This window comes from Balaenoptera acutorostrata, chromosome 1 (assembly GCF_949987535.1).
Source record: "Balaenoptera acutorostrata chromosome 1, mBalAcu1.1, whole genome shotgun sequence".
Lineage (NCBI taxonomy): Eukaryota > Metazoa > Chordata > Mammalia > Artiodactyla > Balaenopteridae > Balaenoptera > Balaenoptera acutorostrata.
This window is the reverse complement of record NC_080064.1, coordinates 156,556,559-156,628,647: the sequence shown is the minus strand read 5'-3', so window position 1 is coordinate 156,628,647 and position 72,089 is coordinate 156,556,559. Positions and strand designations below refer to the sequence as shown.

The 72,089-nt window shown below is 37.2% G+C and overlaps 2 protein-coding genes and 1 pseudogene across 2 annotated transcripts; 2 read left to right on the top strand and 1 right to left on the bottom strand.

Annotated features, from left to right (window-relative positions):
• Positions 1-13,958: 13,958 nt before the first annotated feature.
• On the top strand, positions 13,959-50,978 carry LOC103016259 (membrane cofactor protein-like). Its single transcript, XM_057528118.1, has 7 exons — positions 13,959-14,107; positions 28,464-28,652; positions 28,988-29,090; positions 41,350-41,435; positions 42,266-42,460; positions 50,596-50,778; positions 50,971-50,978. Exons 1-7 carry the CDS (start codon positions 13,987-13,989, stop codon positions 50,976-50,978), a joined length of 885 nt encoding a protein of 294 aa, XP_057384101.1. The 5' UTR covers positions 13,959-13,986.
• Positions 38,259-38,691, bottom strand: LOC103014017 (ubiquitin-60S ribosomal protein L40-like; annotated as a pseudogene).
• Positions 47,456-47,836, top strand: LOC130707596 (mediator of RNA polymerase II transcription subunit 9-like). Its single transcript, XM_057542892.1, has one exon. It carries the CDS (start codon positions 47,456-47,458, stop codon positions 47,834-47,836), a length of 381 nt encoding a protein of 126 aa, XP_057398875.1.
• Positions 50,979-72,089: the final 21,111 nt, after the last annotated feature.

The window sequence follows — 72,089 nt, the reverse complement described above, 5'->3', positions numbered from 1 at the left end:
CACAAGCTTTAAATGACACAATAGACCAGGTAGATTTGATATTTATAGGACAATCCATTCAAAAACAGCAGATTACACTTTCTTCTCAAGTGCACATGGAATATTCTCCAGGAAAGATCATATCTTGGGTCACAAATCAAGCCTCAGTAAATTTAAGAAAATTGAAATCATATTAAGCATCTTTTCTGACCACAATGCTATCAGATTAGAAATCAATTACAGGGAAAAAAACGTAAAAAACACAAACACATGGAGGCTAAACAATATGTTACTAAATAACCAAGAGATCACTGCAGAAGTCAAAGAGGGAATCAAATGTCAATATTATGACATAGTATGAGTGTGTTTCAGGTTTGGTAATTGCAATCATTGTTGCTTTTGTTGTGGTCATCCATATACAATGCTTGGTGTCAGTCTATTTATCTCTTGTAAAAATAAAATACAGTGTGTGTGTGTGAAAAAAACAAAGAAACAAAACAAAACAAAAAAAGACACATGCACCCCAGTGTTCATTGCAGCACTATTTACAATAGCCAGGTCATGGAATCAACCTAAATGCCCATTGACAGATGAATTGATAAAGAAGTTGTGGTACATATATACAATGGAATATTACTCAGCCATAAAAAAGAACGAAATTGGGTCTTTTGTAAAGACGTGGCTGGATCTAGAGACAGTCATACAGAGTGAAGTAAGTCAGAAAGAGAAAAACAAATATCGTATATTAAGGCATATATGAGGAACCTAGAAAAATGGTACAGATGAACTGGTTTGCAGGGCAGAAATTGAGACACAGATGCAGAGAACAAACGTATGAACACCAAGGGGGGATAGTGGTGGGGGAGTTGATGGTGGTGGTGTGATGAATTGGGAGATTGAGATTGACGTATATACACTAATATATATAAAATGGATAACTAATGAGAACCTGCTGTATAAAAAAACAAATAAAATAAAATTCAAAAGAAAAATACAGAAAATTCTGCTTAGCATTTTTTAGGAAAAACACCTTGGATGCCAATTTTAGGTAAAGATCTGTCAGCCTCCTGATGAATAAAGCAAAATAATCCTAAATGAGGGGCACGTTAATTACTTGGGGTATGCAGTTTGCTTTTCATGACCCAGCCATGAGCACTATTTAAATATTCATGGGAGCACCAGAAACTACTTTTATGGAAAAGGTATCCCAAGTCATTGTTTTTGTGCTCTCATGTTAAACTCGATCATCTAGTACTTTCTCAATTGGGGATGGAATCACAGCAACCTGCTGGCAGAATCCATGAGTTATTTGCTTTAATGGTGATTGATACCTAGACTGGAGCTAGGGACACAGTAGATGAATCAAAAGCTGTCCAATTTGTAACAACTGACCCAAAGCTGTTATGCCCATAGGTCTATTGTAGCTACCTCAGCAAAGAAGTGAATAAAACAATTCAGGGTCTTAAACTGTTCCCACCACCACATCCTGGGGATTAGAACATGAATTCTCCAGTCAACAGCCTGAAATAGCACTGCAGCTGCAGTGAGGGGTTCATCCCATTCACGGAGAAGTTTTCCCAACAGGTGCTTCACCTGTCCCACCTCCACCCAATTGGGCAGGGCAGCCAGCTGGGGGAAGACTGGCAGGAGGTGGACTTAGAAAGGCTTCCCAGGTGGTTGAGATGCCACGACTTATGGAGAACCACTGGTGTGAAATAAAAGTCCTGCAGGCAGGTCAGAGTTGGCCTTGCATCTCCTGTGCAAAAAGGTCAATCAACGGAACAGAGACTTCCTACCTAAAGAGTCCCCAAGTTTAATCCCCTGTGAGGTCCCCTGAATATCATTACAGAATTGGTTCTCTCTGTCTTCAAGTATTGATAGAAACGAAGAACCAAAAGTAGCAATACTCCTGAATCTCTTATAACGCAGCTGAATTCATCAGTGCCCCTCCCTCTAAGGGCCATGTGAGTACAAGTTCAGTTATGCCAATATTTCTGAGGGAACACTCACTGCAGAGGCTCCAGGACTGCAGCCCACTGGGAACTGAGATCAGTTTCCCGTTCAATAAGTAACATCCTTCAGCCCAGGTCTGCAACATATTTCTCTTCTGTACTCTTTTTTCTCATTTTATTTCTTGGCTCATAGAATTTCATTCTTCTCTTCATGGGCTACATTTTTCATACCTGTCTGCTGTAACAGACTTCAAATTCTTTATGAAGTAGGTTAGATCTCCACAACAAGTTAATTTTTCATGACCCCACTTCCCATCATCATAGAGTTATGAATGGAAAAAAAAAAGATAGCGAGGACATGATAAATTGAATATAGTAAAACATTTATTAAGGTCAGGATGCATGACAGAAAGATAATTTAAGAACAACCAATTTATACAGTTTACAGCACTACCACATTTCAGCGAACTGAGGACATCAGGTAAATTTTAGTGATTTGTTTCTAAAAATCCATTAAATGATCTATTACCTCTGCATAAAGTATTGTAGATGTAGTTAAAGAAGTTAGTCGGAAAAAATGTAACTTTCCTCCCCTTCTCTCTGCCCATCCATCTTCCAGGAAGCCACAGGCTGTTGCTGACCAGACTTGGCATGAGGCCTCGAGGCTGCTGCTTTTCCCCCTACATCATAACCGATTTCAAATGGTGCTAGACAAAAACAGACTCTGAACACCAGGAGAAATTGGTCAGCCTGTGTAAGAGATGGGTCCAGTGGTGCTCAGTGGGGTCCTGCACCTTGACAGTGCAAGTGGGCAAGTCTGATTTCAGTTGCATGGCAACTGCAGCTGAATGTCCCACAGCATCTATGTGCAGGTGGACTGTGCTGAAGTGATGAGATAGTCCTCCTGGGACACACCCCTCCCCTTGCCTATTGCAATCAAGTACCCAACCCAGCATTGCCCAAACATGTGCTCAAAGGCCCTACCAACAGGCTACTTCTAGGGGCTGCCACTCCCTGTCAACAGAAAGACAATCACAACCTCTGGTTCTGCTCAAGCCCCTGAGTTTCTATTGAACACAACCCCATCCCTGCCCTGTCCCCCTCCTCAGCCCAACACACTCAAGAGTGTACTTTGTTTCTCATTTCTTCCTTTCTTGAACCGGCTCAGGTGTCAGGAGGAGGGAAGCTAGCCCCAAGAGCAGCAGTTCCTGTACCGTCGGCTGTTTGCTATGCTGCAATTCTTACTCCTAAAACACTGATTTCAAATGGTGCTAGATACAAAGACGGAAAAAACTAAGCCACCATGTGAAACCAGCTTCCAGAAGAAGAGGATCTCACTGAAGAAAGAAGGGAGATGCGATCGGAAGACCCAGCCTCTGCCCCGAGCAGAGGTGTCTTCTTGCAGTTCCACTTGTGATGGTATGCTATTGCACTAGTTGGATCACTGATACCAAAAAATTTGGAATGTACTTCAGGACCTGGAAATGCCTTCGTTGTTATTTTTTCTTGGATTATTTTGCTTTTTTTTCTCCAGCGATTTGGGGTGATGACTCTGTCAGGGCTGTGCACAGGCACTGTCTTTTTTCAAAGCATCCCTATACTTTTGTGCATTTATGCTATGACCTTGGAATAAGCTTTTCTTTCTCTTGTGGAACCTAAGCATTGGCTCTTTGGGGGTGCCTCCAAGTCCTCCAAATCCCTTAAATGTGCAGAATCTCTTCAGGATCCTGTGGAGACTTTGGCTTTACCTCCTCCCCTGCTCTCTGACTTCCATTGAATCCTCGACCTCTCCTGGCCTCCTTATGACTGCTCTCTCCTTTCTGTCCTACTCTGTTTGGGCTTGTACTACAACTTATCCCTCATCCCACCTATTTAAAGTAGCCTTACCACAGCTATTTTGTAATAAATATGTAGCTGTTTACTTAAGGTTTGGTGTGAAAAGGGAAATTATACTACAACCCAAACTGGCACACAACCTAGATTGATTATTAGAAATCACTGAACTAAAAAGTAACCATTTTGTAAATAAAGTTTTACTAGAACACAGCCACACTCATTAGTTTATCTATTGTCTATGACTCTTTCACACAAATACAGAGTTTCACATGCCACAGAGACCCAGAGACTGCATGACATACAGAGCCAAAATATTTCCATTTTTCTTAATCATATAGAGAAATTCATCTAGCCCTTGCTTATTCTGGTCATACCCAAAAGTCCAAAATTTTCCTAGCCATAATATCCCCAGGACATGTTTAGAAACAACAACACCAAAAGCTCTGAAGAGAATTAGTCCACTCCTATAGAAAACAGAATAAAAATTACCACAATTTTTTTTAGTAGATTTCCTATATTTCTGACCTACCTCTTCAGATATCAATGTGCACTAATTTAAACCTGGCATTTCATAGCTACACACGTCAGAAATCTTATTTTCAACAGAGGGTAGTAGAAATGGATACAGGAGAAGGTAAAGAGGTGGGAGAGGCATTTAGGGTTAACCAAGATATAGGCAATTTAATTTTTTCTGAACAGCAAAAAATAATACAGGTTATATCCTATTTTATCCTAAATAGAAATAAATTTGCAAAGCTCTGTCTGTATTATCTGGCTTTTACTCAACTTGCTTCTGTGTAACTGTGCCCCTGGAATAACGTGTTTTTCACTAATATTTATGAAAACAAATAAAAATGTGCATTGCCTTTTAAGAATTCAGAATTAGTAATTCACATTTTGAAGCATTAAAGATCATCTAGTCTGATCCTTCTCAAACAGGCGTTTGCAAATGTTCTGAGGATGCTTAGCTAGTATACCGATAGGATATAAAGGCATGAGATTAAAATGGCAAGGCTTCCTATGAGAATATTTTTTCTAGTGTTATTCCAACAGTTTGAAGGGAAAATAGAGTTATTTCTATATTAGCACAAATACATATAAAATGGAGAAGAAGGCAAATAAGGCAGGATACTTTACAGTGAATACAACAGAGAATATTGTGCTTTCAGGGTTGCTTTAAATTATGTCTCCAAGTCTCTTGGGTGATGCATTCCTTTTCCTTTACTCTTGGAGTAGTAGGATGTAAAAATTGTACAAAAATGATTCACAGCCTTCTGTGCTGCAGCCAAATATAAACAGACATAATAACAGCAGACTATGAAGACACTGGTTGTCTTTACAAGAGTTCATTTAAAAAATATTCCACAAGAGTGCTTAAAATATCATTTGACCTGGACTCATTCCTGCCAGGTTACCTGCCTAAAACATGTTTCACTTTTCTTCCTATCTAAGTCGCATTAACCCAGCTCAGAATTCACTTACCCAAGAACCTCTCCCAAACAACTCCAGTCCACAGTGATGTCTTTCTTTGGAACTCACAGCACTTCCTTTCTATACAATTTTTTAAATAAACTGTTTTCCATGAGTAATATGTGCTCATTACTGAACATGTAGAAAACATAAAAAATATAAAGAATATAAAAATTATCTGTAGTGGTCTCCTTCCAGTGATTAGTATTCTTAAGCTTCTTTGCATATTATTTTACATGTTCAGGTTTGTATCTGACATTATATTGACTGTATAATACTGAAACTTTTTTTTTTTATGAAATGACAACCATTTCCTCCATTACTCAAAACTGTATATGAACACATCCTATAGTAGTTGACAATCAGGACTTTTAACTTAATTGCATTCATTCACTTCCTTATTCATTCATTCTTCAAACACTGAGTAGTCATTTTAATTTACCATAGATTGTGCTTATGTGTTTTCTTTCCGATTTTTCAATTTTTCTTTCAAATTTTTCTTTTAAAATTGTTTTTTGGCCACAGTACTCCAAATGAGCAAGATTAATCATTTGTGGCAACATATGATGGATAAGGAGTGAGTCAAAGTCTTTACAAAGCTCAACACCTGTGCACCCCGGTCAGGTGTAGGGGCAGAGAGGGCAATACAGGTAAAGAAGCAGACTCCAAAGACACAGCCTCATATTGGAGGCCATGAGACTGTTCAAAGATGATGCAGGTAACACATGATGATGGGAAGTCTTGTAGGAGAACAATGATGAGGGCTCGGGTGGCAATAATATCCAGAGGTGTCAGATGAGCTGATGGTTTTCATCAAGGTCCTGGCCATTTGTACAAGGACAGTGTTCCTGGCCTTAAGGAAGTAGACAGGTTCCAGCACGACCCAGGAAACATTTGAATATCTTGTACTACACACATCTTCTTTCAATCGTGACTGTGATTGGGGGAGGAGGACATGCTATCTGTAGTTGATCCTCCTCTAAACTACCAGCTCCTGTTTACTTTCCTCTCACAAAACCATTGTTTAGAAAAGAGACTCAAGGAATTGTTTTGTGTGATATAAGTGACCTGTATGTGTTCTGGAATGAGGCTCTTTTTATTTAGTTGCTCAACTCTGGGAACTCATTTCCTTTGACAAAAGAGGCGATGAGGAAATGTTAAATTACTCATACACTCTCTCTCTTCTACTCAGTGTCTCAATTAATGCCACACTTTCCTGTGCTCAACATAGCAACCACCACAGAGGGCAATAAACACTTCTTTTGAACTTGTAATTTATGTGTAATGCTTGCATCGTGATTATCAGCATATAAATTTTGGGTAGTTTCAGTTGTCGACCATGCTGCCTTCTAAATAAAAATCTGTTATTTCAGTTTCCTTCTTGAAAAGTACTATAAAGCTGGAGAACACCTCAAATTAAAATGTTGATTGGAAAGGATTCAATTCATTTCAACAGAATAAGATCTGAGACTCATAAAATCTTTGAAGTTGTTTCACAGAGATGCAAACGTGCACTTGAAGATGCTGAAGCTCTCCCAGTACCTAGTAAAGCTCCCTCCTCTTAGTTTGGATTATGGTCACCTCTTGACCCTCTTCTCTTTTGCTGAAAGCACACATTATCTAGTCAGGGGAAAACTACACTTAAGATATATAAGTAACTAACACACCATTGCAAAGCAATTATATTCCAATAAAAATGATAAAAAAAAGATATATAAATAGTCTCAATTATTTAAAGAAAGAAGATGTCACCCAGGATTTCTGTTTACATGATTGTCATTTTTCTTTCTTATTTTCAAATGTTTATAATATAGAAGGGGATCATTGAGGAGTATTTGGAAAATGCAGGAGAAAGATATGCAAAAATAATCAGTCACATAAAAATATACTACCTAGTGATAACCACTGCTAATATTTTAATTCATTTTCTGATAATCTTTCTTCATATGTTTCTTTACATACATATGTCTTTCTTAAATAGTTATTATTCTTAAACAGTTATTATTTAGGGGGGAATGGACTAGTTTATTTGTATAGACTTTCTTTTATTTTTTTCTTTTATTTTTTTTAACATCTTTATTGGAGTAAAATTGCTTTACAATGGTGTGTTAGTCTCTGCTTTATAACAAAGTGAACCAGCTATACATATACATATATCCCCATAACTCCTCCCTCTTCCATCTCCCTCCCACCTTCCTTATCCCACCCCTCTAGGTGGTCACAAAGCACCGAGCTGATCTTAGTGGAAATAGTTTCAGTTTTTCACCATTGAGAACAATGTTGGTTGTGGGTTTGTCATATATGGCCTTTATTATGTTGAGGTAAGTTCCCTTTATGCCTACTTTCTGGAGGGTTTTTATCACAAATGGGTACTGAATTTTCTTGAAAGCTTTTTCTGCATCTATTGAGATGATCATATGGTTTTTATTCTTCAATTTGTTAATATGGTGTATCACACTGATTGGTTTGCATATATTGAAGAATCCTTGCATTCCTGGGATAAACCCCAATTGATCATGTTGCATGATCCTTTTAATGTGCTGTTGGATTCTGTTTTCTAGTATTTTGTTAAGGATTTTTGCATCTATATTCATCAGTGATATTGGCCTGTAGTTTTCTTTTTTTGTGACATCTTTGTCTGTTTTTGGTATCAGGGTGATGGTGGCCTCATAGAATGAGTTTGGGAGTGTTCCTTCCTCCACAATTTTTTGGAAGAGTTTGAGAAGGATAGGTGTTAGCTCTTCTCTAAATGTTTGATAGAATTCGCCTGTAAAGCCATCTGGTCCTGGGCTTTTGTTTGTTGGAAGATTTTAATCACAGTTTCAATTTCAGTGCTTGTGAGTGGTCTGTTTATATTTTCTATTTCTTCCTCGTTCAGTCTCGGAAGGTTGTGCTTTTCTAAGAATTTGTCCATTTCTTCCAGGTTGTCCATTTTATTGGCATAGAGTTGCTTGTAGTAAGCGCTCATGATGCTTTGTATTTCTGTGGTGTCAGTTGTTACTTCTCCTTTTTCATTTCTAATTCTGTTGATATGAGTCTTCTCCCTTTTTTACTTGATGAGTCTGACTAATGATTTATCAATTTTGCTTCTCAAAGAATCAGCTTTTAGTTTTATTGATCTTTGCTACTTTTTCCTTCATTTCTTTTTCATTTATTTCTGATCTGATCTTTATGATTTCTTTCTTTCTGCTAACTTTGGGGTTTTTTTGTTCTTCTTTCTCTAATTGCTTTAGGTGTAAGGTTAGGTTGTTTATTTGAGATGTTTCTTGTTTCTTGAGGTAAGATTGTATAGCTATGAACTTCCCTCTTAGAACTGCTTTTGCTGTATCCCATAGGTTTTGGGTCATTGTGTTTTCATTGTCATTTGTTTCCAGGTAGTTTTTTATTTCCTCTTTCATTTCTTCAGTGATCTCTTGGTTATTTAGTAGTGTATTGTTTAGCCTCCATGTGTTTCTATTTTCTACAAATTTTTTCCTGTAATTGATATCTAGTCTCATAGCATTGTGGTCTTGAAAGATACTTGATACGATTTCAATTTTCTTAAATTTACCAAGGCTTGATTTGTGACCCAAGATATGATCTATCCTGGAGAATGTTCCATGAGTGCTTGAGAAAAAGTGTATTCTGTTGTTTTTGGATGGGATGTCCTATAAATATCAATTAAGTCTACCTTGTTTAATGTATCCTTTAAAGCTTGTGTTTCCTTATTTATTTTCATTTTGGATGACCTGTCCATTGGTGAAAGTGGGGTGTTAAAGTCCCCTACTATGATTGTGTTACTGTTGATTTCCTCTTTTATGGCTGTTAACATTTGCCTTATGTATTGAGGTGCTCCTATGATGGGTGCCTAAATATTTACTATTGTTATTTCTTCTTCTTGGATTGATCCCTTGATCATTATGTAGTGTCCTTCTTTGTCTCTTGTAATGGTCTTTATTTTAAAGTATATTTTGTCTGATATGAGTATTGTTACTCCAGCTTTCTTTTGATTTCCATTTGCATGGAATATCTTCTTTCGTCCCCTCACTTTCAGTCTGTATGTGTCCCTAGGTCTGAAGTGAGTCTCTTGTAGACAGCATATATACAGGTCTCGTTTTTGTATCCATTCAGCCAGTCTATGTCCTTGGTTTGGAGCCTTTAATCCATTTACATTTAAGGTAGCTATCGATATGTATGTTCCTATCACCATTTTCTTAATTGTTTTTGGTTTGTTATTGTACGTCTTTTCCTTCTCTTGTGTTTCCTGCCTACAGAAGTTTCTTTAGCATTTGTTGTAAAGCTGATTTTATGGTGCTGAATTCTCTTAGCTTTTGCTTGTCAGTAAAGGTTTTAATTTCTCTGTCAAATCTGAATGAGATCCTTGCTGGGTAGAGTAATCTTGGTTGTAGGTTTCTCCTTTTCATCACTTTAAATATGTCCTGCCACTCCCTTCTAGCTTGCAGAGTTTCTGCTGAAACATCAGCTGTTAACCTTATGGGGATTCCCTTGTATGTTATTTGTTGTTTTACCCTTGCTGCTTTTAATATTTTTTCTTTGTATTTAATTTTTGATAGTTTGATTAATATGTGTCTTGGCATGTTGGATTTATCCTGTATGGGACTCTTTGCACTTCCTTGATTTGATTGACTATTTCCTTTCCCATATTAGGGAAGTTTTCAACTATAATCTCTCAAATATTTTCTCAGTCCCTTTCTTTTCCTCTTCTTCTTCTGGGACCCCTATAATTCGAATGTTGGTGTATTTAATGTTGTCCCAGAGGTCTCTGAGACTGTCCTCATGTTTTTTCACTCTTTTTTCTTTATTCTGCTCTGTGGTGGTTATTTCCACTCTTTTACCTTCCAGGTCACTTATCCGTTCTTCTGCCTCAGTTATTGTGCTATTGATTCCTTCTAGAGAATTTTTAATTTCATTTATTGCATTGTTCATTATTGTTTGTTTGCTCTTTTGTTCTTCTAGGTCCTTGTTAAACGTTTCTTGTATTTTCTCCATTCTATTTCCAATATTTTGGATCATCTTTACTATCATTATTCTGAATTCTTTTCCAGGTAGACTGCCTATTTCCTATTCATTTGTTTGGTCTGGTGGCTTTTTACCTTGCTCCTTCATCTGCTGTGTATTTCTCTGTCTTCTTATTTTGCTTAACTTACTGTGTTTGGGGTCTCCTTTTCACAGGCTGCAGGTTCGTAGTTCCCATTGTTTTAGGTGTCTGCCCCCAGTGGGTGAGGTTGGTTCAGTGGGTTGTGTAGGCTTCCTGGTGGAGGGAACTGGTGCCTGTGTTCTGGTCGATGAGGCTATATATGGTAACTATGGGTAAAATACTATATTGTGTAACTTTACTTGTATTATTGAGCAATTCTATTTACCTCTGGCCTTACATTTTTCATCTGAAAAGCAGGCACTGGAACATTTGGTCTTGAAGCTATTCCTAATGCTAGCATTCTAGTTTTTTTTTCATTTGCCTCTTTGTATAGTTAAGTGTGAGATGTAAGTTAGTTTAAGTACATGATGTTTAAATGTACTTTTCTGTCTCCACCATTAAAAAGAGAAATAAATAAAAGATTTTATCTTTGCCAATCTACCTATGGAATATGGTTTGTAATACAATTACTTTTTAAAGCCTTCAAAAGCCAAGAGGAAACAAAATGAATATGTGATCCTTCTGAGAAATGACCTCCTTTCTGTACTTGACTGGGTTCAGAATCCCTGTGTTGGGTGTGGCACCATAGTAATGCTCTTGAGGTAACAGCCAAGTAAGAAGGTTAACTGGCAGGTGCCTGCAGAGGTAGCAGAGGTCCCAGGACCAACATAAAAAAGGTGGTTTAACTATCCTCTGTTTAGCCATTCTCTTTCAGGTTTTCACAAACAACTAACCTATACACTATCATGACAGGGGAAAGTCTTTTTTGAGCACAGTCACAGGCCCCTTCATGCTGTTACCCCCACCTCTGAAAAGCAAAATGTAAATATACCAATTTAGGAGTCAAAGGATCTTCTAACATTGTTTTATTTAATGAAGTCCCCCTCGGGTTAATGACATCCACAGACACCTCCTTCCACCTCACCACCATTCCTAAAGCTTGCAGAAGAGCTACTACAAAGCTCAAAACCTGGTCTACAAACAGTCATATTCTCCATTCTCTCCTTATTTCTTAATGGCTGTTTGACAAAATTTTTAGGGGCAGTTATAGGAACCACTAGTGTTTAAGCCCCTACTTCACTTAAAGTCTCAACTGTTGAGTTCTATTCCTTTCAGGACCTTAGGAAGTTCACAGTCCATACTCTCTCTTTGAATGCAGTCACTAAAATGATCTCAAGGCTAAGGGTTAGACAGTAGATCCACTTCATAGGTCAGCTTGCCATGCCTGATTTAGGAAAGTTTTCTCTGTAGACAGTTGTAGCTCATTCTTTTCAGAGACAAATCCTGCTTGTTCCCAGTACCTAAAATTATTAAAATCAAAATATCTCAGAACCTTCCCAGAATTGGTAAATCCACAGTGGGAGAGGATTGGCAGAGACATGTTAAATGCACTTGACAGCAACGCCAATTTATTTCACTCAGTATTTAATGGGTATTTACTATGCACCTAGTATAGGTCTAGAACTGTCTCAGCACTGGAGATACAGCAAGAAAACTATCACTGCTTCCTGGAACTTGTCCAGAAAAATAGGGAACAAGGCTCAAAGCCTTTCAAATGGAACCTCAGTTGGGTCAAATCAAAAGAAGTTAAAGAAATCTATGTGAAAGTCTTCAATTATACTTAGAATAATTTGCTGAACCTCAGCTGTAGAAATTTCACTGACTGTAATAAAGTTTCAATAAAACCCAACCCTTGAATTTAGCACCTGTAACTAGGAAACCAAAAACTACCGCTTCTTTCGTACCTTTTAAATACTCTCATGAGAAAAAAAAAAAAAGAAAAACTTACTTTCAAGACTAAAAATAGGTGGGAAACTTTTTTTCAGCTTTATTGAGATACAATTTACATAGAATATTGTGTACAGATGGTTGCAGAGAACAATAAATGAATTCTCTCTTTCACAAATAATTACCAACACTGAGTCCACAGAACATTTCTATCACTCTTTCACAACTGTAAGATTTAAATGACAATTCCCTCTCATTGTGTTTCCTTTCATTGTCTCTTTAATTATACCTCCTATAATTGTGTTATCGTGGAATGTCTGGATTTTATAACCCAAGATACTAAGGTATTTATTTTATACATCGCACCCACACTTTGGGTTTTATATGCTCTACCAAGAATTCAAAAAACTGTGTTGGTCTGGGAGGAAGAAGAAATTCCATGGTTTGTTCATCCTAGAATATCTTTAGCACTTCTCAGATAGAAAATTGTTTAAATGTATATAAAGCTTTGTAATTCCAGCTGATGCATTTGAGGTTTACAGGGAGGATCTCCATTTCCTTATCATCCTCTCATACCTTAACTCTGTGTGATACAGGTTCTGTCCCAGCCATTCTAGGAACAAAGCATTTAAAGCACAGGTTGGTTGTAAATAATTTGTTTATTTACCTGATTTGAAATGTAACATAGGGTCAAATATAGAAAGCTGAAAAGCACACAGAAAATGAAATATCCATAATCCTGTCAGCTATTAGTAAATTTTTGGAATATTGGCAGCTAATCTCTATTTATGTGTATCAATTACTACTTTTGTGTTCTTCTACTAGTCATACAGGTTTACTTATAGCTTTACAAATAAATCGTGTTCAGTCTTAATTTTCCAGCATTGTTTCCAAGATTGTTTCAACAGAAAAGTTCTCCCCCTTATGCACTTCACCTAACCAATTCTTACTCATCCCAACTCTAATGACATACATCACTTCCATGAATTTGGCAATTAATGCACCCTTGTCCTTACTTTTTACATGCATGTGTATTTCATCTTCAATAAGACACTTAGTTGCTCAAGGGCAAGGGCTCCATAGAGTTGAGGCCCAATAAGCTAATGGTCCGGTGTAGTTTAATAATTTACCTTCCCAGGGGTGCTCTCCTGGGAACACGGAAGAGACTAATTGACTTTAGCAGTTGGGAGAGCAACAGCCAAACCTTTCCTAATTCTGAAATCTATCAGGCCATGAGAAACTTCAGTAGCATACACTCAACCACGGAAACTTCAACTATTATCCCGAGTTATGACTGACTAAAGCCAAAGACTGAGAAAGGGCCCAGAAGTGCGGACAGTTTGGAGTGCCCCAGGTCCAAACTGGAGTCATGAGGGGTGTGGGCCCCACGGTGACCCACTGCCTGGGCTCTAGGTTTCTATTTTCAGGTCGATGCGCTTGATTCTTTAATCCAGCTTTCCGGAAAAGGGACAATGATGACTGCGCCAGCCCTGATTCCTTTCCACCCTTCCTGCGTAGGGTGGTAACAGTTTGTTCACGAGGAGGCGGTGAACCAGCCATTTCCCGCAAGCCGTCAGAGCTCTCCTTTAGGTCTGCAGACGGAGGAGCCAGAGACAGTCAGGGTCCGAGCTGGAGTCGCAAAGCTGCGCGCGCACACACTGGTTAGACCCAAGCCAGGGCCACGCCCGGCCTGTCCGGGGGCCCCGCCTTGCATCCCGCCCATTGGCCTCGCCAGGCCCACACTTCCGTCCCTGCTGCGGCTCAGGCCACGCCCACCTGCGTGACTGCACTTGACGCTTTGTGAGTCTGGGGATTGTTGCGTCTGGTAACTGAACTCAGATCTCTGCTGGGCTGGTCTCACGTTTCCCGCTGATCTCCCCGAAAATGATAGCGGCTTACGTATCGCACAAGGCACCTCCCGGCCGTCCCGAGAGTCCCCTTTTTACTTGGTGCTTCGCTGGGATGATTTTCGTGGCCCTAGTTCTCCTGCTACCCATATTCTCCGGTAGGAACCTGGAGAGAGTGTGCGTCCTGGCTGCGAACTAGAGCGGGTTGGGAAGCAGGCCGACTGGAACCGAGTGTGGGGGGAGCTTTGCTTTTTGTCTCTGGTCGGAGTCGCGGGGCTGGGTCCACCCGGGGTCATAAGGGGTTGGGATAGAAGGCGTGGCCACAGTGTCCCCGGGTCATGCCGTTCGGGGATCTAGGGGAGCGGGGACCACATAGTGCCCGAGGAGAAGGCTTGCTTGGTGGTGCGCACTGAGAAGTGAGGGGTGGTGGGCGCAGCTGGGGCTTACCAAGGGCCAAGCTGGGTCACTAGCAAAAGCTTGCAGGGTGTTTCTGGGACTGACTGAGCCATTTGGGGACGGAAGTGCCGACCTGGTGCTGCTGGTGACGGCTTGCTGTTGAGTGCCCAGGTGCCTGGGGATGTTGCTAGGCTGGTGCTGTGCCTGTGGGGACGATTTCCCCTATGTTCTCTGGGCGGGGAGATACTTTGCGAGCGGGGTGTTTGTGTCCGGCTGGACTGGGCTGGGGGAGCCTGCGCAGGGTGTCCCTGGTGTGTGCTTTGTAGAACTGGCCACCCAGTGGTGCCAAGTGTGGGGCAAGTAAGCTACTGCTTGCTTTGTGTGGGGCTGGGAAGCTCATGTTGTGCATGTAGCAGTCAGGTGAGAGCAGGCGCCAGGTTGGACCCCAGCTACAACCCCACCTTTAGTCCCCCTTTAGTGATGGAGGCTGTGACTTAGGATCCTGGATGCAGCAGAACTCACCACCCCTGAGCCGCATGTGGTGATGCCAGTGATACTGGCAGCAGCAAGGCACCAACAACCACAGAGGCATAAGAAGTGATAAGGTGGCCACTGGGCAACACCTCCGAAAGAGGCAGTGGAGGGTGAAAAGTGCCCACTTGCACCTCTTGCCAGAGGCAGCACGGGTAAGAGAAACCAAAGGCTTGTGCTATAGTGCCACCTGCTGGAAAACAAAAGAAAGACCTAATTTCTAACAATTATTAGAATCAAATAGGTAGGTGTTCACTACTTCAGAGGCACCGGCAGAGGAACCATGAAGCATCATTAAGCACCATCAAGCACCAGGAAGAACCACACTAACACTGTACCACAAAAAGAAAATGACAACTCCTAGAAACCAAACTTAAAGTCCCAGAATATTGTGATCTAACTCATAGAGGATTTAAAATAGCTGTCATGAAGAAACTCAATGAGCCATAAGAAAACTCAGAAAGGCAGTTCAATGAACTCAGGAATAAAATTGATGAACAGAAGGAATACTTTACCAAACGGATTAAAATTCTAAAAAAGAGCCGAATTTAAGTTCTGGAGGTGAAGGACTCAATAAATGAGATGAAGAACGCCTTAGAAAGCATTGGAGATAGAGGAGACCATATGGAAGAGAGAATTAGTGCGCTCAAAGATAGAAATCTAAAATGATACAAGTAGGAGAGGAAAGAGAAATAAGATATTTTTTAAAATGAGAAAATTCTACGAAAGCTATCCAACTTTCTTAGGTACAGCAACATTAGGGTCATGGGTATCCCAGAACAGAGGGATAGTGGGGCAGAGAATTTACTTAAAGAAACAATAACAGAATTTCCCAAAACTAGGAAAGAACTGGATATAGAATTTCATGAAGCTAAGAGAACACCTAATTACCTCAAAGAAAAAGACCTTCTCCAAGATACATATTAAAATTGTCAAAAGTCAATGACAAAGAGTTTTAAAAGGAGCCAGGGAAAAAAGGATGGTAGCCTATAAAAGAACCCCCATTAGGCTATTAGCAGGTTTCTTAGCAGAAAGTCTTCAGGCCAGTAAGGAGTAGATTGGAATTCTCAAAAATACTGAAAGATAAAAACTGTCACCCAAGAATACTTTATCCAGAAAAGTTATCATTCTGATATGAAGGAAAAATAAAAATTTTCCCAGACAAACGAAAGCTGAAGGAGTTCATCAACACTAGACCTGCCTTACAAGAAATGTTAAAAGGAACTCTTCTAACAAAACATTTAAAATATTGGTTGGCACAGGTAGTGCTTCAATTTCCTCTTTCTATAATGATTGATACCATCCCTATTGTTTTTTTTTGTTTGTTTGTTTGTTTTTCCTGTAATATTTTAATTAATTAATTTATTTATTTATTTATTATTTATGGCTGTGTTGGGTCTTCGTTTCTGTGCGAGGGCTTTCTCTAGTTGCAGCAAGTGGGGGCCACTCTTCATCGCGGTGCGCGGACCTCTCATTATGGCGGCCTCTCTTGTTGCGGAGCACAGGCTCCAGACGCGCATGCTCAGTAATTGTGGCTCACGGGCCTAGTTGCTCCGCGGCATGTGGGATCTTCCCAGACCAGGGCTCGAACCCGTGTCCTCTGCATTGGCAGGCAGATTCTCAACCACTGCGCCACCAGGGAAGCCCCCCTATTGTTTTAAGAAACAAATTCTGGAACCTTTCAGTGCCATATTTTAGGGGAAAAAAAAAACCCATGATATTTGGAGTTCACCTATGATAATGCTAAAATACCATTTCTAATCATAGCAGTAATGGAGACTGCATTCATAATAAAATAATAAAGCATAAATATTTTACATGAAATTACAAACCCTGATAAAGGGAAATGTCTGTAACTAAGCCAATGAAAAAAACATGAAAACAAGCGTAAAAACAGCAAAGAAAAAGTGATGATTTGCAGATATCTCTGGAACAGATTGGCTGAACAGTATAAAGAATTTGAATTTTGATCCAAGAGTGTAGAGAACTGATAACAATGCTCTTTCAGCTTTGGCACTAGGAACTAGAAATGCAGTGAAGAATGAGACATGGTCCTCAAGAAGGTTATAGTCTCCTAGGAAGTATAAACAATGAACAATTACAGCATGAAAAGTGCTATGAAAGAAATAAATTGGGACATCATGAGGACACCTAACCCAATTTTTTGAGTGAGAGATGTTAAGAGCCTCCAGGAAGAAGTGGCATCTAAGATGAAGCTGAAGGATGAATGGGTGAGAGGAATGGCAGGGTCTCTGGTTAAAGCTGAAGAAAAATGGTGCATGGAGGTCTAGAGTGCTACAGTAAGTTGAGTAATTTAATGGGCACTACTAGTGGAACTGAATATGGCTTAGAAGAGTGTGCAAGGGTGAACGGATATTAAAGCTCTGTTAGCCATGTCAAGGAGCCTTAGACATTATCATGAGGGCATCAGAGAGCCATTGAAATATATCTGGAGGAGGGAATGGCCAAGACGGCAGAGTAGTAAGACACGGCGCTCACCTCCTCCCACGAGCATACCAAAATTACAACTATTTACACAGCAACTATTGATGAGAACAACCTGAAGACTAGCAGAAAGATATTCTACAACTGGAGATATAAAAAAGGAACCAAAATGAGATGGGTAGGAGGGGCAGAGATGTGGTTTAGTCAAGACACATACCCCTGGGTAAGCAACCCATAAATGGTAGTTGTAATTACAATTGTCATGATTACAATCACAGATGTTCTCCCCAAGGAGTGAGGGATCTGTGCCCCACATTGGGCTCCCCAGCCCAGGGGTCCTGCACTGGGAAGACGAGCCCCCAGAACATTTGGCTTTGAAGGCCAGTGAGGCTTACTTCTGAGAGAGCCAGGGGGCTCTAGGAAATATAGACTTCACTCTTTAAGGATGCACACAAAACCTCACATGCTTCAGGACCCAGGGCACAAGCAGTAATTTGAAATGAGCCTGGGTCAGACCCACTGGCTGATCTTGGAGAGCTTCACAAAGAGGCAGGAAGCAGTGGAGATATAGGTACTGGCAGTAATCATTTTGGGGGGCTTATCCCACTATGAGGACACTGGTGCTGTCAGGTACCATTTTAGAATCCTCTCACTTGCTTATTAGTGCTGGGACCTGTCCCTGCCCACCAGACAGTCAGCACCAGGTCTGGGACACCCCAGGCCAAGCAGCTAGTTAGTTGGGGACATAGTCCCACCTACCATCAGGCTGGCTGTCATATGACACCCAGAGTCCCTAGCCACCCCAAGACCCAGTCTTACCCACCAGAGGAATAAAGACCCAGGCTTACCCAAGAGTGGGCCAACAATAACCCCAGGACCCCTGTTACCCCACAGCCAGATATGGAACTGGACCTTGTCTGCCAGCAGGCCAACACTAGACCCATGACCTGACCTCACCCACCAGAGGATGGACACCAGCCCTGGGAGCCCCTGAACCAAAGCCCCACCCACTAGTGTGTTAACACCAACTCCAGGACCCCTAGGGCCTTGCAGCCAGAGACCCTGGGACCTGGTCCTGCCCACCAGAGCCAGCACTTGTGCCAAGACCCACAGGGTTCCAGCCCACCAGCAAGCTGACACAACCTCCAAGTCACGTTGGGCCCCTCAGCCAGCCATGTTAGGAACTGAACTCACCCATCAACCAACCAGCACCAGCTGTGGAACCCACCTGGGCCATGGTCCCATCCACCAGCAGGCTAACACTAGTCCTGGGGCCCCTGGCCTTGCAGCCTGCTACCCTGAGACCAGGTTCTACCCCGCCCCCACAACAGGGCTCCACATCCAGCCACTTTGTGATCTGGCCCCACCTATCAATGGGCTGGCGCCAGGACGGGGATTCTCCTGGCCATGCAGCCAACCATGCCAGGACCCAGACCTACACACCAGTGGCTGGCAGCCTCAACACAAAACAGAGCAGGGGCCAACCTTCCTGCAAGCACATACACAGCAGTCAGCTAACCACAGCAGATGTACCCACACAGTCCACATAGAAGGCACTCCTAGTGTATATAAATCTGGTGACCAGAGGGTAGTGTGCTGCTGAACCCCATAGGATGTCTCCTATATAAGGTCACTTCTCCAGGTTGGAAAACATAACAACCAAACATATAGAAATAAAATCAACAGATTAGGCAAAATGAGGCAACGGAAGAATACATTCCAAACAGCAAAACAAGATAAGTTCCCTGAAGAAGAACTAAGTGAAGTGGAGATAAGCAATCTACCTGATAACAAGTTTGAGGTAATGATCAGGAAGGTGCTCAAGATACTTGGGAGAAGAATGGATGAACAGAGTGAGAAGTTTTTAACAAAGAGTTAGAAAATACAAACAACCAAACAGAAATGAAGAATACAATAACTGAAATAAAGAATACACTAGAAGGAATCAACAGTAGATTAGATGATACAGAGGAACTGATCAGCAAACTAGATGACAGAGTAATGGAAATTACTCAAGCTGAACAGAGAAAAGGAAAAGGAATTTTAAAAAATAAGGACAGTTTAAGAGACCTCTGGGACAACATTAAGGGTAATAACATTTGCCTAATAGTAGTCCCAGAAGGACAAGAGACAGAGAGAAATGGGAGAGAGCAGATTTGAAGACAAAATAACTGAAAACTTGCCTAACCTTGGAAAGGAAACAGTCTTCCAGATCCAGGAAGCACAGAGTCCCAAACAAGATCAACCCAAGAGGACCACAAGACACGTTTTACTTAAAGTGTCAAAATTAAAATAGTAAAAGCAGCATGGGAAAAGCAACAGTTTACATACACGGGAACTCCCATACGGCTGTCAGCTGACTTTTTAGCAGAAACTCTGCAGGCCTGAAAGGAGTGGAAGGATATATGAAAAGTGATAACAGGAAAAAACCCTACAGCCAAGAATAGTCTACCTGGCAAGGCTATCATTTATATTTTAAGGAAAGATCAAAAGTTTTACAGACAAGCAAAATCTTAAAAAGTTCAGCATCATGAAACCAGCTTTATAATAAATGTAAAAGGGATTCCTCTCAGCAGAAAAGAACAGGCCACAAGTAGAAACAGAAAAATTATGAAAGAAAAAATCTCATTGATAAAGGCAAATATACAGTAAATGTAGTAAATCGACCACTTATAAAGATAGTAGGACGATTAAAAGACAAAAAGGGTTAAATCATCTATATTCATAATAAGAAATTAAGACATACAAGAAACAAAAGGATGTCAAAAACAGAAGATGTGGAGGGGGGAATAAAAGTGCAATGTTATTAAAATGCACCAAACTTGAGAAATCAGTTACTTAAAATAATCATATATATATATAATATATACATAATATATTATATATATGATTTTATAATATATATAATCATATATAATATAATTTAAGTATATAATATATATTGTACATATCTTATATATTAATATATAATATATAATTATATAATATATTTATATATAATTATATATAATATATAATATATATAATTGTATATTAAATATATAATATTCATATATTATATTATATATGATTATACATTATATGCTATAGATAAACATACATAATATATGTATTTAATATATATTATAATATTTATATTAATATATTAACATATAATAAATATATAATATATATTTAATATAATATATGTTATATATATTACATATAATATATAATATAATATTTGTTAAATGTATTATATATAATATGTATATTGTATTATAATATATATTAAATATATTATATATATTAAATATATATTATATTAATATATTAATATATATTATATTATATTATATATTATATTATGATATATATTACTATATAATAAATATTATAATATAATATGCTATATATTATATTAATATATATAATATATTTATTATATAGTATGCTAATATATAATATTAATATATATTATATATATTAATATTATATAATATATATATGTGGCTATATACAAAATGGAAAGTTACTCAGCCATAAAAAAAAATAATGAAATCTTGCCATTAGCAGCATCATGAATGGAACTATAGGGTATTATGATAAGTGAAATAAGTCAGACAGAGAAAGACAAATAATGTATGATTTCTCTTCTATGTGGGTCTAAAAAAGTAAAACATAAACAAACTAAAATAAACAAAAATAGAGTCATAGAGAACAAACAGTTTGTTTCTTGGGGGCAGGGGGTAGGAGAGAAATAGGTGAGAGAGATTAAGAGTTATAAACTTTCAGTTACAAAATAAATGAGTCACAGGTATAAAATGTACAGTGTGGGGAATACAGTCAATTTATGTAATATCTTTGTATGGTGACAAATTGTAACTACACTTTGTGATGATCATTTTGAAATGTATGGAAATATCAAATCACTGTGTTGTGTAACAGGAACTGGCATTGTTTTGTAGGTCAATTATACTTTAAAAACAAACAAACCTATAGAAAAAGAGATTAGATTTGTGGTCATCAGAGATGTAGGGTTGGGGGAGGGAGAATTAGATGAAGGCAGAGATAAAGTACAAGTTTCCAGTTAAAAGGTAAATAAGTACTAGGTATGTAGTGTACAACATGATAAATATAATTAGCAATCTGTCCCTTATATATAACAGCAGTCAAGAGAGTAAATCCTAAGTTCTCATCACAAGGAAAACATTTTTAAAATTATTTATTTAATTTTATATCTGTATAAGGTGATGAGTGTTCACTAAACCTATTGTGGTAATCATTTCATGATGTATGTAAGTCAAATCATTATGCTGTACACCTTAAACTTATACAGTGCTGTATGTCGATTATATCTCAATGAAACTGGAATTTTTTTTAAAAAAGTATCTGACTAGAGCCTTGGTCATAAGTGTCATGTCAGTATGACTCTGGTGGCAATGTGGAAATGAACTGAATGAAAGGTGGCGAGACCGGTAAGGAGACCTACTCAGAAACTTATATATGGCTTATAAATGAGTGGGAATTGAGAAATAAAATTGATAGGTTAGATGCAAGAGTCTGCCTTTGAGAAAGGAAAGAAAGTTTTAAAATAGGTAACGCGAATGACCCCTGTCATGGCAGACCCACCTCTGAGCATTCAAACTCCTCGGTATATATTTTTATTGTCTTTCTGCCTCATTTCACCTAGTTACCATCATACTTTTATACATGTTAAAGTTCCAAGGAAGTAAGTTAACCATGTAGAGGGGTGAATTCAAAATACCTTATCTGGCATCTTCCGTAAACATGAAGCCTTTCTCCCAAGCCTGTGCCTAGGCCTACCTACAAAGAAAGGCAAACTGAGAGAAAGTAAAAAATAATAATGTATTATTTCTGAAGACAATGTATTGCTTGGCATTTAGTATTCTTCCTTTGCAACTGATGTTCCTTTACATCTGCAATCCAGTTTCATCTCCCCCACCAACTAAAACTGTGTTTACGTGGCACATTTTCCAAGTTTGATAAAAAGATGTTCAGTGTTGTAGGATACAGATGTTCTTGCTTGCAAGCATTGTACCAGCCTTTTAAAAAGTTAATTTGTATAAGCATGGACATTAGTTTCAATAATTTTTTGTTTTGATATTCATTTAAAAAGAAATAGTTTGTATAGACAGTGAGAGAGAGGTTGGGATGGTCAGGTTTCATTGAGGTTCCACTTTTGGTCAGAGACCATGATTTTCTGAAGGTACCACCTGGGCAGGGATGTGGGTGTGTGCTTGACTCAGAGAGTTACTTTTAATTTTTGCAAGCAGGTAGAGAGTGCTTGCATAATTTTTGTTAAGTGTACAGAAGGTGAACAGTTCTCTTCATCTGTAGTAGAGACTATTTCACTTTCCTGAAACTTATCTGGAAAATTGGGGAATTTTCTGAATTCAGCCTATCATATTATATAATGGCATCTATTGTTAAAGTATAGCATTGCAGCCTAATAATAATTATATTGTAAAATATCTAGAAAAACTTAGTCAAAATACTATTTTTCTGAAGCTGGGAATGTTTAGTTTGAAAATCCTCACAGGAAAAAGACTTCAGTAATCTGAATAAGAGAAGAAATTCAATGATTAAAAAGGTATGATATTGGACCTGATTATTACAGTGTATAAAGCTTGTAATCAACTGGTTGCCAAAGCAAACATTCTAAACTGCACATAGTTGAAAGCATGTCTTTCATGATGCATGTTAGTGGGAAGAAATAATTCAAGTTAGTTGAATGGATTAAACCATTCAATTGACATTTCCATATGGAGCACTGTATGTGAGAGTCATATCAGGAATTCTTTCTTCATAATACCCTTTTGAGATAGTTACTGAAATCGAATGCATAAGACAAAGGACACTTGTATAATTTAATTATGGGCATGCTGTTAACTTGATGTTTTTCTTGGTTCCAGGAAATTCTAGAATGATGTTATACATTTGTATGTAGAATGGAGTTATATAGCATTTCTAGCTCAATTTTTTCCTATTGTAAAATGAGAATGTATGGCTCAGAGTATTCAGTAAATTTAATGTTATTAATAAAATTCAACACTATAAAAACCTTTAAACAATGTTTTTAATAACTACATCTTTTTGTTTGCCTTTTGCTTTTTTTGGGCAGTTGATTGAGGAGCATTCATATATCAAGATCAGCATAGTGGAAAACATTTTGCCAGTAGGTGGATATCAGGACATGGAGTAAATGAAATGTTGGACAGAGCATCAAGAGAGGAGTTTAGAATTTAGAATATGATGTAAAAGGGGGGTAACATTTCACTTGTTTAGAGTTCTCCCTCTCTCTCTTTTTTTTTTTGTTTTACAATGTTGTGTTAGTTTCTGCTGTCCAGCAAAGTGAAGTAGAGTTCCTTGTGCTATAGGGCAGGTTCTCATTAGTTATCTATTTTATACATATTAGTGTATATATGTCAATCCCAATCTCCCAATTCATCCCACCCCCCACTTCCCCCCTTGGTATCCATACTTTTGTTCTCTACATTGGTGTCTCTATTTCTGCATTTCAAACTGGTTCATCTGTACCATTTTTCTAGAATCCACATATATGCGTTAATATATGATATTTGTTTTTCTGTTTCTGACTTACTTCACTCTGTATGACAGTCTCTAGGTCCATCCACGTCTCTACAAATGACCCAATTTCATTCCTTTATATGGCTGAGTAATATTCCATTGTATATATGTACCACATCTTCTTTTATTTTTTATTTATTTATTTTAAAAAAATGTTTACATCTTTATTAGAGTATAAGTGCTTTACAGAGGTGTGTCAATTTCTGCTTTATAACGAAGTGAATCAGTTATACATATACATATGTTCCCATATCTCTTCCCTCTTGCATCTCCCTCCCTCCCACCCTCCCTATCCCACCCCTCTAGGTGGTCACAAAGCACCAAGCTGATCTCCCTGTGCTATGTGGCTGCTTCCCACTAGCTATCTATTTTACGTTTGGTAGTGTATATATGTCCATGCCACTCTCTCACTTTGTCCCAGCTTACCCATCCCCCTCCCCATATCCTCAAGTCCATTCTCTAGTAGGACTGTGTCTCTATTCCCGTCTTACCCCTAAGTTCTTCATGACCTTTTTTTTTTTTTTCTTAGATTCCATATATATGTGTTAGCATACGGTATTTGTTTTTCTCTTTCTGACTTACTTTATTTTGTATGACAGACTCTAGGTCCATCCACCTCACTACAGATATCTCAATTTCATTTCTTTTTATGGCTGAGTAATATTCCATTGTATATATGTGCCACATCTTCTTTATCCATTCATCCGATGATGGACACTTAGGTTGCTTCCATGTCCTGGCTATTGTAAATAGAGCTGCAATGAACATTTTGTACCACATCTTCTTCATCCATTTATCTGTCGATGGACAGTTAGGTTGTTTCCATGACCAGGCTATTGAAAATAGTGCTGCAATGAACATTGGGGTGCATGTGTCTTCTTGAATTATGGTATTCTCTGAGTATATGCAGTAGTGGGATTGGTGGGTCATATGGTAATTCTATTTTTAGTTTTTTAAGGAACCTCCATACTGTTCTCCATAATGGCTGTATCAATTTACATTCCCACCAACAGTGCAAGAGCATTCCCTTTTCTCCACACCCTCTCCAGCATTTATTGTTTGTAGATTTTCTGTTGGTGCCCATTCTAACTGGTGTGAGGTGATACCTCATTGTAGTTTTTTTGTTTTGTTTTTGTTTTTGTTTTTTTAACATCTTTATTGGAGTATAATTGTGTTACAATGTTGTGTTAGTTTCTGCTGTATAACAAAGTGAATCAGCTATATGTATACATATATCCCCATATCCCCTCCCTCTTGCGTCTCCCTCCCACCCTCCCTATCCCACCTCTCTAGGTGGTCACAAAGCACCGAGCTGATCTCCCTGTGCGATGAAACTGCTTCCCACTAACTATCTATTTTACATATGGTAGTGCATATATGTCGATACTACTCCCTCACTTCATCCCAGCTTACCCTTACCCCTCCCCTTGTCCTCAAGTCCATCCTCCACATCTGTGTCTTTATTCCTGTCCTGCCCTTATGTTCATCAGAACCTTTTTTTTTTTAGATTCCATATATATGTTTTAGCATATGGTATTTGTTTTTCTCTTTCTGACTTACTTCACTCTGTATGACAGACTCTAGGTCCATCCACCTCACTACAAATGACTCAATTTTGTTTCTTTTAATGGCTGAGTTATATTCCATTGTATATACGTGCCACATCTTCTTTATCCATTCATCTGTTGATGGACACTTAGGTTACTTCTATGTCCTGGCTATTGTAAATAGAGTTGCAATGAACATTAGGTGGGGTGCATGTGTCTTTTTGAATTAAGATTTCCTCAGGGTATATGCCCAGTAGTGGGATTGCTGGGTTGTATGGTAGATCTATTTTTAGTTTTTTAAGGAACCTCCATATTGTTCTCCATAGTGGCTGTATCAATTTACATTCCCACCAACAGTGCAAGAGGGTTCCCTTTTCTCCACACCCTCTCCAGCATTTATTGTTTGTAGATTTTTTAATGATGGCCATTCTGACCGGTGTGAGGTGATACCTCATTGTAGTTTTGATTTGCATTTCTCTAATGATTAGTGATGTTGAGCATCCTTTCATGTGTTTGTTGACAATCTGTATATCTTCTTTGGAGAAATGTCTATTTAAGTCTTCTGACCATTTTTGGATTGGGTTGTTTGTTTTTTTGATATTGAGCTGCATGAGCTGCTTGTATATTTTGGAGATTAATCCTTTGTCAGTTGCTTCATTTGCAAATATTTTCTCCCATTCTGAGGGTTTTCTTTTCATCTTGTTTATGGTTTCCTTTGCTGTGCAAAAGTTTTTAAGTTTCATTAGGTCCCATTTGTTTATTTTTGTTTTTATTTCCATTTCTCTAGCAGGTGGGTCAAAAAGGATCTTGCTGTGATTTATGTCATAGAGTATTCTGCCTATGTTTTCCTCTAAGAGTTTGATAGTGTCTGGCCTTACATTTAGGTCTTTAATCCATTTTGAGTTTATTTTTGTGTATGGTGTTAGGGAGTGTTCTAATTTCATTCTTTTACATGTAGCTGTCCAGTTTTCCCAGCATAACTTATTGAAGAGGCTGTCTTTTCTCCATTGTATATTCTTGCTTCCTTTATCTCATTGTAGTTTTGATTTGCATTCCTCTAACAATTAGTGATGTTGAGCAGCTTTTCATGTGCCTCTTGGCCATCTGCATGTCTTTTTTGGAGAATGTCTGTTTAGGTCTTCTGCTCATTTTTGGATTTGGTTGTTTGTTTTTTTGATATTGAGCTGCATGAGCTGTTTGTATATTTTGGAGATCAATCCTTTGTTGATTGGTTTGCAAATATTTTCTCCCATTCTGAGGGTTGTCTTTTCATCTTGCTTATGGTTTCCTTTGCTGTGCAAAAGCTTTTAAGTTTCATTAGGTCCCATTTGTTTATTTTTGTTTTTATTTCCATTACTCTATGAGGTGGGTCAAAAAAGATGTAGCTGTGATTTTTGTCAAAGAGTGTTCTTCCTATGTTTTCCTTTAAGAGTTTTATAGTGTCTGGCCTTACATTTAGGTCTTTAATCCATTTTGAGGTTTTTTGTGTGTGTATGGTGTTAGGGCACATTCTAATTTCATTATTTTACATGTAGAGTTCTCTCAATGTGAAGACCGAGATCCAGGGAGTAAGAAAGAAAAGATTCCTCAAGGATCAAAATAGGTCTATTTCCCTTCTCCTTAGGTCCTTAACCTTATAGGAGATGCCTCTGCATTCTTTTAGCCCTTTAGGACTTTATTTGATTTGTCTCCATTATATTATTGAATTTTCTATCAGATTTATAAGGTTTTCAAGTGCACAGACAATTAAAAGGAAGAGAACTTGCTGAAGCAGGAATGACATTTTCTAGGGAAGAACCCCCACAAACAAAGGCCAGAAGTAAAAAATTCTAAAAGCATAACAACATAGCAGCTTTACTGTCAGGATATATTGTATAAACAGCCCAAACGGCTACTTCAGGGAACTTCTAAGGGAATGCATGATCCAGTAATCAGTGAAGGGAGATTAAATTATGTTTACAGTAATGTCCAAGAAACCAATTTTTTATGTAAGGCTGTTCAAAGTAATAAAATTTGGTATTTAAAGGGTGTCCAGGGGCTTCCCTGGTGGCGCAGTGGTTGAGAATCTGCCTGCCAATGCAGGGGACACGGGTTCGAGCCCTGGTCTGGGAAGATCCCACATGCCACGGAGCAACTAGGCCCGTGAGCCACAATTACTGAGCCTGCGCGTCTGGAGCCTGTGCTCCGCAACAACAGAGGCCGCGATAGTGAGAGGCCCGTGCACCACGATGAAGAGTGGCCCCCGCTTGCCACAGCTAGGGAAAGCCCTTGCACAGAAACGAAGACCCAACACAGCCAAAAATAAATAAATAGAACCATTTGCATTCACATCTCTCTGCAAAATACTTATTTAAAAAAAGGGTGTCCATTTATTTATAAAATGCTCAATTCATTAATATGAAACAAATAAAAGGAAGTCATATTTTTAAATATTTTACTCCATATTTATTTTTATCTATGAAATCCACAATGCTTATTTGATATTTACCTCTTACCATAGCATTTCTTGAGCACCCAGTGTGTAGAGAGTGTAGTACAAAAAGAAGGCATATGATCCCTGCCCTCTAGGACCTTGCATTCTGAGAGGAAACTGAGCCTGACGTGACAAGTGCTTGTGTTTCAAACTGTGGAAGAGTAATCTGAGCAGAGTGCTATATACTATAGAAAAGAGGAGAGGTGAGTTTTGGATTTGGAAGGAAGTGGGGAAGGATACATACATATAAATATATTTTAAAACCAAAAACACTGTTATCTCTTCAATTTAGTGTTGAATGAAAGTTCACCTTATTTCTCAACAAACCAAAAGCTAATAGATTGTTATTTAAAGTAAGCAAGGTACATCCTTTGATACTACTACCACTTAGGTAAAAGCATGGGACAGTCATTTAAAATCTTGCCAAGAATCTATTTATTCCATACTACTTACCAGATGTCAGGCCACAGTCCCTGGCTGATGAAGGAGATAAAGTACTTTATTTTCATGTTCTTATTCTCTCCTACTTAGATGCCTGTGGTGATCCACCAAGATTTGAAACTATGAGGCTCCAGGGTGCCCCAAAACCCAATTATAGTCCTGGGGAAACTATACACTATGAATGTCGCCTAGGTTTCCAGCCCATGGCTCCTCCTCTTCCCCCCTCTGCTGTTTGTCAGGATGATAATACATGGTCACCTCTCCAGGAGGCCTGTACAAGTAAGTAAACAAAAAAAAATTGTTTTATGTCTCTGGAAATTTTCACACATTTTAGCATGCATATTCCACTAGTGCAATGATGGTTTTCTCATGTGAATATAGGTTTTAGATTGAAATGCATTTTTTCAGGCTTTGAGAAATCCCCAAGGAATCTTTTTCTTGGCAATTGGTTGCCTGGGTAAATATGAATCATATTTGGCCATATAATAAGGAAAAAATAACAAATGAATAATAAGATTCCCATGAATTCTAACAAGCAATGTCAAATTTTGAATTTGATTTAAATCTATTTTTGAAATTGGTATAAACCAACATATTTGAATATTTTCTTTTAGGAAAATTGTGTCCTAATCTAGGAGATCCTGTAAATGGCCAAGTTAACTATGTAAATGGAAGTACTATGTTTGGTTCACAAGCTCACTATTTTTGTAATGAGGGGTAAGTAAGATGCTCCTTAGCGGAAATAAGGTTAAGTGTTACTAATTCCATTTTTGTTTTGCTCCTCTTCTTAAGCATTCCTGTAAATTTGATTTCATTTTGCTTTCTATGTGACAAGTTGTACTTGTAGCCAAGCAACTCTTGTTTTTATGAAGACTTAAAAGATGTGTAATTAGAAAGAAGTTTAAATTGAAACAAAGTAAAACTGTATAACTTACTATATGTAATAATAAGCCTATTGTATGTATTTAAGATGTAGTAATCATGGTAACTTTATTTTTGAAAATAAAGAGTACCCTGTTTAAAATTATCAGTTCTCAGAGTTTAAGTAGGGCTTATGGAAATAAGAGGTAGAATTGCCAACCAAATTTACTCATATTGAGATAATCTGTAGTTTTACAAGATCCAAATTGATCTGCCTAACCTGGACGATAATGTTGATCATGATCTCTTAGTTGGAAAAACTTATTTTTAAGACTGATACAAGGGAGTGAAGCATCTCAAAAAGAGGTACTGAGCCTTTAATAATAACTTTTGTTCTACAGAGCTCCTTTAATAGTATATATTGGGTATACTGGGCATTTATTTTAAAATATGAATTTAGAGGGTAAATATAATACACTGTGGAAATGCAATAGGTTTTCTTAATATTAACTTTAATCATATTTTGCTGAATTCATTTAATATTTCTAATATTTTTGTGTATGTGTGGAATCTTTAGGGTGTTATACATATACAATCATATCATCTGCAAACAGGGATAAGTTTACTTCTTTCTTTCCAATTTGGATGCCTTTTATTTCTTTTTCTTGCTTAATTGCTCTGCCTAGAGCTTCCAGTACTATATTGAATTGAAATGGTAAAAGTGAGCCTCCTTGCCTTTTCTCATCTTAAAGGAAAATCTTTCATATTTTCGCCATTAAGTATGATGTTTGCATTGTGTTTTTCATGTATGGCATTTATTATCTTGAGGCAGTTCCCATCTGCTCCTTGTTTGTTGAGTATTTTTTATCATGAAAGATGTTGAATTTTGTCAAATGCTTTTTCTTCTCCAGTTGAGATGATCATGTGGCTTTTCCCCTTCATTCTGTTGATATGGCATATTACATTGATTGATTTTCATGTGTTGAGCCATCCTAGCATTCTAGGAATAATTTCCATTTGGTCATGGTTTTCAATCCTTTTTATATGCTGATGAATTGTTTGCTAGTATAATGTTGAGGATTTTTGCATCAATGTTTATAAAGGATATTGTTCTGTAGTTTCCTTTCTTGTAATGTCTTTATCTAGCTTTGGTGTCATGGTTACACTGGTCTCATAGAGTAAGTTCAGAAGACTTCCTTCCTCTTCAATTTTTTGGAAAAGGTTGAGAAGGATTGGTATCACTTCTCTTTTAAATGTTTGGCAGAATTAACAAGTGCAAACATCAGGTCTAGGACTCTTCTTTATTGGGAGATTTTTGACTACTGATTCAATCTCCTTAGTAGTCATAGTCAATTCAGATATTCTATTTTTTTATAATTAAGTCTTGGTAGGTTTTGTGTTTATAGGAATTTGTCCATTATATCTAAGCTATCCATTTGTTGGCATAAAATTATTCATAGAACTCTCATAATATTCTTTTTCCTGTAGAACTAAGTGATAATGTCTCCACTTTCATTTCTGATTTTAGTAATTTGGATCTTTCTTTTTGCTTAGTCCATCTAGCTAAGGGTTTGTTAATTTTCTTGCTCCTTTTTTTTTTAATTAATTTTTATTGGAGTATAGTTGCTTCACAATGTTGTGTTAGTTTCTGCTATACAGCAAAGTGAATCAGCTATACGTATACATATATCCCCTCCTTTTTGCATTTCCTTCCCACTTAGGTCACCATAGAGCATTGAGTAGAGTTCGCTGTGCTATACAGTAGGTCTTCACTAGTTATCTGTTTTATACGTAGTAGTGTATATAGGTCAATCCCAATCTTGCAATTCACCCCACCCCCTCCCCCGCTCTTGCTCTTTTTGAAAACAAACTTTTGGTTTCATTGATGTTCTCTAGGAATTTCTCTTCCCTATTTTTTATCTCTGCTTTAATCTTTATTATTTACTTCCTTCTGCTAGTTTTGGATTTAGTTCTTCTTTCTCTAGATCCTTAAGTTGTAACATTAGGTTGTTTATTTTAGAGCTCTCTTCTAACTTCTAACTGAAGAATAATTTACCTACAAACTAAATTAGTTCCAAGTGCATCACATACGGATTTGATATTCCCATACATTTCAAGATGATTACCATGATAAGTCTAGTTACCATCGTCACCATACAAAGTTATTACAATTTATTGACTATTTTCTCCAGGCTGTACGTTTCATCCTTTTACATTTCTTTTGTAACTGGAGGTTTGTACCTCTTAATCTCCTTCACCTATTTCACTTCTCCTCCCTCTGGCAACCACCTTTTTGTTCTCTGTAACTGGAGTCTGTTTCTGTTTTGTTATGTTTCTTCATTTGCTTTATGTTTAAATTGCACATATAGGTGAAATCATGCAATATTTGTATTTGTCTGACTTATCTCATTTAGCATAATACTCTCTAGGTCCATCCACGTTGTTGCTAATGGCATGATTTCCCTGTTTTCATGGCTGAATTCTATGCCATTTTGTGTGTGTGTGTGTATACATACATACATCTAATTTAACAATTTAAAACTTCATATATACATGAATTCATATATACATGAAATTCATATATGAAATTCATATATGAATTATATATATATATTTAATCCAGTCATTCTATTTAAGGGCAGATAGTTTGCTACCATATCTTGACTATTTTCAGTAATGCTGCAATGAACGTAGGGGTACATATACTTTTTTGAATTAATGGTTTTCTTATCTTCATAAAAATACTCAGAAGTGGAATTGATGGATCATATGGTAGTTATATTTTTATCTTCTTGAGGAGCCTCCACACTGTTTTCCAAAGTGGCTATACCAATTTACATGACGTTCCTTTTTCTCCACTTACTCACCAACACTTGTTATTTGTTGTCTTTTGATCACAGCCATTCTGATAAGTGTGGGGTGATTACTCATTGTGCTTTTGATTTGCATTTCCTTGATGATTAGATGTTAAGCATCTTTTTGTATGTCTAGTGGCCACCTGTATATCTTCCTTGGAAAAATGTCTGTTCAAGTCCTCTGCCCATTTTTAATTTTTTTTTAACTTTTGAGTTGCATGACTTCCTTGTGTATTTTGAGTATTAACATTCTATCAGATATATCATTTGCAAATATCTTCTCACATTTCATTTTGTTGATAGTTTTCTTTGCTGTGTGAAAAGTGTTTACTTTGATGTAGTCCCATTTGTTTATTTTTTGTTTTTGTTTCCCTTACAGAGGGGACAGATCTGAAAAATTATTTTTAAGACTGATATCAAAGAGCATACTAGCTATGCTTTCTTCTAGAAGTTTTATGGGTTCAGGTCCTACATTTAAGTCTTTAATCCATTCTTACTTTATTTTTGTATGTGGTTTGAGAAAGTAGTCTAGTTTGATTCTTTTGCATGTATCCATTTTCCCAACACCATTTATTCAAGAGACTGTCTTTCCCCCATTGCATATTCTTGTCTCCTTTGCCATAGATTAATTGACCATATAAGCATGGATATATTTCTGGTCAATCTATTCTGTTTCATTGATCCATGTGTCTGTTTATGTATCACATTGTTTTGGTTACCGTAGCTTTGTAGTACACTTTGAAATAAGGGGATGTGATAACTCCAGCTTTGTTGTTCCTCAAAATTGTTTGGTTATATGGGGTCTATTGTGTTTCCATACAAATTGTAGAATTATTTGTTCTAGTTCTGTGAAAAATGCCACTGGTATTTTGATAGGGATTGCATTGAACCTGAAGATTGTCTTGGGGAATACGGTCATTTTAACAATATTAACTCTTCCAATCCATGAGCATGGTATATCTTTCCATTTTCTTCTGTCATCTTCAATTTCTTTCATTGTGTCTTACAGTTTTCCAAGTAGAGGTCTTTTACCTCCTTGGTTGACTTTATTCCCAGGTACTTTATTCTTTTGATGCAATTACAAATGGGATTGTTTTATTAATTTTTCTGACTGCTAGTTTGTTTTTAGTGTATAGAAACACAACAGATTTCTGTACATTAACTTTTTATCCTTCAACTTTGCTTAATTGATTATTTAGTTCTAATAGTTTTTGGTGGCATCTTTAGGATTTTCTGTATATAGTAGCAAATCATCAGCAGACAGTAACAGTTTTACTTCCTCCTTTCCAATTTGGATTCCTATCATGTATTTTTCTTGTTTGATGCCTGTGGCTAGGACTTCCAATACCATGTTGAATAAAAGTGGTGAGAGTGGGCATCCTTGTCCTGTTCCTGATCTTAGAGGAAATGCTTTCTGCTTGTTACCACTGAGTATGTTATTTGTGGGCTTGTCATATATGGCCTATATTATATTGAGGTATGTTCCCTCTATATGCACTATGTTGAGAGTTTTTTTTTTTTTATCGTAAATGGATGTTAAATTTGTTAAAAGCTTTCTGCATCTGTGAGATAATCTATGATTTTTATTCTTCAATATGTTAATGTGTTATATCACACTGATTGATGATATTGAACCATCCATACATCCCTGAAATAAATCCCACTTGATCATGGTGTATGATCCTTTTAAAGTAGTTTTGAATTTCTTTGCTAATATTTTATTAAGCATTTTTGTAGCTATGTTCATCAAGGATATTGGTCTATAATTTTCTTTTGTTGGGTGTCTTTGTCTAGTTTTAGTATCAGGGTGATCCTGGCCTTTTAGAATGCATTTGAAAGTGATCCTTCCATTTATATTTTTTGAAATAGCTTGGGAAGGATAGGTGTTAACATTTTTAACGAGGTATAGTTGATTTACAATATTATATTAGTTTCAGGTGTACAACATAGTGATTCAAAACTTTTATAGATTATAATCCATTTATTGTTATCATAAAATATTGGCAATATTCCCTGTGCTATACAATGTATTTTGAGAAAGATAGGTATCAACTCTTCTCTAAATGTTTGCTAGAACTCACCTATGTGACTTTAGTTTGTTGAGAGTTTTTTTTATTAGTGATTTAATTTCATTACTGGTAATTGGTCAGTTAATATTTTCTATTTCTTCCTTGTTCAGTCTTAGGAGATTGTGCATTTTTAGGAATTTGTGCATTTCTTCTGGGTTGTTCATTTTATTGCCATATAGTTGTTCATAGTAAACTTTTATGATCCTTTGTGTTTCTGTGGTGTTGGTTGTTATGTTCTTCATTTTGATTTCTGATTTTATTGATTTAGGCCCTCGTTTTTTCTTGATGAGTCTGGTTATAACTTGTTTATCTTTCAAAGTATCAGGTCTTCAATTCACTGATCTTTTCTAATTTTTTTGTCTCCATTTCATTTATTTCTGCCTTGATCGTTATGATTTCTTTCCTTCTACTAGCTTTGGGTTTTGTTTGTTCTTCTTTTCCTACTTCCTTTAAGTGTAAGGTTAGGTTGTTTAATAGAGATTTTTCTTGTTTCTTGAGGTAAGTTTGTATTGCTATAAACTACCCTCTTAGAACTGCTTTTGCTGCATCCCATAGATTTTGGATCATTGTGTTTTCATTTTCATTTGTCTGCAGTGTTTTTTTTTTTAATTCTTCTTTGATTACATCAGTGATCCATTGGTTATTTAGTAGCATAACGTTTAACCTTCACATGTTACTGTTAATACTTGACTTCTAGTCTCATGTCTTTGTGGTCAGAAAACATGCTTGATATGATTTCAATTTTCTTAAATTTACCAAGGCTTGTTTTGTGGCCTAGAATGTGATCTATCTTGAAGAAAGTTCCATGTGCCTTTGAAAAAAATGTATAATACATTCTTCTGCTTTGGATGTAATGTTCCATACATATCTATTATGTCCATCCAATCTAATGTACCATTTAAAGCCAGTGTTTCCTTATTGATTTCCTGTCTGCATGATCTGTCCATTGATGTAAGTGGGGTGTTAAAGTCCCCTACTATTATTGTGTTGCTGTCAATTTCTCCCTTTATATCCGTTAAATTTTCCTTATATATTTAGGTGGTCATATACTGGGTGCATATATATTTAAAATTGCTATATCTTCTTCTTGAACTGATCCCTTGATGTTTATGTAGTGTACTTCTTTGCCTCTTGTAGCAGTCTTTGTTTTAAATTATTTTGTCTGATATAAGTATTTGTATCCTGGCTTTCTTTTGATTTCCATTTACCTAATTCTCTGTGTTTATTTCTATATACTAGGTAGTTCAGTTATGTTTCTCAATTTTGGAGAAGTGGTCTTGTATAGGAAATGTCCTACATGGCCCAGCAACATATTCCCCTCTGTTCACTATACCCATATGCTCTAGTGTTGTCCCTTATGTGGGTTGCATAGGCTCTTTTGTTGTGGCAGGGTCAACTACTGGGGAACACTGATAGGCAGTGCTGGCTCCAAGGCTGGTTGGCTGCCAGGCCATGCCTCATGCAGAAACTGATGGCCCACTAATGGGTGGGGCTGTGTCTTGGTGCAGCTGTCTGCATGGCCCAGGGTCTCCTAGGGCTGGTATCGACCTGCTAGTGGGCAAGACTAGGTCCCAGTGTGTCTGGCTGTTCAGCCCAGTGCATCCTAGGGCTGGTGCCAGCTAACTGGTGAGTGGATAAGCCCCCAACCCTAATAAGCTAGGGAGACCCTCCCAAAATGGCAGTTTTTCAAGCACCACTGTCCTCATGGTAGAATGACCTCCCTCTCTGTTCCCAGGAGGAGGCCAGTTGCTTCCTTCCTCTTTAGGAGGCTCTCCAAGATCAACAAGTGGGTCTGACCCAGGCTCCTTTCAAATTACTGCCTCTGGCTTGGGTTTCAGAGTGTGTAATGTTTTGCATTTTTTATTGTAAGCATCTATGGCTTTAAAGTTCCCCCTTGGCACTGCTTTTGCTGAATTCCATAAGTTTTGGTATGTTATATTTTCATTTCCATTCATGTCAAAATGTATTCTAAGTGCCATTTTGGTTTCTTCTTTGACTCACTGGTTGCTTAAAAGCAATTTAATTTTCAATTTTAATTTTCACTATTTTGATAATTTTCCAATTTCCCTTTTGATTTTGATTTTTAAGTTTGTCCAGTTGTGGTCAAAGAACATACTTTGTATATCTCTCTTTTTAAATCTATTGATTAATTAATATTTAATTTTTAGACTGACATAATTAATTAACCTAGCATATTAATACATAATAATTATGTATTATTTATTATGTCATTATGTTATGAAGAATATTAATTTGTGTTTTTCATCTGTGACTTAACATATGGTCTCACCTGGAAAATGTCCCATGTGCACTTGAGAAGACTGTATTCTGTTGTTGTTAGGTAGAATGCTCTGTATATATCTGTGAGATCTAGTTGGTATTGTATTGTTGAAGTCCTCTACTTCCTTACTTATCTTCTATCTAGTTGTTCAATCCATTATGATGAGTGAGGTATTGAAATCTCCAACTATTATTGTAGAAATGCCTATTATGTAGAAATGTGTGCTTTTCTCTTCAGTTCTGTCATTTTTTCTTCATATATTCAGGTGGCCTCACATTAGATGCATAAATGTTTATAATTGTTATATCTTTTTCCAGTACTTAACACTTTTTAATATATAATGTCCTTCTTTGTCTCTTGTACACTTTTGGTTTAAAGTCTATTTTGTCTGAATTAGTATAGTCATTCCTGCTCTCTTTTGGTTACTATTAGCATGGAGTATCTTTTCCCACCCTTTCACTTTCAACCCACTTGTGTCTGTGGATGTCATGTCAGTCTCTTGTAGACAGCATATAGTAGGATCATGTGTTTTTATGCATTCTATCAATTTCTGTCTTTTGATTAAGAGTTTAATCCATTTACAATTAATATAACTACTGACAGGAGGTACTTATTTCTGTCATTGTACCATTTGTTTTCTCTATGCCTTATAGCTTTTTTCCCCCTCATTTCCTGTATTACTGTTTTCTTTTGTGTTTAGTTGATTTTTATAGTGATATGTATAAATTCCTGTATCATTTCCTTTTGTATCATTACATTCTGTAGCTATTTTGTTTGTGGTTACCATGGGGATTACATTTAACATCCTACAGTTATAAAACTCCAATTTGAACTTATACCAAATTAACTACAAAAACTGTAGCTTCAAAACACCTTTACAGCAATGCTAGCTTTCGTAATTGTCCACACATTTACTTTTAGTGAGATCTTTATTTTTCCACACAGAGTTGAGTTACTGTCTAGTGTCCTTTTATTTCACCTTGCAGAACTCCTTTGAGTATTTCTTGCAGTTGAGGTCTAGTGGTCACAAACTCTCTTGGCTTTTATTTCTGAAAAGGTCCTAATTTCTCCCTCACTTCTGAAGCACAGTTTTGCTGGATAGAGGATTTTGTTTGATAAGGTTTTTTTTCTTTTAGCACTTTGAGCATATCTGCCCACTGTCTTGGGGACTCTGAGTTCCTAATGAGAAATCTCATAATCTTATTTAGGATCCCCTGTATGTGATGATTTTCTCTCTCTCTCTCGTGGCTTTCAGTATTCTCTCTTTGTCTTTTGAAAGTTTGATTATTATGTGTCTTAGTGTGGGTCTCTTTGAGTTCATCTTAGAGTTCATTGAGCTTTTGGCTTATTTATTTCACATCTTTCATGAAATTTGGTAGTTTTCAGCCATCATTTTTTCAAATATTCTCTCTGCTCTTTTCTCTGTATCTTCTCCTTCTGAGAGTCCCACAGTGTATATGTTAGTATGCCTGTTGGTGTCCCACAGATCCCATAGGCTCTGTTCATTTTTCTTCATTTTTCTTTCTGTTCCTCAGAGTCAATAATTTCCTTTGTCCTGTATTCAAGTTCTCTGATTCTTTCTTCTTTCTGCTCAAATGTGCCTTTATTTCCTCCAGTGAGTTTTTAATTTCCATTATTGTACTTTTCAACTCCAGAATTTCCTTTAGGTTTTTTTCTAGGTTTTCTGTCTCCTAATTGAGATTTCCATGTTTTACACATATTTTCTTGACTTTCTAGATTTCTTCCTTTAGTTCTTTAAACATCTTTAAGGCAGTCATTTTTTCTTTCAAATTTTATTGAGGCCCAAGGCCCATGGGGCTTAGGCAGGAAGCCTCCCTGCAGGCAAAGGAGGAGCCAGTGGAGAGGCATTATTTGACCTTTTCTGGAGGCACTGGTTGTTGGTGTGGCCACATTTCTTCTTGTGGCAGTTGGCAGCATGGAGATGCAGGTGAGCATAACTCTTGTGGCAGATCATTTTGTAGCAATGTATTTTGCGGCAAGCTTGTGGAGGGAAGGCTCAATGATGCCACCCCACAGGCAAAGCACCAAGTGCAAGGTGGATTCTTTCTGGATATTGTAGTCTGAGAGAGTGTGGTCATCCCCCAGCTATTTGCCTGCAAAAATTCAATGATGTTGGGGAAGCAAGATGTCCTCCTTATCTTGGATTTTAGCTTTGATGTTTTCAGTGGTGACACTGGGCCTGACCTTGAGAGTGATGTTCTTGCTTGCAGGGTCTTCATAAAGATCTGCATCTCTATGTCTGCAACTCAGCCCCCTCACTGAAAAAAGATCAGGCAGCAGAACGGGCATTCATTGATTTACTGCTAAGAGTGCCTTCACGAGACAGTTATTTTAAAGTCTTTGTCTAGTAGGTCTGCCATCACTTCTCTTTCAAGGACAATTTCTGTTGATTTATTTCTTCCTTTGAATGGCCCATACTCTCCTGTTTCTTTGTATGCCTTGTGACTTTTTTTTTTTTACTGAACAGAACATTTGAATCTAATAATCTGGTAACCCTGGAAATTAGATTTCCCCACTTCCCTAGAGCTTGCTCTTTTATGTTATTTTTTATTGTTGTATGGTGTCTCTGTGTTGAAGATCAGCCTGATGTATAAACTGAAGATTATCTCAGGTCTTTCCTGAGCCTTTCCCTGGGCACGAACAACCACTTTCTGATTTCTCCTGAATTTGCAGTTGCTTTTGAATGTTCTAGTGTTTAATGTCTGGCTTCTGAAAGGGGAAAAAGCAAAAAATGAAGTGGGGAACAAAGCACACTGGATATTTAAGTCCCCTAAAAGTTACTTCAGCCAGGGTGGAAGGGGCTTGCAAGAGTGAGGGTAGGTGTGACAACAATGGCTTGCCACCTCTTTGACTGATTCTGTGATCAGAAGCAGCAATCAGTGATAAGAACACAGATCTTCATATTTGGAGGACAGGGTCCTTTTTGACCACCCAGGCTCCCACAGGCTACTTGTAGGCTGCTCTGGGAACACATGCACAGATCCTTGCCATACTGCTGTGAATGGGGATAGGTAGTTGCCACTGTGCTAAGAACAGAAGTTGACCATAATAAGTCAATTTAACCTGTTCAAGTCTTTACCTGGAAATTGCAAATCATCAACAGAGCCCAGAGTTCCAAAATAGTGACATCAGGCAGATTCTACCAGTGCAATTGTTGTCAAGGTGGGGAGACAGATTCCTGGTGCCTCTTAACTTGCCATCATCCCAGAAACACACATTATAATCTAGAGTCAATGAGTGAGCCTTGGGGGAAAAGTCAGCTGGAAGCAGGTACAGTATTCTTTAAATTGATCAATTAAAAATAATGGAACATTCAGTGAATATTTATATAGAGAGAGCCTGCTAGGTATTTTGAGGGATACCAAAAGTTCAATACATAGACTCTTCTTAAAGAAGTTGTATCCTTCTCGAGAAATACAAGAGAGGCATCAAAGCAAAATAGTAAATGAGAAGAAGTATCAAATAGATAAAGTCACTCACAATCATTACAATGAGAGTTCAGGAGGAGGAGAAGGTACTGTGAATTTAAATCATCAGAGAAGATTTCATCAAGTAGGAGTATTCCTGAGCTACTCCTAGGAATGTATAGGCATACCTTGGAGATACTGCAGGTTCAGTTCCAGACCACTGCAATAAAGCAAGTCAAATGAATTTTTTAAATATGTTTACACTATACCATAGTCTACTAAGTGCACAATAGAATTATGTCTAAAAAATGTACATACGTTAATTTTAAAATACCATATTGCCAAAAAATGTTAACCATAATCTGAACCTTCAGCGAGTCATAGTAGTAACATTAAAAATCATTGATCACAGATGACTGTAACAAGTATAATAATAGTAATAAAGTTGAAATATGTGATATTTACCAAAACGTGACAAGAGATACAAAGTGAGCAAACACTTTTGGAAAAATGACACAAATAGACTTGCTCGATTCAAGGTTGGCATACACCTTCAATTGTTAAAAACTCAATAAAGTGAAGAGCAATAAAATAAGATATGCCTGTATTTTGATCTGAAGAATATTAATAGGACTTATGACTTACCTAGTACCTAGAATATTAATAAGAGTTACAACTTACCTAGTACGTTGTGCCAGATGCCAACTCATCCAGTCCTCAAAACAATCCCATGAGGGATTATCCCCTATTATCCCCCTTTTCATAGATGAGGAAACTGAGCAAGAGAAACTTGCTTAAGGGGATTGCCCAAGCTCAAATAAGAAGTCAGTCTTAGAGCTGGAACTTGAAGCCAGGCAAAAGCAGGGAGACACTGGAGGAGATGTGACTCTTTAAGAAGGATCCACTGAATAATAGCAAAATATTTATTCTTTTCAGGTGTACATAGGACATTCTCTAATATCATATTTTAGGCAATAATTTTTAACACATTTCCAAAAAACTGAAACTATTACCAGCATATTACCTGATCACAATGGAATGAATGTATTCATAGAAATCAAAACAAGGTATATGTAAAATCCCCAAATATTTGAAAACTATGAAAGACACTTCTAAGTAACCCATGAGTCAAAGAAGCAGTCACAAGCTCTAGGGCCTGACCTCTCTTCTCAGTCCTTACTGAGGAGAATGGTGTGAGCAAAAGTGTAGAAGTGAACGTGTGATACATTTGCCAGAGATAGCAAAGGGGTTACACTGACAGGCATGATAGTAATTTAGACATTTTGCTGTAGGCCAATGTATGTCCACATGCAGAAACTCTTTATTTGGTTGTGTTGCAGATTTAGCACATCCATTATATTTTAAGAAACTTCTCTCTCAAATTACTATAGTGCAGAAAAACAACCATATAAAAATTTTTTTCATTATTATGCACATCTTGTAATTGCTAAAGAACATAATAACTTTTCTTTTCTCATTTAGTTTTTACATGATTGGATCAAGAATTCTATATTGTGAAATTTCTGGAAATAATGTGATATGGGGTGATAATCCCCCATTATGTGAAAGTAAGTATATTCTCTCTTTAGAACATAGAGCAGCAGTTCTCAAACTTTTTGGCCTGGGGACCCCTTTATGCTTTCAAATTAACATAGACACCAAAGAGCTTCTCTTTATATGGGTTATGTCTTAATATTTATTTATTGGAATTAAAACAGAAAAGTTTTTAAAATAATTATTAATTCATTTTTAAGAAGAGTAACCTCAATACATGTTAATATATGCAACATATTTTTATGAAAAATCAAAAGTTTCCAAAACAGATAGTGAGAATAGTGGCATTGTTTTACACTTTTGCAAATTACTTTAATATCTGACTTAAAGGAAGAGATGTGGATTCAGTCAGTTGCAAAATCACATCATTTGAAGCCTCTGGAAAATTTCACTGTATGCTTATAAGGATGAAAGTGAAAAATGACAGTAATACTCAGTATTAATGTGAACAACCAATTTGTGAATAGAGATATTTATAAATCATAAAGCATTTCTCAACTAGCACTGAGTTATATTTTTAATCACAAGTGTATTTTAGCATTAAATTGTCAGCCTCTTTCATGATGATGAAAACAAAACTTAGCAGATAAATATGTGTATTTCATATCTTATATAGATATTTCAGAAAACAAGTTTTATTCTAAACGTTAATTTCTACATTAATGGTTTGAATTTTGGATAATACATTTTCACATAGAGACGTTCTTCTAAATGGACATTGGATTCACAACTAGCTTATATTAATCATATGTTAATGAATTCTTTGAAGGCAGTTCATAGGACTTTGCTAATGCTGTCCTAATCTTTTACCTTTACTTCATGTCCTTCTTTCCCCCTTTTTAAGGGATTTTGTGTACAACACCTAGAAACATAACAAATGGAAGAATCACCAATTACAAGGACGAATATGAATATAATGAAATAGTAACTTATAGTTGTAATCCTTCAGATGGACCAGATGAATATTCACTTGTTGGAGAGAGTGTGCTTGTTTGTGTTGATAGTGACAGATGGAGTAGTGACTCTCCTCAGTGTAAAGGTAATAATATTTCCATTTACTTCCTCCTGTATTTGTAAATACTGTGGAAACACTTCATAAATACTTTTACCTACAAGTAAAAGTATTTATGTACTTGCTCCTCCTGCTAAACTGACTTCTAATTAATTTAATATTGTTCAAATCAAATTAAAAGATAGTTCTAGTTGTACAGTTCCCCATACGTCAGTCCACATGTCCTTGGCATTCCAATTTATACATCATGAACTACTGTGTATATGCATGAGTTAAGACTGTTTATTTGTTTGTTTGTTTGTAAGCATCAGAAAACTCAACACACACTGTCTTAAAAAATAAGAAAATTTTACTTGTATTATAAGACATCTGAGAGTTCTGGCTGCAGGAAATGGTAAAAGACTAACCCTCTCACCGATCAGATTGTTAAACTATGGCCAAAACTTATTTAAATAACAATGTTTAATGAATACAGAGTGACCAAAAGCAGGGAGACACTGGACGAGATGTGACTCTTTAAGAAGGATCCACTGAATAATAGCAAAATATTTATTCTTTTCAAGTGTACATGGGACATTCTCTAATATCATATTTTAGGCAATAATTTTTAACACATTTCCAAAAAACTGAAACTATTACCAGTATATTACCTGATCACAATGGAATGAACGTATTCATAGAAATCAAACCAAGGTATATGTAAAATCCCCAAATATTTGAAAACTATGAAAGATACTTCTAAGTAACCAATGAGTCAAAGAAGCAGTCACAAGGGAAATTAGAAAGTGTTTTGAACTGAATAAAAATGAAAAACAGCATATCAATATATCAAAAGTTGTGGGATACTGAAAAAGTATTGCTCAGAAGGATATTTATAGTATGAGATACTTATGATAGAAAAGTAGAAAAGTCTCAACTCAATCATCTAAGCTTCTACCATAAGAAACTAAAAAAGAAGAGCAAATTAAACCCAAAACAAGAAAACACAAGGAAATAATAAAGTTAGCAATCAATGAAACTGAAAAGAGAAAAAAAAACAGAGATAATCAAAGAAATCAGCACGTGGTTCTTGAGAAAATTGATAAAATAGATAAACCTGTAGACAGTCTGACAGGAAAAAAGAAGATACAAATTACCAACACAGAGAGTGAGAAAGGGGACATCATGAAATATCCTGTGGACATTTGAAAGATAATGAGGGAATAAAATGAACCACTCTATGCCTATACATTTGACAAATTAATCCTTCTCACAAAGAGTACTGCAGACCCCATGTCCTCAATGGGGAATTCTACCAAATATTTAAGGAATAAATAATAGCAGCTCTATACCAAGCCTTAAGAAAACACAAGAGGAGGGAATACTTCTCAACTCATTTCATAAGGACAGCATTGCTCTGATGCCAAAACCAGATAGATGTACAACATAGTGATTCAGCATTTACATACATAAAAAGATGATTGCCATGATGTCTGGTTCCCATTTGTCACCATTTAAAGTTATTACAGAATTATTAACTATATTCTCTATTCTGTATATCATAACTTCATGACTTATTTATTTTATAACTAGAAGTGTGTGCCTTTTAATCCACTTCACTTATTTTGCCCATCCTCCCAGCCACCTCTTCTCTGCCAATCACCAGTTTCTTCTCTGTATCCATGAATCTGTTTCTGTTTTGTTTTATTAGTTCATTTGTTTTGTTTTGTAGATCCCACATATAAGTGAAATAATATGGTATTTGTGTTTCTCTGACTGATTTATTTTACTTTGCATAATACCCTCTAGGTCCATCGATGTTGTCTCAAATGGCAAGATTTCATTCTTTTTATGGCTGGGTAATATTCCATTGTATATATACCACATCTTCTTCCATTATTCTATCAGTAGACACTTAGGTTGCTTCCATGTCTTAACTACTGTAAAAAATGCTATAATGAAAAAAGGGCTACATAAATCTTTTTGAATTAGTGTTTTGCTTTCTTTGGTTTAATACCCAGAGGTAAAATTTCTGGGTCATATGGTAGTTCTATTTTCTCCCAGTCTATGGTTCATTTTATTCATTCCTATATAGTGTCTTTTGAAGCAAAAGTTAACTGTTCTTTAAATGTTTGGTAAAATTCACCTGTGAACCCGTGTCGTCCTGGATTTTGTTTGTTGGGAGTTATTTGATTACTGACTCAATTTCATTACTGGTAATTGGTCTATTCAGATTTTCTATTTCTTATTGACTCAGTATTAGGAGATTGTATGTTTCTAGGAATTTATCCATTTCTTCCAGGTTTTCCAATTTTAGGTGTATAATTGTTCATAGTATTCTCTTATGATCCTTTGTATTTCTGTGATATTGGTTGTAACTTCTCTATTATTTCCAATTTTATTTATTTGGATACTTTCTTTTCTTTCCTGATGAGTGTGGCTATAGGTTTGCCAATCTTTTTTTAATCTTTTCAAAGAATCAGCTCTTAGTTTCATTGTTCTTTTCTATTGTTTTTACTCTCAATTTCATTTATTTCAACTTTGTTCTTTATTATTTTCTCCTTCTACAAACTTTCAGGTTTTTTTTTTTTTATAGATGTAGGTTTAGATTGTTTACTTGAGATTTTTCTTGTGCTCACGGTAGGCCTGTATTGCTATAAACTTATCTCTTAGAAAGGTTTTTCCTACATTGCATAGATTTGGAATGCACTGTTTCCATTTTCATTAGTATTAAGATATTTTTTATTTCCTTTTGTTTTTTCATTGACCCATTGATTGTTTAGTAGCATGCTGTTTAGTCTCCATGTGTTGGGTTTTTTCCAGTTTTCTTCTTGTAGTTGATTTGTAGTTTCATACCATTGTGATTGGAAAAGATGCTTGATCATAGATTTAAATGTAAAACCTAAACTATAAGACTTACTAGAAGACATAGAAAATATTTGTGACTTAGCAAAGATTTCTTCAAAAACCTTAAAAGCATTATCCTTTAAAGAAAAAAAATTAACTAGACTTCTTAAAAACTAAGAACTTCTGCTCACAAACACACTGTTTTAAGAAAGAAGAAAGAGCCATAGACTGGGAGAAAATATTTGCCAAGGACATTTCTGAATGGATTTCTACCTGTGATATATAAAGAACTCTCAAAACACAGTAAGAAGAAAACAACCCAATTTACAAAAAAAGGGGCAACATATTTGCATAGACTTGTTTCACCAAAGAAGATATGCGGATGCCAAAGAGCACATGAAAAGTTGATCAATATCATTAGTAATAACAGAAATGTAATTTAACAACACAATGCGATATCACTAAACATCTATTAGAATGGCTGAAATTAAAAAGAAAAATGAGCAATACCATGTTTTGATGTGGATATGAAGTATTTGGAACTCTGATACATTGCTGATAAGAATGCAAAGTGGTATGACCATTTTGGAACACAATTTGGCAATTTCTTATACAGTTAAGCATACACTTAATGTACAACTCTGCAATCCAAGTAAAATGAAAACATGTACACATAGAAACCTGCATGAGAATATTCATAGCATGCTTAGTTGTAATCATCCCACACTGGAAGCAACCCATATGTCCTTGAACTGGTGAATGGAGGAAGAACCTTGGTACATCCATACAATATAATAATACTCTGCAATAAAAGGGAGTATCCTTCTAATCCATGCAACAACAGAAATGAATCTCAGGAATGAATGCATTGTACTAAGTGAAATAAGCCATACTCAGAGAAAGTGATCCCAGTATGACATTCTGGAAAAGCAACACTGTACGGATAGAAAATTGATCAATGGTAGGCTGGGTGAGGAAGACAGTTAGAGGTATGGGGAGGGTTGATTACAAAGTAGCATGAGGAAATTTGGGGAGGTTATGGAAACATTCTATTTTTTTTGTGATACATAAATTATTTGTATGTATTAAACATCATACACTTGTACACTTAAAAGTGTTTAATTATACGTAAATATTATCTAGTAAACCTAAATTAAAGAAAATCATTAGTGCAATTATCAGCAGTTTAGCACAACAGAGAAAATAACAGTGAACCTGAAGTCAAGACAATACAAACCCAACATGATTTGAAAAGAAATATTAAATGAGAGAGAGGAGAGAAACTTATACACCTGTGGAAGAATAGCAACCAGTACACATACATGTAATTGGAGTTTCAGAAAGAAAGAACAATATAGACAATTATTTGGGGTTTTTTTTTGTTGTTGGAATATTTTTGCTTTTCCATGTTGTGATAGTTTCTGCTGTACAGCAAAGTGAATCAGTTATACATATACATATATCCACTCTTTTTTAGATTTCCTTCACATTTAGGTCTCCACAGATCACTGAGTAGAGTTCCATGTGCTATACAGCAGGTTCTCATTAGTGACCTATTTTATACATAGTAGTGCATATATGTCAATTCCAATCTCCCAATTCATCCCACCCACCGCTTCCCCCCTTGGTAACCACAAGTTTGTTCTCTACATCTGTGACTCTATTTCTGCTTTGCAAATAAGTTCATCTGGACAATTATTTGAATTTGATCTAAAACAACAACCACAGAGGTCCAGGAAATTCAGTGACCCTAGCAGGATAAATAAATTTTGAAAATTTACCAAGAAACCCTCACTAACCTAAAAACAAAAGAAAAAGCAGCCAGTGAGAGGGGAAAAGAACATATTACATTCTTCCTTCCTCACCCCAAAGGAAGAATGACAGCTGACTTCTCTTAAGGAACTGTGGAGATGAGAAGACAATAATTTCTGCTAATGTGCTGGAAGAAAAATAAAGCACTTATCCTAGAATTCCCTGTCAAGGAGAACTCTTTCAAAACTGAAGGTGAAGTAAATAAAAACAGTTTCAGATAAACAAAAGCTAAGAGAATTTGTCATTAGCCAACGTGAACTGCAAGAATTGATAAGTTCTCCTGGCTGAACAAAAATGATATCTGATGGAAATTCAGATCCACAGGAAAAGAGAAACCCTCCTTCTGGTTTAAAAAGCTATATATTGGCGTGGGTCCCGGGCGCCATGGCTTCTGTGGGGGTGTCTGTTGGCCGGCAGGACAAGGATGCGCTGCAGCCACCCTCAGAGCCGCCGCTGCCCGAGACGAAGCCGCTGCCGCCTCCGCAGCCGCTGCCGCCGGTCTCCGCGCCGCCGAGGCCTCCATCCCCGGCCGGCGTGAAGGCTGAGGAGAACTGCTCCTTCCTCCCTCTGGTTCACAACATCATCAAATGCATGGACAAGGACAGCCCTGATGTCCACCAGGACCTGAACGCCCTCAAGACCAAGTTCCAGGAGATGCGCAAGGTGGTCAGCGCCATGCCTGGCATCCACCTGAGCCTCGAACGGCAGCAGCAGCAGCTGCACCGCCTCCGCGAGCAGGTCCGGACCACGAACGAGCTCCTGTAGAAGTACAAGAGCCTGTGCATGTTTGAGATCCCCAAGGAGTAGATGAGCTGGCCTCCGGGACGAGGTGGGCACGGGCCCCCTGCCTCCAGCCCTGTGGAGGGGGTCTCTGATACTGCCTGCTTAGCTGAACGTGGCCCTGACTGCGGAGCCGGTGTGCTTGCTGGCTTCCCCGGGCGTCCTTGTGTCCTGTCCCCAAGGTCCAGATGCATAATGACTGTGCGCCTGCTGCCGGAAGGAGGAGGGCTCCTGAGGCTGGAGGGGCGGGGCCGCGGCCCGGCCTTCAGGCTGGGCTGGCAGATCCCGGGGCAAAGCAGGAAGGGAGGCGGCTGCCTTCTGCCCCTCCCCTCCGCTCCCGGCCCAGGTGGTGGGTAGCCAGGTAGCCAGTGCTGAGTGAGCAGCAGGGTGCGTGGAGTCCACTGCATAGTTAGGCCTGCGCTCACATGCGAGGGTTTAGGATAGAAAAAGGCCTTGGGAGACCGGCACTGTTCCTAAAGACTGGAGGGTGGCTTTTTGCTCTGGAATAGTTGTTTCCTTCTGTGTTTGAGGGTGGGTGTCACTGTCCGTGGGCTGCCCACCCAGGGCCCTGCCGGCAGCCCCGCCTCCAGGTTTCTGCCTCCCACGTGTGGGTGGATGGCAGAGACTCCTGCTCTTCTGTCTCTTGTCACCTTCAGGCAGCTCGTTGAGCCATTTCATGTCTAAGAATGGCCAGACCACCTCAGACCATGTGGTCTCACCGGCCGTGGTCTCCAGGTGAACAGACCCTTCTTCCAGCTTCTCAGAGTCCTGTTCCTGGTTTAACCACGACTTCCCCTCTGGCCTTCTCACTGCGTGCCAGCAGGTGGTCATGATGTGCTTTTCGCTCTGAGCCACGGTTCTAATGGCCCCTCGGGGTGGGGAGAACTGGACCTGGCAGTCATGCGGCCAAGGCCTGGTTCATAGATGCTTATAAACACCTTTGTTTCTCCTAGACGGACGTTGTGTTAGTGTGACCAGACTGAGGTAAGAGCACCTCTTTCCTTCACCTCTGAAGGATGCGGGAGAGGTGGCTGAATATCATTTAGATCTAGAAATGGGCTCATAACCTGTGCTGACCAAGTCGGGGGCTTAACAGCTGCCTGCAAGTTGGCAGGAATGTAGGTTGAAGATGTTCTGAGCAGGGGTTCTGTCCATGTCTGCCGGCAGCCACCTGTCAGGTGTGCAGGGTGGTGTCAGGTTTCAGCAGCCTTGGCCAGAGGCGCAGGCTCTGAATTTAAGTGGGTGTCACCTGTTAGACCAGCTCTACCGTGGGGCTGTTATCAACTGAATCAGTTATTTTCTTGACGTTTCAGAGTAGTGTGTGGGCTGGTTTTAAGGCTCCGACCAAATACTATGGGACACGAAGCTCAGAAATACCAGGCGGCTGGGCTCGCCCGGAAGGCTGCGGCGGACATGGGCTCCTCATGGGCCTCTCCTGTGCTCCAGAGTTGTGACTTGTGACACTTTTCAAGCGTGTGATTAAAAGAACTTGTGCTCTGCTGTCAAAAAAAAAAAAAATAGCTATATATTATCTACCCTCAACTATTGCTCAGATTTAATCTCATAAGATGTTCTCTTGAACTCACTGCCCAGCCCAGCGTTTTTTTGTTTTCTTTTGTTTTTTCCAAATTCTTCAAAACCCATTAGTAGATCCTGAAGTCAATCTAGAGGGTCTGTCATGTAATTTACTTCTGAAGAAGTAGAGTAGAATGGGAAATACCAGAGTACACTGGTGTGAGGGCTAAGTATTAACTTTTAACATTATCTCAGGCCTGTGTGCTTGTATACTGGTTTACAACTTAAAATATGTTTCTTGATCTCTGGGTTGCAGTCCAAAATATTTGGAAAACCCTCCCCTAACTCCACTGACCTTTGTATTTCTTGAACACCCAAGTTCCTGTGTGTTGTTGCTACCTGAGAACTTTCTTTTTCATATATTTTCATGGCTTGCTTCTTTTCAACTTTTAAATTTCAGCTCAAGTATTACCTTCTCAAAAAAGTCTATGCCGGGCTTCCCTGGTGGCACAGTTGTTGAGAATCTGCCTGCTAATGCAGGGGACACGGGTTCGAGCCCTGGTCTGGGAAGATCCCACATGCCGCGGAGCAACTAGGCCCGTGAGCCACAACTACTGAGCCTGCGCGTCTGGAGCCTGTGCTCCGCAACAAGAGAGGCCACGATAATGAGAGGCCTGCACACCGCGATGAAGAGTGGCCCCCGCTTGCCGCAACTAGAGAAAGCCCTCGCACAGAAACGAAGACCCAACACAGCCAAAAATAAATTAATTAATTAATTAATTAATTTGGAAAAAAAAAAAGTCTATGCTATCTTGCTAAAAGAGCAAGGTCCTGTAATTAGTGTCAGCATGACCTTAAAAAAAAATCCTACAGCTAAAGAGTATCAAAAGTCACTTTTGAACTTACCCTGAATTTGTATCTGATAGTGAGACCTTTCTCAAAACTTGTCAGTACTGGGAAAAAATGTAGAAAAGCCAATAAAGTATAATAATAGTCTGTTTTTGGTAGAAAAACATTATTAGATTTCTCTAAATCTGTTTTCCTGGAATTCAAATGAACAAATACAGTCTTTTTTTTTTTTTTTTTTTTTTTTTTGGAATTAACATCTTGCCTTTCACCTTTTGCTTCTTTCTTCCCACTGGAAATTATTACTTTGCACTAGGTTTATGTTCCTATGTGAAAGCAGCTTTCCAGCTTTCCATTAATTCTGGAATTTCTCCACTTTTCAGTGGTCAAATGTGAATATCCAGTTGTCGAACATGGAAAGATGGTATCAGGATTTAGAAAAAAATTTTACTACAAATCTCAAGTTGCGTTTGAATGTAACCAAGGTTTTTACCTTCATGGCAGCAACACAATTGTCTGTGGTGCAAACAGTACTTGGGAGCCCAAGATCCCAATGTGTACTAAAGGTACAAATGGTGTCTTTCTCCTTTTTGGTTTTTTTAAAATATTTTATTTATTTGACAATAAATTTCAATTTACAGAAAAATTGAAAAGAAACAATTTTAGTACGTATATCTGTCTTGGATTCATTTCCATGACAGATGCATGACTTCTAATTCATAAAGAAATCTGCTGTTTTGATTTTTCTCTTTTTATAGGATATTAGCATGTTATGTACATCACACAGGTGTATAAATTTCTCTTGTTTAGCATTCTTACATGTAAAGTGGATAGCAAACATTTTTCAGTGTAAATTAAAGCATGTAAATTTTTACCTAAATAAGTACAAAAAGCATAATTCATATAAATGAATAGGAGGCAATAATATCCCAAGCAATAATTCCCAAGTAATTAAATGAGTTTATATTTTTTGTTTTCCAGAGCCGACTACTGCCACTACGAAGCCTCCAATTTCCAGTGCCTCAGGTTTCATAAAGTCCTGCTTATATATTTCAATATCCTTTAAATTCCTTGTGATTTTTCATACTCCTTTAAATGTCTGGTGATTTACACTCACTATCATTTTTATTAAAAAAAAAAGGAGGAAGAACACATTTATAGCCATTGTAGTTGTTATACTTGGTGAGTCTAAAATTATTTGCCATAGTCCACAGAGATAAACAGGTGTGTAAACTTGGTCAAGTTATATAACTTGTTTACTTACATGTATAATGATTTAACGCCTCCCTCACTGTGCGATAGTAAAGTTACAATGGAATACATTTAAAGCACTTAGTACAGTGCTTGCCATCTAGAAAGCCCTTAAAAGTAGTTCATCTGATTTACAGTTTCAATGGAATTAATATTAGTGTAGAGGAAGGTCCATGGCTTCTGTTTTTTAACATGTATGTTTTCTGAGTCATCAACATTGCTATTTTTATTCAATTTAAGAGATCTGTTGACACATTTACAGGGTATAATCCAGGTCCAGGACTATGTTTCATTTTCCTGACAACAACCAGTTTGATTCTTTTTATATAGTACACTTTTTTTTTTAACATCTTATTGGAGTATAATTGCTTTACAATGTTGTGTTAGCTGCTGCTATATAACAAAGTGAATCAGATATATGTATACATATATCCCCATATCTCCTACCTCTTGCGTCTCCTTGCCACCCTCCCTATCCCACCCCTCTAGGTGGACAAAAAGCACGGAGCTGATCTCCCTGTGCTATGTGGCTGCTTCCCACTAGCTATCTATTTTACATTTCGTAGTGTATATATGTCCATGCCACACTCTCACTTCGTCCCAGCTTACCCTTCCCCATACCTGTGTCCTCAAGTCCATTCTCTACGTCTGCATCTTTATTCCTGTCCTGCCCCTAGGTTCTTCATAACCATTATTTTTGTTGTTTTAGATTCCATATATATGTGTTAGCATATGGTATTTGTTTTTCTCTCTCTGACTTACTTCACTCTGTATGATAGAATCTAGGTCCATCCACCTCACTACAAATAACTCAATTTCGTTTCTTTTTTTTTTTTTAGCAACTTTCTTGCAGTATAATTGCTTTACAATGGTGTGTTAGTTTCTGCTTTATAACAAAGTGAATCAGCTATACATATACATATATCCCCATATCTCCTCCATCTTGTATCTCCCTCCCACCCTCCTTATCCCACCCCTCTAGGTGGTGACAAAGCACCAAGCTGATCTCCCTGTGCTATGCAGCTGCTTCCCACTAGCTATCTATTTTATATTTGGTAGTGTATATATGTCCATGCCACACTCTCACTTCGTCCCAGCTTACCCTTCCCCCTCCCCGTGTCCTCAAGTCCATTCTCTACGTCTGGTCTTTATTCCTGTCCTGCCCCTAGGTTCTTTAGAACCTTTTTTTTTTTTCATTCCATATATATGTGTTAGCATACAGTATTTGTTTTTCTCTTTCTGACTTACTTCTGTATGACACACTCTAGGTCCATCCATGTCTCTACAAATGACCCAATTTTGTTCCTTTTTATGGCTGAGTAATATTCTATTGTATATATTTACCACATCTTCTTTATCTATTCATCTGCCAATGGGCATTTAGATTGCTTCCATGTCCTGGCTATTGTAAATAGTGCTGCAGTGAACATTGTGGTACATGACTCTTTTTGAATTATGGTTTTCTCAGAGTATATGCCCAGTAGTGGGATTGCTGGGTCATATGGTAGTTCTAATTTTAGTTTTTTAAGGAACCTACATACTCTTCTCCATAGTGGCTGTATCAAATTACATTCCCACCAGCAGTGCAAGAGGGTTCCATTTTCTCCACACTCTCTCCAGCATTTATTGTTTGTAGATTTTCTGATGATGGCCACTCTGATGGGTGTGAGGTGATAATACCTCATTGTAGTTTTGATTTGCATTTCTCAAATACTCAGTGATGTTGAGCATCTTTTCATGTGCCTCTTAGCCATCTGTATCTCTTCTTTGGAGAAATGTCTATTTAGGTCTCCTGCCCAGTTTTTGATGGGGTTGTTTGTTTATTTGATATTGAGTTGCATGAGCTGTATGTATGTTTTGGAGATTAATCCCTTGTAAGTTGCTGCATTTGCAAATATTTTCTCCCGTTCTGAGGCTTGTCTTTTCGTCTTGTTTATGGTTTCCTTTGCTGTGCAAAAGCTTTGAAGTTTCATTAGGTCCCATTTGTTTATTTTTGTTTTTATTTTCATTACTCTAGGAGGTGGGTCAAAAAAATCTTGCTGTGATTTATGTCAAAGAGTGTTCTGCCTATGTTTTCCTCTAAGAGTTTTATAGTGTCAGGTCTTACATTTAGGTCTTTAATCCATTTTGAATTTATTTTTGTGTATGGTGTTAGGGAGTGTTCTGATTTCATTCTTTTACATGTAGCTGTCCAGTTTTCCCAGCACCACTTATTGAAGAGGATTTCTTTTCTCCATTGTATAGACTTGCCTCCATTATCAAAGATAAGGTGACCATATGTGCATGGGTTTATCTCAGGGCTTTCTATCCTGTTCCATTGATCTATATTTCTGTTTTTGTGCCAGTACCATACTATCTTGATTACTGTAGCTTTGTAGTATAGTCTGAAGTCAGGGAGCCTGATTCCTTCAGCTCCGTTTTTCTTTCTTAATATTGCTTTTGCCTATCTTTCATAGGTCTTTTGTGTTTCCATACAAATTGTGAAATTTCTTGTTCTAGCTCTGTGAAAAATGACATTGATCGTTTGATAGGGATTGCATTGAATCTGTAGATTGCTTTGGGTAGTAGAGTCATTTTCACAAAATTGATTCTTCCAATCCATCTGTTTGTATCATCTTTAATTTCATTCATCAGTTCTTATAGTTTTCTGCATGCAGGTCTTTTTATTTAGGTTTATTCCTAGGTATTTTATTCTTTTTGTTTCAGTGGTAAATGGGAGTGTTTCCTTATTTACTCTTTCAGGTATTTTATCATTAGTGTATAGGAATGCCAGAGATTTCTGTGCATTAATTTTGTATCCTGCAACTTTACCAAATTCATTGATTAGCTCTAGTAATTTTCTGTTGGCATCTTTACGATTCTCTATGTATACTATCATGTCATCTGCAAACAGTGAGTGTTTTATTTCTTCTTTTCCAATTTGGATTCCTGTTATTTCTTTTTTTCTCTGACTGCTGTGGCTAAAACTTCCAAAACTATTTTGAATAATAGTGGCAAGAGTGGGCAACACTGTCTTTCTCCTGACGTTAGTGTAAATGGTTTCAGTTTTTCACCATTGAAAAAGATGTTGACTGTGGGTTTGTCATATATGGCCTTTATTATGTTGAGGTAAGTTCCCTCTATGCCTACTTTCTGGGGGGTTTTATCATAAATGGATGTTGATTTGTATTTTGTAGAAAGCTTTTTCTGCATTTATTGAGATGATCATATGGTTTTTCTCCTTCAATTTGTTAATATGGCTTATCACATTGATAGATTTGTGTATATTGAAGAATCCTTGCATTCCTGGGATAAACCCCAATTGATCATGGTGTATGATGCTTTTAATGTGCTGTTAGATTCTGTTTGCTAGTATTTTGTCGAGGATTTTTGCATCTATGTTCATCAGTGATATTGGTCTGTAGTTTTTCTTTTTTGTGACATCTTTGTCTGGTTTTGGTGTCTGGGTGATGGTGGCATGGTAGAATGAGTTTGGGAGTGTTCCTCCCTGTGCTATAGTTTTGAAGGGTTTGTGAAGGATAGGTGTTAGCTCTTCTCTAAATGTTTGATAGAATTCGTCTTTGAAGCCATCTGGTCCTGGGCTTTTGTTTGTTGGAAGATTTTTAATCACAATTTCAATTTCAGTGTTTATGATTGGTCTGTTTATATTTTCTATTTTTTCATGGTTCAGTCTTGGGAGGTTCTGCTTTTCTAAGAATTTGTCCATTTCTTCCAGGTTGTCTTTTTTATTGGCATATAGTTGCTTGTAGTAATCTCTCGTGATGCTTTGTATTTCTGCAGTGCCAATTGTTACTTCTCCTTTTTCATTTCTAATTTTAGTAATTTGAGTCTTCTCTCTTTTTTCTTGCTGAGTCTGGCTAATGGTTTATTAATTTTGTTTATCTTCTCAAAGGACCAGCTTTTAGTTTTATTGATCTATGCTATTGTTTCCTTCATTTCTTTTTCATTTATTTCTTATCCGATCTTTATGATTTCTTTCCTTCTGCTAATTTTGGGGGTTTTTTGTTCTTCTTTCTCTAATTGCTTTAGGTGTAAGGTTAGGTTATTTATTTGAGAAGTTTCTTCTTTCTTGAGGTAGGATTGTATTCCTATAAACTTCCCTCTTAGAATTGCTTTCGCTGCATCCCATAGGTTTTGGGTCATCGTTTGTTCATTGTCATTTGTTTCTAAGTATTTTTTGATTTCCTCTTTGATTTCTTCAGTGATCTCTTGGTTATTTAGTAGTATATTGTTTACCCTCCATGTGTTTGTATTTTTTACAGATTTTTTCCTGTAATTGATATCTAGTCTCATAGTGTTGTGGTCAGAAAAGATACTTGATACAATTTCAATTTTCTTAAATTTACCAAGGCTTGCTTTGTGACCCAAGATATGATCTATCTTGGAAAATGTTCCAAGAGCACTTGAGAAGAAAGTGTATTCTGTTGTTTTTGGATGGAATGTCCTATAAATATCAATTATGTCCATCTTCTTTAATGTCTCATTTAAAGCTTGTGTTTCCTTCTTTATTTTCATTTTGGATGATCTCTCCATTAGTGAAAGTGGGGTGGTAAAGTCCCCTACTATGATTGTGTTACTGTCGATTTCCCCTTTTATGGCTGTTAGCATTTCACTTATGTATTGAGGTGCTCCTATATTGGGTGCATAAATATTTACAATTGTGATATCTTCTTCTTGGATTGGTCCCTTGATCATTATGTAGTGTCCTTCTTTGTCTCTTGGAATAGTCTTTATTTTGAGGTCTGTTTTGTCTGATATGAGAATTGCTACTCCAGCTTTCTTGTGATTTCCATTTGCATGGAATATATTTTTCCATCCCCTCACTTTCAGTCTGTATTTGTCCTAGGTGTGAAGTGGGTCTCTTGTAGACAGCATATGTATGGGTCTTGTTTTTGTATCCATTCAGCCAGTCTATGTCTTTTGGTTGGAGCCTTTAATCCATTTACATTTAAGGTAGTTATTGATATGTTGTTCCTATTACCATTTTCTTAATTGTTTTGGGTTTTTTATTGTAGGTGTTTTAATCTCTTGTGTTTCCTGCCTAGAGAAGTTCCTTTAGCATTTGTTGTAAAGCTGGTTTGGTGGTGCTGAATTCTCGTAGCTTTTGCTTGTCTGTAAAGGTTTTAATTTCTCTGTCGAATTTGAATGAGATTCTTGCTGGGTAGAGTAATCTTGGTTGTAGGTTTTTCCCTTTCATCACTTTAAATATATACTGCCTTTCCCTTCTGGCTTGCAGAGTTTCTGCTGAAACATCAGCTGTTAACCTTATGGGGATTCCCTTATATGTTATTTGTTGCTTTTCCCTTGCTGCTTTTAATATTTTTTCTTTGGATTTAATTTTTGATAGTTTGATTAATATGTGTCTTGGCATGTTTCTCCTTGGGACTCTCTGTGCTTCCTGGACTTGACTGACTATTTCCTTTCCCATATTAGGGAAGTTTTCAACTATAATCTCTTCAAATATTTTCTCAGTCCCTTTTTTTTCTTCCTCTTCTTCTTCTGGGACCCCTATAATACGAATGTTGGTGCGTTTAATGTTGTCCCAGAGGTCTCTGAGACTGTCCTCAATTCGTTTCATTCTTTTTTCTTTATTCTGCCATGTGGTAGTTTTTTCCACTATTTTATCTTCCAGGTCACTTATCCGTTCTTCTGCCTCAGTTATTCTGCTATTGATTCCTTCTAGAGAAGTTTTAATTTCATTTCTTGTGTTGTTCATCATTGTTTTTTTGCTCTTTAGTTCTCTAGGTCCTTGTTTAACGTTTCTTGTATTTTCTCAATTCTATTTCCAAGATTTTGGATCATCTTTACTATCATTACTCTGAATACTTTTCCAGGTAGACTGCCTATTTCCTCTTCATTTCTTTGGTCTGGTGGGTTTTTACCTTGGTCCTTCATGCGCCGTGTGTTTCTCTGTCTTCCCATTTTTCTTAACTTACTGTGTTTGGGGTCCCTTTTTCGCAGGCTGCAGATTCGTATTTCCCATTGTTTTTGGTGTCTGCCCCCAGTGGCTAAGTCTGGTTCAGTGGGTTGTGTAGGCTTCCTGGTGTAGGGAACTGGTGCCTGTGTTCTGGTCAATGAGGCTGGATCTTGTCTTTCAGATGGGCAGGACCACGTTCCCTGCTGTGTTTTGGGGAGTCTGTGACCTTATGATTTTAGGCAGTCTCTCTCCTAATGGGTGGGGCTGTGTTCCTGTCTTGCTAGTTGTTTGGCATAGGGTGTCCAGCACTTAGCTTGCTGGTCGTTGAGTAGAGCTGGGTCTTAGCATTGAGATGGAGGTCTCTGGGAGAGCTTTTGCTGTTTGATATTACATGGGGCTGGGAGGTCTCTCGTGGACCATTGTCCTGAACTTGTCTCTCACGTTTCAGAGGCTCAGGCGTGACACCTGGCTGGAGCACCATGACCCTGTCAGGCACACGGCTCAGAAGAAAAGGGAGAAAAAAAAAGAAAGAAAGAAAGAAAGTTTAAAAAAATTAATTAAATTAATAAAGTTATAGAAATAAAAATATTATTAAAAATAAAAAAGTAATTTAAAAAAGAAAAAGAAAGAAAGAAGAGGGCAACCAAACCAAAAAAGAAATCCACCAATGATAACAAGTGCTAAAAACTATATTTAAAAACAAAAAATGGACAGAGAGAACCCTAGGACTAATGGTAAAAGCAAAGCTATGCAGACAAAATCACACAAAGAAGCATAACATACACACTCACAAAAAGAGAAAACGGAAAAAAAGAAACACACACACACACACACACACACACACACATATATATAAAAGGAAGAGAGCAACCAAATCAATAAACAAATCTACTAATGATAATACACTCTAAATCCTAAACTAAAATAAACATAAAACCAGAAACAAATTAGATGCAGAAAGCAAACCCCAAGTCTACAGTTGCTCCCAAATCCACCACCTCAATTTTGGGATGATTGGTTGTCTATGCAGGTATTCCAGAGATGCAGGGTACATCAAGTTGATTGTGGAGATTTAATCCACTGCTCCTGAGGCTGCTGGGAGAAATTTCCCTTTCTCTTCTTTGTTCTCACAGGTCCTGGGGTTCAGCTTTGGATTTGGCCCCGCCTCTGCATGTAGGTCACCTGAGGGCGTCTGTTCCCTTTTGGGAAGTCTGAGGTCTTCTGCCAGCGTTCAGTAGGTGTTGTGTAGGAGTTGTTCCACATGTAGATGTATTTTTGATGTATTTGTGGGGAGGAAAGTGATCTCCACGTCTTACTCCTCCACCATCTTGAAAGTCCCGTCTATATAGTACACTTTTAACTGGGAAATTTCTGGTAGCTCCTGAACAAGACTAGTATTTCTACTCCCCACATCCAACCCCACCACCTCATACAGTTATTATTTTTCTCTTTACTGTGTTTTTTGTTTTTGTTTTTAGGCAACAGAAAATAAGTTTTATAATAACTGAAAGTCAGGGAAAGTCCTTACTTATTGAAATGAAATGGAGGGTTTCTGGCAGAGACTTCTGATCATCTGCTCTGCCTAAGACTTGAGAGACTATTTTGATATGGTGGAAGGAATTATCTGCCTGATTTCAGGGCTCCTATCTCTGGCTTCTTCTCTTTAGTTACAGCAGAAGCAAGAGACAAGAGGAAGAGAGGGAAGAGCATTAGCCTGGGCAGGCTGCACTCAGGGTCCTAGTGTGGCTGTGCTTACTCAAGAAACGTCATTTCTATAGGTTCCAGTTTCCCATTGTTTAATGACTCAAACAAATGTCAGTTAATGGCTTCTAATTTGTTTGTTTCTTATTGTCCTAATAATTTAAAATATTGAGCAGGAATTACTCATGTTAGCATGGTAATTAGAACACATTTTTATAATTCCTGTAAACCTGGTACCCAGTAGCCTTCTTGAGTACCTTGGTGAGTGCTGTGAAGTTCTGTGGGGAAAGAGTTTTTTTTGGTGGATAACATATAAAGATTGCATATGAAATCTATACTCATTGACCCATCCATGTTTTCTCACATGGTCCTAGTGGGACTATGCTCTGTGGTATACTATGTTTGTTGATATGATCATAGGCATTTCATAAAGGATTTATAAAACACTGATACAGTCTGGTGTTTGAAAGGAGAGAGAATTGTGAGGACAAGTTTATAAAGAAGATAAATTACATGGATCATTTTTTACATATCAAAAATCAAAATTCCTCATGAGACTGTCTTTTTTATCATCAGTTGGAGAAGGACTATGAAAAAGATCATTAGCAACATATAATAGTGATAAGGTAGATCTGATTATGCAAATAGGAAAAAATGTGGGCAAAATACTAAGTGGATAAGAAAGGGTACAAATTTTGTAATATGATACTATGTGAATGGTATTTTTTTTAAAGATTTGTATATTTATTCTGAACACATGATTTGTATGATTTATTATTTGTTAACTTCTAGGATTTCCATTATATAATACAAAGCTATAGTGAACATTCTTTTGCATACATTCTTATGTACTTGTGTAAATATGTATTTAGGTTAACTTCCCAGTAGTAGAATAGCAAATTTGGAAAGTATGTGTATTTTTCATTTTGAGAAGTAATTCATTTTAAGAAATAATCTTTTTTCAAAAATAAAAAAATCAAAATTAATTCTATAATTTTGTATTGATGAGACTGGTGAATTGAATCAAATTTATTTTTCCAGGTCCTCATTCAACTACAACTCCAGAGTCAAGTCATACAGGTTCAGTACCTCTTTATCCTACTTACATTGTTTCAAACTTAATAAAGTGATGGGTGAAAAATGATGTCATGTACTAATTTGCATTTTTAAATTATCAATGAAGCTGAATTTTTTTGGTCTTCTTTCACTTATTTTGGTCCTTTGTTCATTTTCCTATGTGGTTTCTGAAATATTTTTCTTGTTGACTTATTAGAGCTCAAGATAAGTTAAATCCCTTTTAACATGAAGTGGAATTTTCTTCTAGGTTTTTTCTTTGCCTTATTTTACTAGTCAGGTTTCTTTCAAGATTTTATGCTATTGAATATAGATTGCTTTTTATAACTTTTAATTATATAAGTAGTATACTAATATAAATTTGTAAAATTTCAAACATTGCAAAAGCATACAGAGTAAAAGATTAGTTTTCCACCTCTTTCTCTGGTCTATTACCTAAATTAATCTCTTTATAATTTAGGATGTCTTTTTAATCTATTTCTACACATCAACATTCTTATTTGTGTAGGTATACATATTTTGGCATTTTCTCTTTTTTCTTAACCAAAAATGGCATCATGCTGTTCATATTTTTCTTGCAAATTTTTCCACTTATTGCCTTGAACTGGAGCTGTAGTTAGATTTATTCCCATCTTTTTAAATGATGGTTTTAATATGTACCATATTTCATTTAACCATTCTCTCAGTGGTCATTTATATGTGCAGAATTTTTACATTAATAGGTAGTTGAATGTGTTGATCTTTTTCTTAATGACTATGAGTGTTGTGTCTTTCTTATAAAAGCTTCAGGGGTTCTCCATGCTGAAATCATATAAACATTTCCACCATGTCTCCATTTTGAAATTATATAAACATTTCTACCATGTGATTGTGTGATTGCATTAAATCACTGATTCATCTCACATTCTTTATGGTATATGAAATGAGATTGGGTTCCTCCCCACTCCACCTACCTTCATCCAATGGCGAAGTAGCACCATTTGTTGAATAAGTTGTCTTCTCTCCAACTGTGTTGAAGTGCCAGTTTTTATTACACATTAAATTCATAGGTGATCTAGTCTTCTTTCTGTTCCCTTGAATTCTGTCCATTCCTGTGCCAGCACCAAATTGATGTTTTGATTGCAGTACTATGATATGTTTTAGTATCTGGCAGAACACTTCCTTTTCAACTGTTCAGGCTACTCTCTATGTTAATTTTTCTAGATCAAGTTCTATTTTATTTTACTGACAGTTTTAACTATTTTAATTGTATATTTCATTGGCATTAAGTATCCACATTTTTGTGCAACTATTACTACTATCTAGCTCCAAAATTTTTTCAGCATCTCAAAATGAAACATTATACCTATTAAACAATAATTCTCCAGTCTCCCTCCCCCCAGCCCTGTTAGCCACTATCTATTTTCTATGTCTATGAATTTGACTATTCCGGGTACCTCATAGACTAGGATTCACTACTGGCTTATTTCACTTAGCATAATGTGTTCTGGCTTATTTCACTTAGCATAATGTTTTCAAGATTCATCCACCTTGTAGCATGTATCAGAACTTTATTCCTTTTATGACTTAAAAATATTCCATTCTATATACCACATTTCCTTTATTCATCCATTTGTTGAAAGTTTCTTGGTTTGGTTCCACCTTTTGGCTATTCTGAATAATGCTGCTCTGAACATTGGCATTCAAGTATCTGAGTCCCTATTTTCAATCTTGGTGGTTATATACATAGGAATAGAATTGCTGGGTTATAGAGTAGCTTTATGTTTATTTTTTTGAGGAACAACCATAGTGTCTTCCACAGCAGGTGCACCATTTTATGTCCCCTCCAGTGATGCACAAAGGTTCCAAATTCTTAACCTTTTTGTCAGCACTTGTTGTTTTCTGATTTTTTATAAAAGCCATACCAATATATATGAAGTAGAATCCATTGTGGTTTTTATTTGAATATCTAAAATTATTAATCTTTGATCATCTTTTCATGTGCTTATTGGTCTTTTGTATATCTTCTTTGGAGAAATAACCATTCAAGTCCTTTGCCCATTTTTGAATTTTTTAAAAATTTTTTGTTCATAATATATCTTGAATATTAATCCCTTATCAGATATATAATTTGCAGATGCTTCCCCCAATTCTGTGTATTGTCTCTTCACTCTGATGACAGTATCCCTTGTGAAACAAAAGTTTTTAACATTGATGAAATCCAATGTATCTATTTGTTTTTTGTTGCATGTGCTTTTGGTGTCACATCCAAGAAATCATTGCCAGATCCAAATTCATGAAGCTGTCCTCCATGTTTTCTTCTAAGAGTTTTATAGTTTTAGCTTTTAAGTTTCTAGTTCATTTTTGTTCCTTTCTTCTTTTGCTCTCTTCCCTTATGATTTAATTATTATCTTTAGTGTTACGTTGGATTCCTTTCTCTTTCTTGTATATGTATCTATTATAGAGTTTTGTTTTGTGGTTCTCATGAGGTTTATATATAGCAATCTATACATATACATGATTATTTTAAGTTGCTAATCTCTTAAGTTTGAACGCATTCTAACAACCCTGTATTTTTATTCCATCCCACCACATTTAATGTTTTTATCCATCATATTTTACATCTTTTTTTGTTTTGTTCATCCTTTAACTACTTATTGTGGTTATAGATGGTTTTACTACTAGTAGGGCTAGTACTGTTTGGTAGAGCTGGGATCTGAGGAAGCAGGCTGTGGGTCTCAGGTCAAGTGTTGGCCTACTGGTACTTGGGGCCATGGCTTGGGAGATCCTGGGGCTAGTGTCAGCCTGCTGGTGTTGTTTTGCCAAAAGCCTTACTTTCAGTTTCAAAGTTCATAGGATTCGCTGGCAAAATAACCACTCTACACTCAGTAAACAAGAATTTACAGTTTATTGAATTAACAGATATTACAGTATACGAATTAAGAAAATAATAGTATAACTAACTAAGAAAGAATAGTAAATACCGAGGTTTATACATCACTGAATTGGGGAAGCACCTACATCCAGATCCAAGCAGCACTGGGAAGTCCCTTGAACAGCAATCTGGAGTCCAAATTGGGAAGGTCCCAGGTGGTACGTCCACCCCACGGGTGAGACTTCAGTTTGCCACTTGAAGGAGCCCAGCTTTTAGCACCAGGCCGCAGGCTGATAGCAATCAGCCTACATGCAAGTTTGCAGCTCTGGTTATTGTCATAAATGCCTTGGTCTTAACTTGTAAGTCTTGGAATGTTCTTGATCCCCAGGGGCTGGCCAGACCCTCAAGGTGCAAGAAGCCCCATGACTTACTCTCTATCTTATCTAGTGGTTTACAATATGTGCAGGCGCCACCCCTGCTGACCTGGGTGTAGCTCAGCAGTTTGGCATGCAGCCAGCTTTAGCATCATTGTCCGGTCAGAGAGAGGCCTTGTGCCACCTCTGAAGCCTGAACAAGACTACTTTACTAGCTTCCCCAACAGGTGGGCAGGGTTGTTTCCTGACTTGGCTAACTGTAGTGTCCAGGGTGTCCCGGAGCTGATGTTGGCCCACTGGTGGGTGGGGTCTGACCTTGGGGAAGCTGACTTAGGGGCCCAATGTTCCTGAAGCTGAAATCAGACTGCTGGTGGGTGAGGCTAGGGCCCATGTGCTTCTGGGGCTGGTGCTGGCCCACTGGTGAGCAGAGCCAGGTGCCAGGGTCTCGTTGCAATATATTGAGCCAGGTTCTGGGCCCTCTGCTGGGCAGGGATGGGTCCCAGGTGGCTGAAGGATCAGGGGTCCTAAGGCAGCCAACCTCCTTGTGGGTGGGGCTATGTCTTCACTCCAATAACTGCTTGGCCTGGAGTGTCCCAGAACTTGTGCCCACCTGCTGGGGGGGAGGGTCATATCATGGTTCTAATAAGCTAGAGGGAGGATTCCAAATTGGCATTTGCCAGCACCAGAGTCTTTGTGGTATGAGCTCCCAACAATGGCTGCTGCCACCATCTGTGTCCCCAGGATGAGTTCCAGTTGCCTTCTGCCTCTCCAAGATCAGCAGAGGATCTGACCCAAGCTCCTTTCAAATTACTGCTTCTGCCCTGGGTCTCAAGGGTGTGAGACATTTTGTTTGCGTCCTTTAAGAGTGGAGTCTCTATTTCTTACAGCTCCCTGGATCTCTCAAAAGTAAGCCACACTGGCTTTCAAAGCCGAACATTCTGGGGGCTTGTCTTCCTGGTGCAGGACCCCTAGGCTGGGGAATCTGATGTGAAGCTCAGACCCCTCCTTCCTTGGGGAGAACCTCTGCAATTGTAATGATCCTCCCAGTTTGTGGGTCACCTACCCAGAGGTAGGGGTCTTGTTTATACCATGTCTTTGATCCTCTCTCCTGTCTCATGTTGGTTTCTTCTTTATATCCTTAGTTGTAGAAGATCATTTCTGCTAGTCTTCAGGTCATTCTCATCCATAGTTGTTCTGTAAACAGTTGTAACTGCTCATTTGCCCGAGGAAGGAGGGGAACTCAGAGTCTTCCTACTCCACTGTCTTGGCAACTTCCTTAGCTCTTAAGTTTAGTTCTTTGATCTTTTTAAATTAATTTTTGTATATATTTAAGGTAGGTGTCAAAATTCATTCTTTTGCATGTGGATATCCAGTTATCCAAGAACCATGTGTTGAAAAGATTGCCCTTTCCCCATTAAATGTTCTTAGCACCCTTGTGAACAATCATTTGACCATATAAGTGAAAGTTTATTTCTGGGCTCTCTGTTTGTTTTTTTTTTTAATTGAAATATAGTTGTTTTACAATATTATATTAGTTTCAGGTGTACAACATAGAGATTTGATATTTTTAAAGATTATACTCAATTTAAAGTTATTACAAAATAATAGCTATATTTCCCTGTGCTGTACAATATATCCTTGTTGCTTCTGGGCTCTCTATTCTATTCTATTGGTCTCTGTGTCTGTCTCTATGTTAATACCACTATGTTTTGATTATTATAGCTTTTTAGTAAGTTTTGGAATTGGGAAACATGAGTCCTCCCAACTTTGCTTTCTTTATCAAGATATTCCTGTCTACTTCTACTCCCTTGAGATTCCATATGAAGTTTAGGTTTAATTTGTCTATTTATGCAAAACGCATTTTTATATGGTCAAAGGGTTGCATTTAATCTGTAGATTGCTTTGTGTGGTATTAACATCTTAACAATATTAAGTCTTCCAATCCATGAACGCAGGATGTGCTTTCATTTTTTAATGTCATCTTCAATTTCTTTAAGCAATGCTTTGTAATTTTCAGTGTACAAGTCTTTCACCTCCTTAGTTATGTTTATTCCTAAGTATTTTATTTTCTTTGATGCTACTGTAAGTGGAGTTGTTGTTTTTTTTTTAATTTTATTTTTAGACTGTTCATTGGTAGTGTATAGAAATGCAACTGATTTTTGTTTGTTGATTTTGTAGCCTCCAACTTTGTTGAATTAATTTATTACTTCTAACAGGTTTGTGTGTGTGTGCATGTGTGTGTGTGTATAATCTTTAGTTTTCCACTTAAAAGATTATGTAATCTGGAACAGAGATCATTTTATTTCTTCTTTCCCAGTTTGGATGCTTTTTATTTCTTTTTCTTGTCTAATTGCTCTGACTAGACAAGAAAAAGAAATTAAATTTTTTATATGTTGATAGAAGTGGCAAATGGGAGCATCCTGAACTGTTCCTGACTTAAAAAAAAATTTCAGTTTTTCACTATTGAGTGTGATGTTAGCTATTGGTTTTTCATAAATGACCTTTATGATGTTGAATTCCATTCTATTGCAGATCAACTTTTAAATGATGTTTAGGCCATCTTATGCCTTTCAATTTTAAGCAAAATCACATTGAATCCATAGGCTAATTTTGACATTATACTAATGATAAATTTGTTTGCTGTACCACAGAATATTGTCCCAAGAAATGTTAATGGACAGGAAGAAGAATATTTTGACATTGAATATAAATTTATGATTTTTATGACACTACCTTTTAAGCATTAATATAATTCATGTAGGAAAAATTAAATTATCAGGGGTTTCACACAAAGGCAAAAAATCAAAACCTATAAATTTATATATAGGTCTTTAAGCTTTATTATTTTCTTCTTCTACCTTTTTTTCTTGTTTCCATTTTTTTTTCTTTTTTCAGCGTATCCCAGTCCAAGTGATGAGTTACAGCCTGAACATTTTGAGGATTTAGGTATTATTTTGGTTATAAATAACCCTGCATTATGAAACCCTAGAGTTCTACATGGAACTATTTCAATTATCTGTAATTAAAGAAGAAAAAACATGTCACAAATTGATGATAACTGACATTTTTAGTTTTTTTAATAGTGCAGATCCCATGACAAATATAAGTGGTAGTATATGTAAACATGGAGATAACACAGTTTTCAAGAACTGCCCCAGCTTAGGATTCCTAGTGGGGTGAGGTAACTTTCTTAAATGCTATGGTCATGTGTAGGTTAAAATATATAAAATGTAACTTGCTTCCCATGTGATAGTGTTATTTTGTGATGGAGATTTGTAGATAAATTTTCTTTCTTGTGTATACCTTGTATACACAAGCCTTACATACAATTAGTTGGGTTAGTTTTTTTTTTTAATAACAGGTGGGGGTAGCACACTTTATGTTGCCTCACATGGTTCACACAATATATGTTTAAAAACTTGGTGAAGTATAGTTGTGACATTTAAATGAAATATAATTATTTCTTGATAAGAAAATGAAGAAAAATAGTTATTACTTTACTTTAGACTAGTAAAGTTAATCTTTGTATAAAATGTACTTTAGGCTTATTATGTTTTCCCTCTGAAAACTGGTCAAATTGCCACTGTGTCAGGTGAATCCAGTAATTTGGTAGTATTATTTATTGCTCTCTGGATAGTCAAAAATGCATGTTTACGTTTCTGTGCATAGTTTTCATCCATGTGCCCTGGTGTTTCATTTATAGTATTAGAGAAAATCTCCTTGTAATTAGGACCATGTCTTAACTTGGGGGACAGGGAAATAAGGAGGGGTGATGATAGATAAAGCATTGTTTGTGAAGACTGAAAATAACATTTGTGTGATAAATTAATAGAACTTTATTATAATTTATTCAACAATCACACTTTTGGGGGAAAAGTATAAGTTAAATTCCTAACAAAATCATAAGAAATAGACTGAATACTGAGCTATAATGGGACAATATGTTTTTAAAAAACTTTCTTCTAATCTAGTGAATTCTAATTGTCCTATCTACCTTTACTAAATAACCTGGTATGGTAGCTACAGCAGACAATGATAATAAGTAAGGTTCCTGTTAAGAATTTCACAAGGTGGATCCTAACCCTGGAATCTATTTTGAAGGGTTCTTTGGTCAAAATGACCTGGATGCACTAGCAGTCCAGCTAAAACTAGATTGATAATTTTTTTTCTTTGCTGTAATTACAGCTGATCTGATCAAATTAAAATGCAACAACTACTTGGAAACTCCTATGTGCTCAATTATCTTCAAACTTTTCATTTTTCGCAGATGGAGCACTCATTGTTGCAATTGTTCTTTCTGTATGTAAGTATTCCAAACTTTGATACCGCTTAAATCAAGATATTACTCTGAAGAAGTGCATTAAACTTTTTTAGTGATTTTTCAGTTTCTTTAGGTTTTATAGTGTGAAATTAAGTAAACCAGTTTAGGAAAACATGACCTTTTATATAATATACTACCCTGTGTTGGTGATTGTATATTCTCTTATATTCTATATGTCCACTTACTAAAAAACCCTAAATAATACATATTGTTTCAAGATGCTTCGCCATACAAGTTTGCATCCCAAGTATGCTTTGGATAATTTTCTAAATTAATCAAGGACTCCTCTGCCTTACTGTGAACTGTTTAATTGATTCCAGGGAATTGGATTTAGACAGTGAAGAGACCAGATAGAATAAAAATCTGTATGTGCTTAAATAAAATAACATTTTCTGACCTTGGAAATCTAACCAACACTTATTTCTTCTGCTAGATTTTGAATCTTGGCATTGATTTTTTCAGTTACATGTCATTTGTTTCCTGGTTTCTTGTAGTTGCTGCCATTGCAATAGTTGGTGCCTGCCTGTACAAATTTTCCACGAGGTGGAGAGAGAGGCTACATTAAGGCATGTTTCTTTAATTTATTAGTCCTTCTCACTCTTAACATAGTTTTGTGCAGTTTTGTTTGTACTCTATATTACATGCCAACTTTTAAAAAAATGTGCCTGCATGTGTATGCCATTCGGATTGCATTTCTTTACTAAAAATATTTTCAGCCTCTTTTAATATCAACTCAACAAGAGTAATCTGTGCAGGTCGCTTCATCTATTATGATGTAAGAAAAATTTCTGTGGGATTTGAAGTTTAAGTGCTGCAGCAAATCATGGACTGTTATGGGGCCTTCCCTACCCTAGATGTACCCTACTGCCTAGCTAGAACTAATAGCTGAGATTAAATTTAAAACCGTTCACTTTTAACTGAAAGCTGTAGTCACTGAAATTTTTATGATGAAAGTTTCATTTGTCTGAATAACTTAGGTACTTGTAAGAAGCTGCATAGGTGTCTACTTCAGGTACCCAGTTTGATTTATTTTCATTTAGAGTTGTTATTTATACAAGTAAAACTGGGGAATTAAAAGCAACATTATTTGATTTCTCTTTTATGTTCTCCTAATTTACTAGGTGGCAGTAAAACTGATGGGGTTAAACTAAGTTGCTGAGAGGGGTAAGATTTACAAGTCACCTCATTAATTTTGTCTGTCTTTTTATCTATATAAATGGAAAAAAGGAAGGAGGCTTAGATTTTTTTTAAGTACAAATATTTATCTTCTAAGGAGAATAGGGTTTTCTAATCAAGCTTAAATTTTAATGAAATAATTTACAACTTAATGAAAGACTTAGAATAAATCATGGAGCATAGACTAAGATTAGGTGCTTTGAAATTTCTGATTTTTAGTGATTTTTCCACCCTATAATTCTTTGGAAATAGTTTTGAAATCAAACTAATAATTTTAAGACTTTTGGAATTCCTGGTTTATTTGTGGTTTTAATATCTAATTTCTATATTAAAGACTGGGCTTGGACTATGTAATAAAAATACCTTCTTCACTCATACAGAGCTCAAACTTTTAAAATGTTTTTTGGTTATCTTTTTAAAGTTCCCACAATGCATTCATTTGAATCTTAAACTTTATATTTATAGAACATATAATATGCACATTTGATTTCTCTATCAGCAGTACATTTTTTTAAATTACATATACACAGCAGTCTGAATAGAAAATTCTATCGGTGAAATATTTTTAAAGGTCCAAAAGGCTTGTGTAGAAATAACCTCTAAAGAAGCAAAACAAAATAGCTTTCTGATCCTCACTCTCCTTCTTTGTTTAAAACATGCGTACACCAAAATACTTAAAGGTTCTCGAACAAGTATTAACCAAACTCTCTCTACATACCAGTTAATGAGTCTTTTAAAGCCGAACAATTATCTGAGCATCGCACCACAGGTTAAAGTTTCAGTAGCGTTAGAGATATGAGATCCCAATTCTAATGAGTTCCCAAGAGATGATGCTGTTGGGCCAGGACTACACTTTCAGAAACCGGGGTGTAGACTATTACTGATGTGCCCATGCTCTTTAATTTTGAAGGAACACCATCAAGCTTACTGGGAAATGTTTCACCTGTTTAAGGTAATTAGATTTTTATTTATTTATTTTTTTTTTTAAAGTTTTACTTGATTTTTTTATTTATTTATTTATTTATTTTATTTTTGGCTGTGTTGGGTCTTCGGTTCGTGCGAGGGCTTTCTCCAGTTGCGGCAAGCGGGGGCCACTCTTCATCGCGGTGCGGGGACCGCTCTTCATCGCGGTGCGCGGGCCTTTCTCTATCGCGGCCCCTCCCGTCGCGGGGCACAGGCTCCAGACGCGCAGGCTCAGCAATTGTGGCTCACGGGCCCAGCTGCTCCGTGGCATGTGGGATCTTCCCAGACCAGGGCTCGAACCCGTGTCCCCTGCATTAGCAGGCAGATTCTCAACCACTGCGCCACCAGGGAAGCCCGGTAATTAGATTTTTAAAAGACTGTTCATCTATGTGTACACTTTTCAAAAGAATGTGGGGTAATAACCTAGCTTTAGTTTGCTTTTCTTTTAAAAAGGCAAATATTTTTATTATATTCTTTGCACTGTTTGTTTAATGTCCATGTTTCTCCCCCAGATTGCTTTTGTTGTTCATTTAAATTATGATGAAAAATGGTCACAAGGTTAAAGTACTCTACTATAGTTTCCTGTTTCTTAGGTCTCAACTAAGAATAGAATAGGATCCCAGTTGGTCTGATGGGCTCCATCTACACCCTCCTTCCTTTTCCCTTCCAATCTCCTTTCTTTATTTTTTATTTTATTTATTTATTTATTTCATTTATTTTTGGCTGTGTTGGGTCTTCGTTTCTGTGCGAGGGCTTTCTCTAGTTGCGGCAAGCGGGGGCCACTCTTCATCGCGGTGTGTGGGCCTCTCACTATCGCGGCCCCCCCTTTTGCGGGGCACAGGCTCCAGATTCGCAGGCTCAGTAGTTGTGGCTCACGGGCCCAGTTGCTCTGCGGCATGTGGGATCCTTCCAGACCAGGGCTCGAACCCGTGTCCCCTGCATTGGCAGGCAGATTCTCAACCACTGCGCCACCAGGGAAGTCCCTCCTTTCTTTTTTTTTTTTTTTTTTTTTTTTTTTTTTTTATTTATTTATTTATTTGTTTATTATTTTTGTCTGTATTGGGTCTTCGGTTCGTGCGAGGGCTTTCTCCAGTTGCGGCAAGCGGGGGCCACTCTTCATCGCGGTGCGGGTACCGCTCTTCATCGCGGTGCGCGGGCCTTTCTCTATCGCGGCCCCTCCCGTTGCGGGGCACAGGCTCCAGACGCGCAGGCTCAGCAATTGTGGCTCACGGGCCCAGTCGCTCCGCGGCATGTGGGATCCTCCCAGACCAGGGCTCGAACCCGTGTCCCCTGCATTAGCAGGCAGATTCTCAACCACTGCGCCACCAGGGAAGCCCCCTCCTTTCTTAACTGACTCTTCTACCATACTTTCCAGACTTGGAATCCATAGCCTTCACCCTTTCTTTTGCTATTGCATGAGTCCTATTTTGCATGTCCTGGCTGTGTGGTTCCAAAAACCAGATGCCCTTTGTTTACATAATGTTTTCACTTACTTGTAGTGATTTTCTTTCACAGATGAATGATTTTCTTTACTCCAGTTAAATTATCACTGGATAAGTGAGAGTTTGCTAAATTCATTAGAATTATTCCATAATTTATGTATTTTATAAACTGGGACAAAATATTTTTTTCTTTTTTCTATTAAGAATATTTATTTGTTATAAAATTGTTTTAAATATTAAAATTTATTTTATTGAAATATAGTTGATTTACAATGTTGTGTTAATTTCTGCTGTACAGCAAAGTGATTCAGTTATACACATATATACATTCTTTTTCATATTCTTTTCCATTATGGTTTATTACAGGATATTGATAGTTACCTGTGCTATACAGTAGGGCCTTTTTGTTTATCCATCCTAAATATAATAGTTTACATCTGCTAATCCCAAATTCCCAATCCATCCCACCTCCACCTCCCTCCCCCTTGGCAACCACAAGTCTGTTCTCAATGTCTCTGAGTCAGTTTCTGTTTCATATATTTATTTTAGATTCCACATATAAGTGATATCATATGATATTTGTCTTTCTCTTTCTGACTTACTTAAATTAGCATGATAATCTCTAGGTCCATCCATGTTGTTGAAAATGGCATTATTTCATGCTTTTTTTATGTCTGAGTAGTATTCCATTGTATACATATACAGTATCTTTATCCATTCATCTGTCAATGGATATTTCGGTTGCTAACATGTCCTGGCTATTGTGAATAGTGCTGCTACGAACATAGTGGTGCATGTATCTTT

Excerpts from the sequence above, each read along its gene's own strand:
- LOC103016259 (XM_057528118.1), top strand. The coding sequence starts at position 13,987 with ATGATAGCGGCTTACGTATCGCACAAGGCACCTCCCGGCCGTCCCGAG. Across the intron at positions 29,091-41,349 it reads CACTATTTTTGTAATGAGGG|TTTTTACATGATTGGATCAA; the intron begins GTAAGTAAGATG and ends TTTCTCATTTAG. Across the intron at positions 42,461-50,595 it reads TGACTCTCCTCAGTGTAAAG|TGGTCAAATGTGAATATCCA; the intron begins GTAATAATATTT and ends TCCACTTTTCAG.
- LOC130707596 (XM_057542892.1), top strand. The coding sequence starts at position 47,456 with ATGGCTTCTGTGGGGGTGTCTGTTGGCCGGCAGGACAAGGATGCGCTG.